Source organism: Euleptes europaea, chromosome 5 (genome assembly GCF_029931775.1).
Source record: "Euleptes europaea isolate rEulEur1 chromosome 5, rEulEur1.hap1, whole genome shotgun sequence".
Classification (NCBI taxonomy): Eukaryota; Metazoa; Chordata; class Lepidosauria; order Squamata; family Sphaerodactylidae; genus Euleptes; species Euleptes europaea.
The window spans coordinates 73,845,948-73,918,036 of record NC_079316.1 but is presented as its reverse complement, the minus strand read 5'-3'; the positions used below and the strand labels follow the sequence as shown (position 1 = coordinate 73,918,036).

The 72,089-nt window shown below is 42.4% G+C and overlaps 1 non-coding gene across 1 annotated transcript; it reads right to left on the bottom strand.

Moving 5' to 3' along the window:
• Nucleotides 1–37,505: 37,505 nt before the first annotated feature.
• Nucleotides 37,506–37,577, bottom strand: TRNAS-UGA (transfer RNA serine (anticodon UGA)). Its single transcript has one exon. It is a non-coding gene; the product is annotated as a tRNA-Ser (tRNA).
• Nucleotides 37,578–72,089: the final 34,512 nt, after the last annotated feature.

Here is a 72,089-nt window from a genome sequence, read left to right as displayed (position 1 = left end):
CTACACAGTGAGTACAAAAAGAAACAAATGTCTTTAACAAAGGAGGGGAGGAAGAATTAGAAATAAAGTATCAGATATATTTGTAATGAAATAATATAATGTAAGTCTAATCACCAATATCGGGTAATGACGGGAGTCTTCCCCCTCAACAGTCATTGAGTCAACTGGGTCTGCCAGTTCTTTGAGACCTTCTGGAGAGATCTTAGCTGCAGTCTGTCTGTCCTGAAGTCTGTCAGTCTCTAGAATTGGTGCCAGTTGTAGGCTGAAGGACAGTGAATCATAGTTGTATTCTTTTGGTCTTCTCACAGCTCCCTTTTTGATAACGCTTTCTTCTTTGTCTCCCCTAAATTCCATTTTTTTCCATTCCATTTATTTACTAGCTCCTTTGACCAAAGGTCTTGAGCTTAACCATAACAATTCCCTGTTTCTCCAAAAAATACCAGTCTCAGTGACAAAACCTCTTTTCTTTGCTTGGTTCTTCTGGATTGTGGGGCAAGGCTAGTCACAGGGTTAGATTCAGAAAGTTTTAGTGCCTTGTGGAAATAAACAATAAATGCTAATGTCGTACAGAAACTGCTTTGAGGGCCACAACTGAAAAGTAGCTTATAGTGCAATCCTATGCAGAGTTACTCCAGTCTAAGCCTGTTGATTTTAGCTGGTTTAGACTGGAATAACTCTGTATAGGACTGTACTGTAAGGGAACCTTTCACTGGAAGGTGAAAGAAATATGAATTAAACTAAATGCAATAAAATATGGTGCAGATGTTGGAAGTTCAGCCAAGATTTCTTCCTCAGTTGTGCCCTAGAAGCAGCCTAAAATTACAGAGGAAGCAAAGAATGCTTGCTTTGCGAAATGTTGTTCAGTCTGTGTGGTAATAGAACTATTTCCAGTGGGAAGGTTCAAAAGATGCAATTTTGAAGCCACTGAAGCCACTGGGAGGTTACCCACTAATCTCAAGAGAGTAAGGATTTGAGCCCTTCACTAATCTCGAAGATGAGAATAAACGTTTTATACCCACGTCTCTACAAAATTAAATCATTCCTCTTTTGTGGTAGAACAAAATTGCACGTATAATTTAAACTTCAAGTGTGATTTGCTCCACATTCCTGCTGCAAGAGCAGTGAAAGCAACTTTTTCTTTGGATTAAAACCGATAATGCTTTTTTGCATACTTTTAAAGCTGTTGGCTGATCCTTCCTAGCTGTGCCACAAAAGCTACGCTTGCTTGCTTTTTAATCGTAACTGTGTGTGAAAAACTTGTTTACAGGGTTTTAATATCTGCATGGAAGAGTTCATAAAATAAACAGAAATCAAACATAGGATGAAATAAATCCACAGATGAATACCAAGGCCTATCAAGCCAATCTAAATTGCAAGGAGCAAGCCAGTTTACTCCATCTGAGAAGTAGTAAACTTCATGGATGAGAAGAACTTCATGGAACCAACAAACCTTCTGATTTATGGAATAATTCAATTATTTCTGAACCCCAGTTTTCTTTTCTTCCCCCCCTTCTGTATCTGAAAGTGCTGCCAGGCTGAAGGTCATTGGATATTAATCTAAGGTACCTATACCAGGTGAGATGGCAAAACACCTTGAGTAACTATAAGGAACATAATACAAGTGGTTCGATAATGTAGAAACAATGTTCATAAGATGGATCAACCCCGTCTCACTATTTCTATCCAAGCTACCACTTCCCGCAAGCTAGAGCTCTCTCAAAATTTCTACCCTCTACAAGCTATGTGCGTGTGTGTGTTAAGTGCCGTCAAGTTGCTTCCGATTCATGGCGACACTATGAATCAATGTCCTCCAAAACATCCTATCTTTAACAGCCTTGCTCAGGTCTTGCAAACTGAGGGCTGTGGCTTCCTTTATAGAGTCAATCCATACAAGCTGTAGCAATGGCCAAAATGTCAGTAAAACAGTGAAGACAGAGTTTTCTTGGAAGTGACTTTTTGACCTGTCTTTCTACTTCATCTAGTGTTCTGACTCAGTGGACAAAGACCCTCTCACCATGGACTAGGCCTGGAACACCATAACACCTGCCACAGGCCCATACCTTCTGGATGGCCCTGTCCAGACATACCAAAAATGTTTGGAAATATCAATCTTATGCATTTTGTATTCCCTAGAAACTGACATGAGCACGCCTGGATACTCTGCTACTTCACAGCATGTGGGGATTTTGCCATAGAAATAACCAAGTAAGACAGGAAGAAGAAGAAGAAGAAGAAGAAGAGTTGGTTTTTATATGCAGACTTTCTCTACCACTTAAGGGAGACTCAAACCGGCTTATAATCACCTTCCCTTCCCCTCCCCACAATAGACACCCTGCGAGGTGGGTGGGGCTGAGAGCGTGTGACAAGCCCAAGGTCACCCAGCTGGCTTCATGTGGAGGAGTGGGGAAACAAATCCACTTCACCAGATTAGCCTCTGCTGCTCATGTGGAGGAGTGGGGAATCAAACCCAGCTCTCCAGATCAGACTCCACCATTCCAAACCACCACTCTTAACCACTACACCACACTGGCTCTCTAGAAGCATGGAAAATGAAGTTTAAAACATTCCAACTGTCTCTAGCTGCTGATGCACATGCTTGAAACTAGGGCTGTCAATTCGGTTCGGCCCGAACTGAAAATCAGCCGAATTTCCCTTGATTCGGCGGTTTTTAGTTCGGACGGATCCGAACTCAAAACTGGCGGGCAACCGGGGGGCCGAATTCAGCGAGTTCGGGAGTTCCGCGAATAAATTCGGCCAATTCGGCCGTCAGTAAGCAGCATAACCGTCAGTAAGCAGCATTCTCCTCCCCCGGCCAATCGGTGGCCAAGCTGGGTCTTCTTCTGGCCAATCAGTCAGGATTGAGTGCTGGAGGAATCAGCTGATGTGCGGCCAGCCGGGGAAAGAGAGAGAGAGAGGGAAATCCTCATGTGTGTGTGAGGGGGTGCTTATGCACATTCGCTCCTTTCCGTGGCTGCAGGGGGCGCATTTTTTGGGGTACCGACCCCAAACTTTCAGGGGATATTCAGACAGGTTTTTTTAAGAGACCACCCAAGTTTTGTAAACATTGGGTCAGGGGGTCCCGAGATATGGGCTCCCCCCCTTTTTTCTTTCCATGGCTGCAGAGGGCGCATTTTTGGGTGTGCCGACCCCAAACTTTCAGCGGAGCATCAGACTAGGCTTCTTAAGATACCCCCCAAGTTTTGTAAACATTGGGTCAGGGCCCCCCGAGATATGGGCTCCACCCCTTTTTCCTCTCCCCCCTTTTCCATTTTCGTGGCTGCAGGGGGCGCTTTTTGGGGGGTTCAGCCCCCAAACTTTTGTCATAGCTTCAGAGAATCCCTCTTAAGAGACCACCCAAGTTTTGTAAAGATGGGTTCAGTGGGGGCTGAAATATTGGCTCCCCCCCTTTTCTCTTTCCATGGCTGCAGGGGGCGCATTTTTGGGTGTGCCGATCCCAGACTTTCGGCGGAGCTTCAGTCAAGGCTTTTTAAGAGACCACCCAAGTTTTGTAAACATTGGGTCAGGGCCCCCGAGATATGGGCTTTCCCCTTTCCCCTATTGAGATGAATGGATCACCCTCGAGAGATGCATACATATGGATCTTATATTGGATACAAATGGAATCATATTGGATTACCCAGCCTCCCAGCCCCTCCTGCTGGAACAGAAGACAGCCACAGTAAGACCCCTTTGGGGGCTTTAATCTATATTTTTTCTTTTCTGTGTGTGTGTGTGGGGGAAAGCAGAGTCTGTGTGTGTGTGTGGGGAGGGAGCAGTTTCTGTGGGTGGGGGGGGGGAAGCCAAAGGGGGCTTTTGCCGGTTCTGCCTGGGGTGTGTGTTCCCCCTCCAGTCTCTCTCTCCCTGGTTTGAGGGGGGGCTTCATTTTTATTCTTCAGGTTTTTCCTCATTCATAAGATCAGTTAGGTTATTGATGCTTGCTCAAAACTGGTTTTCAAATGGTGACTTAAAGAATGCATCTGCCTGGTCCCAAGTCCAATGCAAAAGGAGACATTCCACCCCCTCCTGCTCATTATGCATAGCTAGCTGCCTCTGTCCCTTTCCATGGTATGCAAACTCCCAGGTGTCAGGTGTTGCTATGCACTGTTGCAAAGGTTTTGCATTGCGTGCTTGTGTTGCTTTGCAGTTGTATTGTTTTGCAAAATTCTTCACACCTGCCCCGCCCTTTGCATATTTGCAAAGGGGTTGCTCTGCAGTTGTGTTGCTTTGCAAAGTTCTTAGCACCTGCCCCGCCCTTGCTCTCATCAGCTGTTTGTCGGGCCGGGAGCTTTGTGCGTGGGCGGCAAGCTCTGCGGAGAGATCCACATTAAGGGTGGGGGGGACCCCTTTCAGGGCCCATATCTCAGCCCCCCCTGACCCAATCTTTACAAAACTTGGGGAGTCTTTCAATATACGTCCTTTGAAGCTCTGCTGAAAGTTTGGGACCTCTAAGCCCAAAAATGCCCCCCCCAGAGCCGCGGAAAGGCGCGGTTGTGTTTTTAATGGCTTTATTCGGCCGAATTTTTTTCCCGAACTTTGAATTCCCGCCGAATTGAACGGATCCGAAGTGGGGGAGTTCGGACTTCGGCACGTGCCGAACCCACAAGGGCCAAATTCGGCCGAATCCGAACTGTACCGAATTTTTTTTTTTTGACAGCCCTACTTGAAACAACAGCCAGTCTTGATACCTGATGTTCTGTGGTTACCGCATGTCCTTCTTATTGCCCTCTTGTCTTGCTGACTTAGAGAAGGAGATATATTGGAAGGGAGAACAAATAGAGAGATGTGGGTATTTATATGTTTGGCTGAAACATTTATATTTAACCTCCTACAAGGCAGTTTACCGAAAAACATCAAACAATAATCCAAATTAGTCCATTTTAACTAGCCCCTTTCCCCAATAGACAAATTATTCTATTCATTACTACTAATAATTAATAATGGTTAATAATAATTCCATCCACTATTGTTCTGTGATCTGACTCAACCACATTTTCTGCACTTTTGTCTTCTGGTTTAAATTGGAGAATCTGGAGATGGTGCGTATTTCCCACAGTTTTCAGTTAATCCCTCTTTCCTAATAGGGAGTAGGTTTTAATGGCTTGTTTTTTATATTGATGGTTTATAGTGTTTTAATGATTTGTATGCTATCGGTTTTACTTGTAAGCTGCTTCAAACAAGACTCTGGAGATGCGGCATATGAACTCCTCAAATAAATGAATGCTAGGGTACTGTTGCTCTCCAGTAAGGAAGGGGCTGTGGCTCAGTGGTAGAACATCTGCTTGGGGCAGAGCCTGAAAAGGGTGGGGTTTGGGGAGGGGAGGGACTTCAATGCCAAGGAATCCAATTGCCAAAGTGGCCATTTTCTCCAGGTGAACTGATCTCTATCGGCTGGAGATCAGTTGTAATAGCAGGAGTTTTCCAGCTAGTACCTGGAGGTTGGCAACCATATATTCACATAGTCTATAGGAAAGCCTGGCCCATTTAAAAAAAAAAATCAAATATTTGACTTCAGAAGTACCCAGTGTAAATGACTTTCAAAGATTATTCATTATGTGAAAAGAAATTTCATTTCAATAATATGTTACTTGCTATCTTGTAATGTCTTTGGTCATCCATTAATTATTTATCCCCTTTTAATTTCATTAGGTATCCATTTGTCTTACATTAAATCTCTCCTCCAAGCTGAACATAGAAAACTTTGGAACGACTTGTGGTTTCTTATTAAAATATAATCTTCCTGCATGCCCATTCAGAATTTCAAATATTGTGATGGGGATGCTACTCAGACAAACATGCCCTGCCTTTTCAAAATGAGTCACATAAAACCCATAGACAATAATTTATTAGAGTGATTTTCCTCTGGGTTTAATTGCTTATTGATTTTAGGATCTCAGATGGTCAAATACCACTATATAGTTAGCTCACAATTGCTATGCAGGTACAATAAAACCTCCAAGTTACAAATACCATGGGAAATGTTCATAAACATGAACATTTTGCCCCTTCTCTTGAATCCTTTTCCTACCACTCACCTGTCGTTCCTAGGATACTTAAAACAGACACTCATCTTCCCATATTCTTGCCGGATGAATGTCTGAAGAGCTATCCTCTTACTTATTTGGGGTTGACCTGACAAGATACCAGAAATGTATGCTTGGTATGTCAGTTCAGCTTTTTGAGATTTTCATCTATGACAGTCTGTTGTATGTTCTAGTCAGCCCAAACAAACAACATTCTTAGTGGGATTCTAAAAAAATAATGATCTCCCCCCAAACTCAGTTTCAGATTGTATAAGATATTTTTTAAGCCACTGAATGTATTTTTTATCTTTTCTTTTGGGGAACAATTTTTTTTTTTTTACTGGAATGGAAACCCATGTGGTTTGTTTGCACTTTCTTAAATGCAAATGGTTTACCGCCAAGAGAACCTAGTAGACAGGTCTGCATGCTTAGGCTTTAGAATGCTCCATCGCGAGTCACTTATTCTCTATGAATTTACACCTTGACAAACTATTGTTGTAAACAGTTACTAGCAATACCTGCTTTCAATGCAAGCTCATTGTTAATGATCCAGAACAGTAAAGTATTAATGTAAAGAGGGCAAAACCTCTTTCATCAAATTGACAGGATATATAACAAAAAGTTTTAATAGCTGAAAATGGGTTGTTTTCACAGTCACAAAAAGAGATTTAAATAGCAGCATCTGCTCACTGGCTAGCAGGAATGAAAGACTAGGAGACACAGGTTTTATCCTACCACTCTTTTAGTGGCTTTTGATTCCCATCCCAAGGGACAAGCTACCTCTTGGGCTCCATCAATCCACTCTCTTTCTATGAACCCTCTGCCACCTCTCAAACCTGAGAGTGATGAATTAGTAGAGACAGTGTGTTGCTGTGTACATGTCTGCACCAGGGATGAATTGAGAATATTCATCTCATTTCACTTGTGACCTTTTTCTGTTCTGCAAACCCAAAAGGTCTGGGATGCATAATAGCATCTCAGAACAAAAGATAAGCAAGCCAACTTATAAATATTTGAACGTTTGCTTGACCTTATGATTTTTAACAGGCCGTGTTAATTTTTAATTGCTCAGTCAATATCAATTATACAAATTAAGTGGTAATAGGCATTTGTATTTTTTTAAATGAATTAAGCTGATTACATAAATCTTTAGCCAAGCAATGGCTAATCTGAGACACAAACATTCCTTTGATAAGATACATACAGGCAAACATTTTCGGGGTGAAATGTTATCAGATATTCACAAATAATTAGATTAGGATGCTGAGTTTAGATCATTAAGTGGTGATATTGGGAGAATTCCAGAGCAGAATGCTGTGCGATACATTCTTTTGTGGTCCTTTGTGGCTTTGGGTTCTGTTGCTGAAATCACCAATGTTTCTTTAAGAAACAACATTCACAACCTGTGATCCAAAGGAAATCTATGGTACACAAAATTTGGACATGGCATATGGACTTCAACGATTATCTCATTGCAATAATGAAGGTACAACTTTTAAGGAAAAGGGCAGTATTCTGAACTGAGAACATAAGAAAGCCATGCTGGATCAGACCAAGGCCCATCAAGTCCAGCAGTCTGTTCACACAGTGGCAAATCAGGTGCCTCTAGAAAGCCCACAAACAAGACAACTGCAGCAGCATTGTCTTGCCTGTGTTCCACAGCACCTAATCTAACAAGCCTGCTCATCTGATCCTGGAGAGAATAGGTATGCATCATGACTGGTATCCATTTTTACTAGAACTTCAAGGATCTAAGAACTTTGAGGATCCCGTTATGAGAAAGTATAAAATTAGAAGTGGCATACTTGTTACCATTATGACATTGGAGAAATGTGTGCAGAATGACTCCAAACTGTGACATTGCTTTATCAACAAAATTCTATCTGAGTTTTCTGAGACATAATCAACCAGGAATATTTTTTGTTGCTAACCTCATCTGTCCTATGTTGCCAAAAACAGCAACTTTGTGGTCTTTAGATTTCTTTAGCTTCACTTCCATTCTCATGGCCAGCCAAAGTAAATCCAGAAACTATTTATGATGTGTGCTCCCCTAGTACATATGCTGCTTTCGATTGTTCATAGTAGATTGTTTCAGTAGATGTGAACAGTCTGGTAAAGAGACACAAGGGATTATGTTTTCTGAAAAGAATTAATGCTAGGGTTGAGCATGCTTACATTCAAAATTGTCACCAACTCAATGCCAACTCACAATGACCTGGCAAAACATCTTATAGCAAAGAACAGTTGTGGTAGTTTGCAAATCTGCTTGCCCCAGACACCCCTCAAATGAAGACTCAGGACAACAGCTTGGGTCTAACTGGTTAATTTCATAATTAAGCTGATCTATGTCATAATATTGAAAATGCGAACATATTTAAATGGGTGGGCTGTGCCTTTGTTGGGCAGACCCACCCTGACTGCAAACTCACCCAGCATCTTCTGCCAGCCTTGTTCATCATCACCTGAATACACTGTGCCGAGAGGTGCCCAGAGGTGCCTCCTCCCTGACGTACTGCACAGCTGCTATCAGGTTCAGAAAAGCACCAAGGACGCTCCTTCCCCGCCACACAGCCAGCGATGTGCTGTTCCAGACATGATCTCCATTACTGCTGATTTCTCGGTGCTCTGGGTGATCATCCCTGCCTATCCTGATCAGCCCAGCCCTATCCCTGCCAAACCAGCTATAGCCTAAGCAGTTCAAACACCAAGCCTATTTAACCAACCTCCACCATGACAGGCAAAAAAAAAAAGGCTCATCCTACAGCCAGTCTGGAGAAACCCCCAAATTGCTGCTTGGCTCCAAAAAGCAACCAGCTAATCCCGTGATGTCTAAAGGGAGGGAGGGTCAGCAGCAAAAGTACACTTGGGGAAGGAACAGCTAGAACATAAGCTGGGAAGCTGTACCTCCCTACTGGCTGCTACCCAGAGAAGTTAACCAATAATGCCTTATGCCTTCTTTGAATTCCGGTGGGCCAAGGCAAACGGAGCCCCAGCTTTAACGCCAGGAATTCCACATCCCGTTGTTGTATCATGACAGTGCCACAACTGCACTCATTCTAGAACTGAAATTAGTTCTTCAGGTTTCGTTTGATATAAATGCTATTTTAGAGTGGAATTCTAAACATACTAACACCTTTTAAGCCCATTGACTTCAGTAGATTTTGATTGGGCAAACCTAGGGTTGCCAAATGTCCCGGCTGCCACTGGGCTGCTTGCCGCCCCTCAGCGGGTGGAAGCAGGAAGAGGGAGAGAAATTTATGTGTGCGTGGATCCTCAAGCCACAGCCCAGCGCCGAAAAAGCTCCCGCAGGTGGACAGGTAGGACCTGGCAACCCTAGGCTAACCACCTCTGAACATCTCTTGCCTTACGGGGTCACCGTAAGTCAGCTGTTTTGCTGGAACAGCTAAACAAAAACTAAACTAAACTCTGTTTAGGATTGCACTGTTAGATATCTAACGCATGCAAGCTCAAAGGGAATTTATATTTTGTTTCTTTTTTGAACAATACATTCTATCTTGTATTTCCCTTGGGGGCATTTTCCAGATTTAGTATGTTTAAACTAGCACTGAAGAAAGCGTTCAGTGTCTGGGCGTCTTGTAGGTTGTCAAGGGTTAAGTAACCACATTTCTCAGTATGATAAGTGCCATTTGGAAAGTTCTCATGAGTGAACCAATTGTTTTGCTTTCCACTTTTCAGTATTTGGTTTCTTGTTACATGAAGCATGGAGAGTTTAACTAAGCTGTTTTTCTCTGCTTAAAGAAAAGTAAATTGTGAATCCCCTAGAGATGCTCTTCAGTTCTATTTCTAGTTTCCACATAGGAGCTCCCAGATCAAAATATCCAAAATGAGGGATCTTGCTGAGCTCTACTGTTCCATAATACGTTGCAGTTTACGGAACTATCATATTGACATGACATGACATCATCCTTTATTGGCATAAAATCACTATACATACATTTGCATGTAGAAATAAAGATTTTGGAGTATAGGCTTACAAAATGGTTAAAAGATACTTACATGAAATAGTGTTGAGTTAATACATCCATCTATTTAACTGATTTGCGAAGTTTTATAGCAATCGTTAAAAATTGTGCCATCTTCTGGAGAGCCAGAGTGGTGCAGTGGTGTGCAGTGATGGACTCTAATCTGGAGAACCGGATTTGATTCCCCACTCCTACACATGAAGCCAGTTGGGTGGCCTTGGACTAGTCACACTCTCTCAGCCTCACATACCTCACAGGGTGTCTGTTGTGGGGAGGGGAAGGTGATTGTAAGCCGGTTTGATTCTTCTTTAAATGGTAGAGAAAGTCAGCATATAAAAACCAATTCTTCTTCTTCACCTGGGGCGAACAGTTGTTGAACTATCATATTGTTGAATAAATGTAAAATGATTCTTCTTCTTCTTCTTCTTCTTCTTCTTCTTTTAAGGGAAATCCAGTCCTATAGCATGGGCACATGCTGTTTCTAAGAGTTCATTTTTCCCCATCATCAAATGTTCCTTGTTGCCTACTCATAGTATAAAAGTACTAGGAGGAGAAAGACTTACCAATACCAATAGTGGCCATTATTTAAATAGTATTCCTGCTCCTGCCAATTGGCAACTGAGGAGTTTGATTATTAGAATATATAACAAATTACATTAAAATATTTTCAAACCGTTTTTAAAAATCATAACTGGATAAAAGTGCTTTGGGGACAACCAAGAGTGGATCTTTGAAAAGTAGCTTGACATTGAAAACATACTCATAAAAGTGTTTTACGCCAGATACATAGGACCCAATCCTGACCTAGATAGCTCCAGGCTAGCCTGATCTTGTCAGATCTCAGAAGCAAGCAGGGTCCGCCCTGGTTAGTAGTTGGATGTGCAACCTCCAAGCAATACCAGGGCCACAACATGGTGGCAGGCAATGGCAAACCAACTCCTAATGTCCCTTGGTTGAAAACCCTACAGGGTCGCCAAAAGTCAGCTGTGACTTGATGGCACCAAAAAAGAGAGAGAAAGATGGAACCCAGATCGATAACTAAAGACAGAAAGCACCCATATGAGTGTCTCCACACTGACTTGCCTCTAGCTTGAAGTTTTGCTGTACATGCAACAGTGGGATGCCATAACTCCAGTTGACCACTGACTTCATATAATTGACTTCTGATAGCATACGGGTCTGCCTAAACCTCCCGGACGGGACCTGGCAACCCGATACACAGGCACTTGACTACTGTGCTGGCCGCGCGCCCACCCCAAACGCTACGGGACGGTCGCTGCGCACTCCGTTGTTACAGACTCTGCCACTCCTGCGAGCACCGTGCAGTTAGCAGCCAGGAAGCAGATGCAGGGGCAGCCTCCGGTGAACCTGAGAGAAGCCATGTTCCTGTACAGATTCTGTTCCAGCCGCAGCCATGTCAAGAGAAGCAGAATGTCACGTAGTCAGTGCCAAACACCCCCCTCTTGCAACATCCACAGCTTAATGGGTCGTCAGCAGCGATCCTGATATCAAGATAAGTCGTTCCTCCAGCTCAGCAGCAGCGATCCCAGGACGTTTGGACAGATCGCACCTATTGTTCCAGTATGTTAATCTCATCAGCAGAGAATTTCCAGTTCATCACGGGTTGCAAAAGCCATCGGAATCAGAATAGATTTCCAAATTCTCACTACCCCACCCCGGTAGCCACTGCTTAGTCTTTTGTCACCTTTTTGTCACCTGGGAACCTAGGAGGGGTGAAACCCCTCTCCCCGTCCCCAGAATAACAGTATATCTAGGGTGCCCCCAGCCCATTCGCTCTCTCAACCTTAGGTCTTTCCTGGCACCTTTGCCGTTACTCTGTTGGTTTGGTTTTGCGCAGCCTAACCACGCTCCCTCCCGCCTTGCTGGTCAAGTCTACGGGAACCCCTGCCCCCATCTCGGCTTTTACTTTTCAATCTGTCTTAGTCTACGTGAATTTGGACAACACCTCATCTAGATACGGTAAATATACTCAACCAACGATCTCCTGCCATGTTGGCAACTGTGCTTGTACTCCTCTCTTGATATTCCTAGACTCTCTGTATGTTTGTGTGCATCACTGAATTGAATGAGAAAGACATAAACATTATTTAATTTGGAATCCATTGTCTGTCATTATTCAAGGTCTCATTAAACGGATTCTGGTATAGCTGAGTGCGACCCCGCTTTATAAATACACAGTTACCGATTGCTCAGCTAATTTCCCCATATTAAGGAGCAATTCGGCTAACACTTCCCACTCCCCATGATCACCCTTCTTTCTGTCCTTATCACTGTCTTTCTATAGCACTGAACAATACAGGAAACTGTGGATTCCATGAGTTAGGGTAGCCAACCTCCAGGTACTAGCTGGAGATCTCCTGCTATTACCACTTATCTCCAATCGGTAGAGATCAGATCACCTAGAGAAAATGGCCGCTTTGGCAATTGGTCTCTATGGCATTGAAGCCCCTCCCCTCCCCAAACCCAACCTTCCTCAGGCTCCACCCCGAAAACCTCCTGCTGGTGGCGAAGAGGGACCTGGCAACCCTATCCATGAGTCTGAGGCTCTTCAGAAACTTTCCACTTCACATTAAGTGACAAGGAGAGGATAGTCTCTTGTTTTAGTGTTCCTTTTTCATCTTTCTCAGTGCTGCCTGGAAAATGCAGGGAAGTCATTTTCAGAAGCAGATGGATAGGGAACGGATGTTTGCCAGAATCTGAGGAAAGGGAGTATCTTTGCTCAGCAGTTAGTAGCACGAAGCATTGCAACTTCAGGAGAAAGCGGGGGGGGGGGAGAGACTATATATTATCATGCCAGTGCTTATCAAGCTTATACTAAGGCAGCAATTGATGGAACTGTTGAACCAAATGCAGCTTCTCCTGGAAATCAGCCATTTAGCACACTATGCACCATTCCCTTAGTAAATTCTCCCTGCACAAAGACTTTGAAATAAAGCAATTGTCTCGTATTTCCTTTCTCTTGTTTAAGAAAAACTTCCTTGTTTTTTTCTTGTTTCAGGCCTGGTTTTCTGCTGCCCCTTGTCCCCCAGCAATTCATACATTTGTAAGCAAAGTGGGAAAAGCAGTTAGTATATGGTTTAGAAAGCAGTTTGAAAGAAAAAAATAAACAATGTGAGTCAGAGATAAATGGAAGAAATTGCAATGCTGTTTGTGAATGGCAAGGCAAAGAAAATTGTAGTGACAGTAGGGTTGCCAGGTGTCCGGTGGTAGTGGGCAAACCCCTGGCAATTCACCCCTCCGCCCGCCAACCAGCTGAGGATGGGGGGCAAACATGCACATGCGTGGTAAAAGGCCCCTTGCAATGCATTTACGCCCGGAAGTGCCGCATCACAAGCTGCAAGCTGGGAGTTTGAGTGTTATAAGTCCCCTCGCAAGGTGGCACTTCCTGTTGTAAACCGGAAGTGATGCACATGCGTGTTAGCGCGCATGCGTGATCCCCTCAGCTCTGCCCCAAAAGCCTCCTGCCACAGGAGAACGGGGACCTGGCAGCCCTAGATGACAGGAATACAGGGTTGCAACTCTTCATTTTTTGCACATGCTGCTCCAGGCCCTTTCACAGAAGCTCGCCATGCTATGACTCTTGGCATGGTGACAAAGACACAGGGGCAGATTAATCTGGTTGAAGGAAAGTGTCAGGGCCATTGGATATGTTTTATGTGAAAAGTCACAATCTCAGGCCCCTACTTCTGGTCTCTTGAGTGGATGTTTACTGGCATTAATCTTTCACTGTAGTAATTTTGTGCCCAAGAAAACTTTTCTTTCTTGTTAATAGGAGTGTAATGCTATATATTCCTTCACCTATCCCTGAAATTGTAGATCTGAAGGTGGTGGTGGTAGATCAATTACCAGGTGCAAATATTACATTTCTTTGGATTGGTTTGATTTTCTGCTAACAGACGTCACGTCCACCAGCGAAACAAAACTCTTCTGCGTCCCCCCTCACCCTACAGCCCCTTGATCTACTTGGAATGCTGCTTCGGGGGGGGGGGGGTAGAGAATCACTAGGGGATGAGGAGTCACCAGAAATTTCCCCCTTCCATTAGCTGAAAATTTAGACTGGATCAAATGCTTTTATTTATTTATGCTATTTATAGTCTGCCTTTCTCACTGAGACTCAAGGCAGATTACATAATGTAAATCAGTACAATTAGTAGGATGGGGAGACATGTAATAAACATTGCAATAGGACCAGTACCGTAGAAGTTTGAAACAAAGCATGAGTATTAAACATGACAGGTTAACAATACAAGTAATAGTATTACATAAGTAGAATTGCAAGGCTGTGAGAGTAAGAGAAAACATACAGCAACAGATAATACATAGCAGGGGTATATTCCCCAATCTTATTTTCTCTATTGAAATGTCTTCCTGAATCATTCTGTTATAAAGTAGTTGTATTCCTTTATAAAAATGCCCTTCTGCCAGTATGAGGGCCCATGGACATGAAGGGCTTTGTATGTGATGGCCAGTATCTTGAATTGAACCTACTAACTAATGGGCAGTCAGTAGAATGACTGCAGAATGTGTGTAATACGTATGCATGCCTAGTTACTGATAGTTACTGAGCTGCAGCATTATGCATTAACTAGAGGTTCCAAGTTGACTTTTAGAGGAGACCTAGATAAAGTGCATTACTGTAATTGAGTCTCGATGCTACTGAGGCATGGATCCAGATGGCCAGATCAACTGAGTCAAGGTTGGGCCATCTTCCAGGCTAAACTAAGTTGGAAGAGAGTGTTTTTGGTGGCTGCAACAATTTGCTTCTGCTACAGTAATGCTGAATAACTCCTAGGCCCTTGATCAAGTCAGCAAGGGTCAGATGAACTCCATCAGAAGTGGGAACCATGATGTCCTTCAAGATCAAACCTGTATTACCAGCATTACCTCCATCAGGGTTCAATTTCAATTTGTTCACCCTCAGCCATTTAACCACAGTAGTTAGGCAGTGGCTCAAGACTTCGACTGCATTCCCGGGAGGCTTGGATAGAGAGATATTGAATTGGGTCTCGACAAGTGTACTGATGGCACCCAATTCCAAAATAACAAATGATTTCTCTTTACATCGAGATTGAATAGCATGCGGGATAAGACTGCACTCTATGGAACCCCCACAGAACAAATCCCACACTTATGATAAATGGTCCCCAATGGTAACCTTTTGAGGCCAGTCCATAAAAAATTACTCAAACCACCCAAAGCACATCCCTAATACCTACTTCTGCCTCCAACATTTCAACAAGATAGAGTGGTCTACCGTATCAAAGGTGAGAAATAAATCTACAACAAAGAGGCATGATGCTTATCTACATTCAGGCAGAGGATCATCATCTAAAACCACCAGAACTGTCTCTGTCCCATAGCCTGGTTTGATGCCAGACTGAAAAGGGTCCAGCGTTATCCAAGAAGACTTGGAATTGGTCTGCCACTGTTCTCTCAGTCACCTTGCCTAGAAAGCATGCCTTTGAGACAGGGTAATTATTGGCCATATCCCTTTCCATTCCCCCAACTAACACTGCTTAAAAGAGATTAGTATGAACCAGTTCCCACAATCAGTTTAAGTCTGGATTGATCACTGACTTTGTGAGTTGGAACAATCAACGGTCAAGCTCTAGCACCACCCACTCTCTTCATCTGAGAATGAGATATGATTTCACACACCTAGGATTGCCAGCCTCCAGGTGGTGGCTGGAGATCTCCCACTATTACAACTGATCTCCAGGCAACAGAGTTCAGTTCTCCTGGAGGAAATGGATGCTTTGGAAGGTGGACTCTATGGCATTATACCTAGGGTTCCCAGGTTGCTTAGATTAAACAACAGCACCAGCTCAATTTCTTATAAGCAATAAGATACAAAATGTAAGGAAACCAATGTAGTTACAATCACTGTATTGTATCACGTATTAAAGTTCAAGACATTCTACATTCATTCACCCAAAAATGAAGTAATACATTCACCACAGTGTTATAAATTTCTAATAGCCAAGGCTACTTCACCCGGAAAAAAGTCCAAAGGGCAACAAGATTACATAAGTATCCACAGTCCATGGAATTCAAAAGTAAAAGATCACTGATCAAAGGTCCAAAAACGAATCAATCCAAGTGTAAATCAAAATCCAAAATCCAAAGTTCAAGTTCAATACTTCCGGATAAGTAGGCGTTTCACAATTACAATTGCTTCTTCAGTTGTTTATTTCCAATTGTCCTCACCCCAAATGGGTCACATAAGTATTGAAACGGGTACAAAGACCTCTAAGCTGACCAGTAGACCTTCATGGCTCCTATAGCTATTGCTGTTACTGGATGCAGCACTTTCGGGTGTAAACCAGAAGTGACGAGATTACATCAGCGTGGCTGCGCACACGCGATCCCTGCATCAGCTCTGCCCCAAAAACCTCCCGCCAGAGCCGAGAGGGGACCGGGCTACCCTAATTATACCCCATTGAAGTCCCTCCTCCCATCAAACCCTGCCCTCCTCAGTTTCCCCCTAAAATCTCCAGGTATTTCCCAACCCAGAGCTGACAACCCTACACTCACCACTAATAAAACGCTGCAAAAACAAAGGCCTGTTTGGGCAGGGCTACATACTGATTCATCACTGTAATTGTCAAGGTATACCATCTGCTCAAAAGGCTTAGATACTACAAAGCAGCATCTTTTTTCACCAAGACAATATTGCTATCCCACAATGAACTATATTAGTAACTGAAAGTATAAGATGCTTTGTTCCCTGCCTGCTAGGAACTGTTGCTGTGAAACTTTGATTGCCCAAGGCTTTACCTCTGGCCCACTGAGCAGGAAATTATGCCACAAACTTACGTGGATGGCAAAATTCAGGAATGTGTTGGGCCTTCTGGTTCTCAGTCCAGTTTTCTGAAAATGAAAGCTGCATTTTTTTAGCAAGTATGACATCTACAAATGTTGCAAATACTTACCATGTTTGTATGCCCAAACTTTGTGTTATTAATACCGAGTTGAGTGCTATAATATACGCCCTCCTCTAACTGCAACTATTAGCACTTTATTTATTTTTAATCCAGCTGTATTCAGAGACATGATGCCCGAAACCGTACAGTCATTTTCAGTTTTCTGTTGCTCTGGAAGAGTAATAAGCAAACTCCCCCTACAGGATTTTCTGGCAAATGCAATACATGCATGCTGGCTCTGATTTGTCCTCCAAACTATTTGGTAATCTATAAAGTCTGTTCAGAATACGCTTGGTGGCTTCCCAAAGACAGAGGTATCTTCATCAGAGTACTGTACAGTTCATTTCTTTTATAAGATGAATAATGCAATAAGAACACCTACTCCTTTTTCCCTGGTCCCTCAGGCCAAAACAGACAACTTCACCTACAAATGCTAAAGGGTTTTTTGTTTTTGTTTTTTGCAAACTGCTATCAATTATCCCACTTTTTATTAGCCAGGTTCCAATGGGCAAAAAAATATTTTGAAGAGGGATCTAGTGTTTTGTTTGTTTGGGGGTTTTAACCCTGGTTTAAGAGAAGAAAGCAATGTGATCAAATTAAAACAAAAACCATTCTTTTTTTGTACTGCAAAGGCTTGGCGCTGCTTTATTTAGCAAATGCCTTTTGTCTTAAGCCATTCACCAGGAACTAACACTGCAAGTTTAATGCCAACAAATTTAAGAGCTGCTAATGTCAATGTCGCACCAATTTTCAAGTACAGCAACAGTGGGGAGTTTTGCTGAAAAAGCTAAAATAATAAAGAACACTTTTATTACAACAAGCTAATTCACAGTGGGTAGCCATGTTAGTCTGTCTGCAGTAGTAGAAAAGGGAAAGAGTCCAGTAGCACCTTAAAGACTAACAAAAATATTTTCTGGTAGGGTATGAGCTTTCGTGAGCCACAGCTCACTTCTTCAGATACAGCAGGAATGTGAATCCATCTGTCTTTAAGTAGAGGAGAGTGAATTCAGACAAGCATTAATATGTAAATGTTAACAGTATGTAAATGTGAATAGCAGGCGTGATGGGATTAGGTGTGGGATGCAGAAGAGTCTGTGATGTCCAGGGGAGAGATGGGTGTGGAGAAATCAGCATTCGTAATGAGCCATGAATGCAAGGTCTTTATTCAGCCCAGGTAAATGCATTGACTTTAGTTTGAATATCAACTGTAATTCAGCAGTTTCTCTTTCTAATCTCCCTTTGAAATTCCTTTGTAAGAGAACTGCTACTCTTAAATCTGCAACAGAATGTCCTGGAAGGTTGAAATGCTTTCCCACTGGTTTTTGAATATTGTGGTTTCTGATGTCAGACATGTCCATTTAATCTTTGTCTAAGAGACTGACCTATTTGTCCAATGTAGATTGTGGAAGGGCATTGCTGGCATGTGATGGCATAAATCACATTAGAAGATGAGCAGGAGTATGAACCTGAGACAGTATGGCTGACACTGGTGGGTCCAGAGATGATGTTTCTAGAATCTATATGAGGGCAAAGTTGGCACCTTGGTTTGTTGCAGGCCTTGGTGCCAGAGTCCATGTTCCTGTTAAGTAGTTTATCATCATGGGTGAGAAGATGTTTTAGGTTAGCCGGCTGTCTGTAAGCAAGAAAGGGATGCCCCCCCCCCCCAGTGCTTCAGCGAGGGAAGTGTCACAATCCAGCATTGGTTGTAGGTCCTTAATAACACGTTGGACTGGTTTTAGTTGGGAGCTATAAGTGACAACCAGAGGTGTTCTGTTGTCATTCTCTCTGGGATTATCTTGTAGTAAGTTGTGCCTGGGTATTATTCTGGCCTTCTCAATCATCTTTCTCACCATATCAGCAGGATATTGTAGTTGCAAAAATGTTTGCTGTAGGTCTCTCAAGTGTGTATTCACTCTCCTCTACTTAAAGACAGATGGATTCACATTCTAGCTGTATCTGAAGAAGTGAGCTGTGGCTCACGAAAGCTCATACCCTACCAGAAAATATTTTTGTTAGTCTTTAAGGTGCTACTGGACTCCTGCCCTTTTCTACTATTACAACAAGCTATTCTTCATATACGTTGTTTTGCTGTTCTGAAATAACTTAAGCATGAGGGCTACATTCCAATTATAACACTAAGATCAGGAGCAAAACAGGTGTTGAAAAACTGCACTTCAGTGGAAGAACATATTTTGTGTGTTGCAGGTAAGGTTGCCAGCTCCAGGTTGGGGAAAAACTGGAAATTTTGGGGTTGAAGCCTGAGAAGGGTGGGGTTTGTTAAGTGGAGGGACCTCAATGAGGTATAATGCCATAGAGTTCACCTTCCAAAACAGCCATTTTCTCTAGGTGAACTGATCTCTGTCACATGGAGATCAGTTATAATCCCAGGAGATTTCCAGGTACCACCTGGAGGTTGGCAACTCTAGTTGCAGGCCCAAGCGCTGGTCTGCCCAACCTGTGACTCACCAAGCCTACCAAAGCAGTGAAAAGAGGTAAGAAGAGTTGCCAGCTTCAAGTTGGGAAATTCCTAGAGATTTGGAGAATGGGGAGGGACTTGAGCTAAGTATAATACCATAAAGTCCACCTTCCAAAGAAGCCATTTCTCCAGGGGAATGTTTTTAGAAAACTGGGTATGGGGTTAGAAGTAGAGGTTAGTCACGTTCTCGCTAGGGTTACCAACCTCCAAGTGAAGCCTAGAGTTCTCCTGGGATTACAACTGATCTCCAGATGGCAGAAATCAAGAGAACTACATATGACAGGGGAAGTCTGAGCCTCTGTATCTCTTTCCTCCTTCAATTATACAGCCTTGAATTCTACCTAGTAGATCAAGCAGAGTCTTCATCTGCATAGCAGACAGACATAGCGTCTCAGAATGAGACACCTAATTAAAAAAGGATCACTCTTCTATAAAATCAGATAACCCCCGCCCAATGGGTTATCCCTCCCAAAGATGGAGTTATTGGCTTCAACATTAGTAAACTGTTTTGGTAGGACAACGTCCTTGTCACTCTCATAAATCTGAGTCAATGTCTTTCCTCATTGCCCCTCCCACATAGCCCACTTTCCGGAAACTGTAGACAGCAGTGAGACGCTGGAATAGCTGACAATCAGAAGCTTTCTAACAATTTATGAATGTTGGAAATAATTCTGTTCTGATTTAAAGAACTAATGATATTAAAGAATAGGGATGGTTCAGTTATATCTCAATAAAGTTCTGATTGCATATCTCTAATAACTAACCCTACAGTCAGACAATGCTAACAACATATGGAAGCTACAGGTCAAGAGGTAAGACATGACAATGGTGTACAAAGAGTATCTCTCAGTTGCCTCCAGAACACACATGAGCAACATTCACTGCACTGTAAGAACATGCAAAAAATAAAAATATGCTTAATCGACACCTGTAACTTATCTAGTCCGTTACAGCGTTTTTCCTGACAACGCTCTATGTACTGATTTGACGTGGCGGCGCTGATTGAATGAGAGAGAGACAGAAAGTATTTCTTTTGAAAAAACCAGCTTTTGAAAAAACCAGCTTTTGTGAGACAAATATTTCAATTTCAGGCTGATGAAGCCCTATTGGCGGAAATGTTCCCTGCTTCCTTGCATTTTTGTCCTGACTCCTCATGCCAACCAACCCTGGTTGGTTGCCTTGTTGAGGAAGAAGACATGATACAACGCGGCCCTCACCCAGGCTACAGAAATTGCTGATTACCAAGCTATTGGATTCACAGTCAGCTTTATTTTTGGACTTCTAGTTGCCTGTTTGTTTCATATTGTATATATCCTTGGACCTTTTTCATGTTTATTTGTGTTATATTGTATACTCACTTTGTATTTTGTGCTTGCAATTGTTACACTTGGTGTTTTTTGTGGATAAAAACATAAGACTGTCGTTTAAATTTGTAGTTCAAATAGTCATTTGATTTCGAGCTTTTTGCTGGTTGTTCTCCTGTCACCACCTGGAAGTTGGCAACCCTACTTGCTCACCATTCCCTCCTGCAGTCATGTTACAGCCACTGCCCATTCTGAGGATTTCTTTGTGGAGGACCCCACACCATCAGGAAGGCCTCTACTTGGCTGACTATTGGAAACTGTGTAAGGCTGAATAGTTCAGAAGAGCTTTTTTTGGTTGTGGGCTATGATATTTATTTGTGGTGCTGCTATTGTTGTCTTACTGGTTTTAATAATGTAACATTTTTGAATTTCATTGTAAATTACCTTAATCCATTACTGAAGAAAAGTGGATTATTAGCGTCTAGCACAGAGCAAAACTCCAGAACACTAAAGGAATGGCACTGGGAAAAATCCATTCAATCCTTTCTTGAAGCTTGACATAGAATGGAGGTAATGCAAACAATGTACTCTCAAGTACTGAGCAGTCAACAGGGAGGGCGAGTTATATACTGAATCAGGGCTGTACTTGCTGGACCTTTCAGCTATCCATGAGACATAGGTTCTTGTTCGTGCAAGCAAAGTACTACCATTGGCCATAATAAAAATAAACGGAATATGGAAGTCATTCGAAAAAAATATTTGGACCTGTGCAAGTGGAAAAACAACTAGAACTATCATGTTATAGACTTTATATGTCTACCTCAACCTCAATACTTGGAAACGGCTTTTTAAATTTGATATGGTGTCACTGAGGTATCTTTCTCTGACTATTGATAGGATATAACTAAGCCAAATCCAGGACTAAGCTGTGATTGGACTTCCTCGGAAAAAGAGGAGAATAATACTGAACTTCTTGTTTATTTCTGCCTCTTGTCCAATAGCATTGATCCACCATCTTGAAAAAGCAGAAAAGAAATGACTAAGTGTGATTGCAGTATAACATTTGCAATACTGGAATATACTGGCTGGTTTTCATCATGATAACGGAAAGTCAAGTGAAATAAAGTCCAGGAGGCAGTGATGATGTTAATATAGAAAGAACATTGACTGAATCTTATATTAAAATTTAGTGATTTTGTTTTAGATAAATACTTGCTATAAAATCAGCAGAAAGTACTCATTCTCTATTAGCAACTATATCTGGATGGTAGTCTGAGTGTATCTGCATACCTTTTTTTCTCTAAACACAGAGTAACTATACCTCCCTTTGCCTGACAACAAATTCACATGGAACTAACTGGGATTTCTTGTCCTTTTAGTTCCTCCCCAGTCCTCAAAACAATCAGGAATGGAGAAGTAGCATAGTGTAGTGACCAAAATTTCAGACTAGGGTCTGGGAGTCCCAAGGTTGAATCCCCACTCTGCCAGGGAAGCATGCTGGGTGACCTTGGGCCAATCACATACTTTCAACCTAACCTACATCACAAGGGTAGTTTTAAGGAGAACAGGCGATGATGTTATGAGCTGCTTTGATTCCCTGTTGTGGAGAAAAGTAGAGCTTAGATATCTAAATACATAAATAAATCCCCAGGAATGTCAGTTCCCTCACAAAGGACTCCATGTATGTTGTATGTGAAATAACTAAAAACAACCCTTATAAAGAACTAGGGGTGGGGGGTGGGGAATGGACACTCAAAGTTTCTTACAATTAGAATCTGCCTTTATAGCATATGGAAAAGAGTACAAGCAAATAGGATCAGTTAAAACATTTTATCAGTCCACCCAACCTTCCCAACAGCTTCTGCCCCCCTATAACTTGAATTTCTGAAGCATTAAAACAATATTGAAATATTCAGATGACAATCCGAACCACACAGACTTTGAAATACAATCCAAACAGCAATAATTTATATTAATCACAATGGGAGGGATTGATTCTCAAAAACACATACTAAAAGTAGTTTTCTGACTCCTCAAACCATTTCCTTCAGCATTAAACAGCTGTTACATTATGTATTCTGCAGATGGATGAGCTGCAATGTTCATACAAACTTGTATTTCTCTTTTGTCAGCTTAAAATTTTTGGCCCACCAGCCAACAACTGCATTTTGGGAGAATACCTCAGCTGGAGGAAAACAGATTAATGTCTCCTCACGCTGAAAAAATGTGTGCTCCCCTAGTCCCTGGTCAACCTTATCCTGAAAAGTGTTATTTATAGAGGAAAATAGATAAGCTCAGGAAGGTTTCATAATTACCTTTTCTGAGAAATAAAATACTCGCACTGTAATAGTTTTCAATAGAGAGCCCACCACACATTATTCAATTGTTTAACAGCACCTGACCACAGATCTTTCTTCATCATTGAAATATTTAACTCCAACGTGAAAGAAACTGAAAGCTTGCCTTTCCTTTACAGCAAAGAATTCAAAAAGTAATGTAGTATGACTGTCATTTAGTCAAGTAGGGATTTTTAAGGGAGGTGCTCCCAACGTTTGTATAATATATGACGATTTGAATATTTGTATATTTATAAAGATGCTTATGATTGTGTTGTAAAGGTATAATACTGTTACTTGTAAAGAGAGAGACTATGCTTGCAGATAGCCTGACATCTGAATGGCAAGCAGTGAGTCATACTGATGAGTAGGTAGGGTTGCCAACCTCCAGGTGGCAGCTTGAGATCTCCTGCTATTACAACTGATCTTCAGCTGATAGAGATCAGTTCACCTGGAAAAAAATGGTCGCTTTGGCAATTGGACTCTATGGCATTTAATTCTCTCCCATCCCCGAACCGCGCCTTCTTCAGGTTCCATCCCCATAATCTCCAGATATTTCCCAATGCGGAGCTGGCAACCCTAAGAGTAGATCTGTATTTGGGGTAGGCCGGGCAGGTCAATCAGCAGCATAACCACAAGCGTGTACATTTTATCCCCTCACGTTGAGTCAATACCATCACAAACTTAGGGTATTCCCTTGTGTGGAATGAGAACATGTTTGTGCATGGCCCCATCTGTCTATCTGAACCTGCAGTTCCACAGATCAATACAGCCATCAGCATAGCCAAGCCAGAAGGCAGAAATCACACCAAAAGATCTGAGAGAGCTCCTTGGCTGCAAAAGTCTCCAGCATGGAAGAAATGAATGGGAGAAAATTTTTTAAGGATATGGTGAGCTCCCCCTAACTGGAAGTCTTTAAGCAGAGGCTGGACAAACACTCGTCAGAGATGCTCTAGGCTGATCCTGCATTATGTAGGGGGTTGGACTAGATGGCCTGTATGGCCTCTTGCAACTCTATGATTCTATGATCTGTTACCCTGATGGAGCTAAACAAAACAGCAACATTGTCTATGCATTTATTTATTTGTATCCCTCTTTACTACCAAAGTAGCTTTCAACTATTTAAAATGATGGTAAAGAATCATTCCAATTAAGATACGTAAAACACATTATAGAAGATCAACTATAAAAAAGGTGCAGTTCTAGATCATTTCTGAAATGGATATTGTTCTAGGCATCTTTAAAGACCTTTGGAAAAGTTGAGTCATGTACATGCAAGCTTTGCAGATGTTCTGGGGAAAGAAAGAACTAAACTCACCCTATGATTCCTATAGCAGTCAAAACTTTGCACACCTCCAGTCTTTTCACTTTCATCTCTAAATCTATGACAGTAATTGTTAAATGCTTGCTGCATGTCTTTGTTATGAACCTGATCAGGTCTCCTCTCTTTCAGCCATTGCTTGTAAAGGGTCTTTACATACAATGAACTGTAGGGGGATTGTGTATAGACATGGGAATAGAAACGTAGTTGTTGAAGAAAATCCTTTTGTCACTTGAGAGTATGCCAGTCTTTCTATACCTTTTTTTTTTCCATTTTAGATTGCTAGAGTATAGTTCAGCACAGTGTCCATGTCTGTCCTCAAGCAAATGTAATGTCATCAGGACCAAATTCAGATTCATCTACACATTTCACAACAGTTTTTTTTCCTGTTGTAAGGAGGGCTACAAAGCAGTAGGAAAGCAGCAGGAAAATTAATTGATTTTGCATTATTATCTATGAAGTCTTCTTTGCACTGCCATTTCCTCTGGCAGGAAAAAAGGAAAGGGGTAGGACCATTGGCCCCAGAAAAATGTTTCCTTCTGGACAATTATCATGGAAACAAACATGCTTAGTGAAGATTTTGAATCAGGTGTCTGTGACTGAGGTTTGAAATGTCCAGTTCTTATTAGATTTGAGGCTGCCATGGCAAGCTGCCAAGAAAGCACCTTTCTAACTGCATCTGGTAAAGTCAGGCAACTTCTTCCTTGGTTGCTACTGTGATCCAAGCCTTTGTTCACTCGAAACATCTTGGCAATGGTCCCTACTTGACATTGGTGTTGGCTTCACCTCCAAGAAGAATGAGGGATACTCAGCCCACCAGCCATTTTTAGACCTGAACAAAATGCAGACTTTATGTAACTAAATATTCTGATTCTCCATACTAACAGCTGAATGTCCACACTAACCAGAGATGGAGTCGCATATGCTAAAAACAACTTTTACCTGCATCGTTCTGCTTGTGTTGTTATCTGAATCAAATGTATTTTTAAAAAATATGTTGTGACTTGTTTCACTGATATGTGCTTCTTATTCTTGACAATCAGAACATGCTGTGCGGGAAGCAACTGCTTCTAAACTGGTTAAGAGAACATCTATCTGTAAAGATATCTTTTCATAGTCTGTTGGTTATAGGGAGTACCATCATAGTCCAGGGGTAGAGCATCTGCTTTGCATGCAGAAGATCCGAGGTTCAATTCCCAGCATCTCCTGTTCGAAGGACCAGGCAGCAGAGGACATGAATGACCTCTATCTGAGACTCTGTCAGTCTGAGTAGGCAATACTATGCTTGTATAGGGCAGCTTCTTGTGTTCAACAACCTGTTCCCCATGGTGAGGACCACAGCTGAATCTCCATTTATATAAAGAAGCGGAGATCCCTTCTGTTCTGCTTGGAGTTACCAGCTCCTTTGTAGAGAGGGTAATAAGTCCCAATCAACACTAGGACTGTGTTTCCTTGAGTTACAGAACAGGGTAGAAAATAATTGGCTTTTGACTGCATTAAAAGCTATGTGCTTTGAGGTGGCAAAGAATGATTTCATGTACATAAACAAACAGCAGCTTCATCAGCAGATGAACAGAGGAAGCTTTTCATGTAACAGAGATAAGATTTTTTCACCTGCTGATGTCTACAAATAAAGATGCTACTGAAGAAAAAGAAGCGGGACTGCAGAACAAAATTACAACCCTAACTGAGAAATTCTTGCCCGAGGAGAGTTTGGTAGCCAGATATCTGTTCCTACAAAGGTTGCTCTTCTTGCCCTTCTGTCTTGTTTTTTTTCTAAAGCTTTCCCTCCCTTCTTCTCCAAACTATGAGGCTTCTGAAAATCCCTTTTATAATCACTGCAATGCTCTTTCACCCCAGTCTCTGAGCTGTCAGCCAAGGGACGATCCATAAAGTGTCAGGTGTCAAGAGACATAGCAAAGTGATGATAGTGGCAGGGTTGGCATTATACTGAATAAGGAGGGGAAAGTTAAAGGGTCTAAAATGGCCTTTAAAACATACTGCAGGGGGCACGTCCTGTTCTATCCATGACTTTTCCCAGATACTGATGATCAGGGAATCTACAGATGGCAATCACATTAACCAAGTCAGCCTTGCTTTAAAAAAAAGAAAGAAAGAAAGAAAAAATAAACTGTATTTGGTCCTATCTGATTCTTAATAGAATTTTGTAAGAAAAGAACTACACAAAAAGGGGGAAGGGAATATTGGAGGCAAGATGGGAAATGGGCCTTGGAAGTCAGCAAGATGAATATGACCCATCTGTAGGGCTCTGGGGATAAATCCTCCTAGAAGACCCAGGGAATAGCTTTTAAATCAATAGGCTAGGGTTGCCAACCTCAGGGTTCTAGCAGGAGATATCCTGCTATTGCAACTGATCTCCAGCTGATAGATCAGTTCATCTGGAGAAAATGGCCACTTTGGCAATTGGACTCTATGGCATTGAAGTCCCTCCCTTCCCCTAACCCTGCTCTCCCCAGGCTCCACCCCAAAAACCTCCTGCTGCTGGGGAAGAGGGACCCTACAATAGGCCCATTTTTAGTTTTTACTAGGCCCATTTGCATTGGCCGGCTTTACCAGGGCTGAACTGCCGTGCCAACCACTATAGTATCTCTTAATTTTACTATGGAATGAGCAATTCTGAACAACGTATTAGCTCCATGACACATGGAGAGGGAAGAAAGCATTTGGTGCATTGGATTTAGATCTGGTTGGAACAAAGGAGATAAGTGTGTGACATGAAGTATTTTACAAGGTGCTTAACAAGAACATGATTGGGGGAAAAATTGAAATCCATGAAATCAATGCCATAAACTTATATTGTTTATTCTTGGCAGTTAGTGAAGCGCAACAAGATCAATGTTAGAACAACATTATTCACTTTAAATATCAATGGCCAGAAAGAAGGAAAGTGAATGGATGGATACTGTGTGTCCACGAGTGATACTAAATAGGAAGACAAGGAGGTGGAGGGAAAGAGTCAATACAAAAAGCAAAGAGTGATACAATTTTAAATTACTTGATTTGTCATACAAGTGGATTAGTGATAAGTACAGTTCAATATGACAAAGTGGAAAGTAATGAGATTAGAGTGGGAGAACAAGTTGGGAGAGAAATAAGCTGCCATTCATCGCGCACATGATTCAGTGCATTTATTGAGTGAACTAAAAGCTGTGAATTGTCAGATGGGAGAAGTGGGTATTTATGAGTCTTCTTGCAGTTACATTTGATGAGCATCAGTCCACAAAGGGGACATTCCTGCTACAGATTGGGTGTGTGTGTGTGTGTGGATAGGATGGTTCCAAAAAAATTTTGAAAGGAGAAAGGATCCTTTTTTTCTCTACCTGACGCTCCATTAAAAATAAGACTCTAGCAGCTCCAAAAGCAACTATTTCAAGATACGAAAAATATACTTCAGTTGTCTTTGAACTATGTTGGCAAAGGCTATCACTAGATCCAGCAGGCAACTCGAATGGTGAAGCCATTGAAGGGCAATTTTGTGAAATGTTGGGCCAATGGGATTAGATACATCACAGACATAGGATGAGGTTACAGCTCATCATTCCAAGACAGGATACCAACAAATGCACACTACAATTTGCTGACTGAAAAAATACTACTACTTGATAAAGGCAGCCATCCTACAGTACATGCAATGGTAATTTGGCAATGGGTATACATAGAATCATAGAGTTGGAAGGGACCACCAGGTAGGGCTGTCGATTCGGTTCATCCCGAACCTAAAAACAGCCGAATTTCCCCTGATTCGGCGGTTTTTAGTTCGGATGGAACCGAACTCAAAAAAGGCGGGAAAACGGGGAGCCGAATTCAGCGAGTTCAGGGTGTTCGTTGAATAAATTCGGCAAATTCGGGGTTTGGAGCAGCAGCATAACCGTCAGTTAGTAAGCAGCATTCTCCCTTGGCCAATCGGTGGCCAACCTGGGTCTTCTTCTGGCCAATCAGTCGCAACTGAGTGCATGAGCCCAGCTGCTGGGCGGCTGGCCAGGGAGATAAAGAGAGAGTATCTGTTTGTGTGTGAGAGAAATCCCTGTGTGTGTGTGGGGGGTGCTTGTGCACATTTGCTCCTTTCTGTGGCTGCAGGGGGTGCATTTTTGGGGGTACAGCCCCCAAACTTTCAGTGTAGCTTCAGAGGAGCCTTCTTCCAAGAATTCCCAAGTTTTGTAAAGATTGGATCAGCGGGGGCTGAGATATGGGCCCCGAAAGGGGTCCCCCCTTAATGTGGATTTTTATTCCATTTACAGCACACATTCGCTCCTTTCCGTGGCTGCAGGGGGCACATTTTGGGGTACACCCCCCAAACTTTCAGTGTAGCTTCAGAGGAGCCTTCTTGAAAGAATCCCCAAGTTTTGTAAAAATTTGATCACAGGGGGCTGAGATATGCCCCCCCTTTTCCCTATTGGGATGAATGGGATCAGCCGATCCTGTGTGCATCTCGACAGCGGCAAATCCAAGGCCAAACCTCCCGTGCTTAAATGGAACCATATTGGATTACCCAGTCCTCCAAGACCCTCCTGATGGAACAGAAGACATCCACAGTAAGACCCCTTTTGGGGCTTTAATCTATAATTTTTCTCCTGTGTGTGTGTGTGGGGGGGAAGCAGAGTCTGTGTGTGTGTGGTGAGGGATCAGTTTCTGTGGGTGGGGGGGAAGCCTGTTCTGTCTGGGGGGGTGTGCCCCCTCGAGTCTCTCTCTCCCTGGTTTGAGGGGGGGCTTCAGTTGTGTGTCCTCAGGTTTTCCCTCATTCATAAGATCGGTTAGGTCTATTTTTATGCTTACTCAAAAATTGTTTTCAAATTGTGACTTAAAGAATGCATTTGCCTGGTCCCGAGTCCGATGCAAAAGGGGAAATTCCACCCCCTCCTGCTCCTTATGCTTAGCTAGCATGCCTCTGTCCCTTTCCATGGTTTGCAAACTCCCAGGCGTCAGGTGTTGCTTTGCACAGTTGCAGACGTGATGGTTTGCATGGTTGTGTTGCTTTGCATGGTTTGCAAACTTCTTCGCACCTGCCCCACCCTGGCTCCCCGCAGCTCAGCTGTTTGTTGGGGCTGGGAGCTTCGAGTGGGCGGCAAGCTCTGCTAATTGCAAATGCACATTAAGGAGGGGGGACCCCTTTCGGGGCCCATATCTCATCCCCCGCTGATCCAATCTTTACAAAACTTGGGGGTTATTGCAAGAAGGGTCCTTTGAAGCTACGCTGAAAGTTTGGGACCTCTACCCCCCAAAATGCCCCCCCCCGGAGCTGCGGAAAGGTACGGTTGTGATTTTAATGGCTTTATTCGGCCGAATTTTCCCCCGAACTCCGGACCTCATGCCGAATTGCACGGACCCGAAGCGGGGGAGTTCGGACTTCAGCATTTCCTGAATAAAAACAAGCCAAATTTTGCCGAATCCGAATTTTACCGAATTTTTTTTTCAACAGCCCTACCACCAGGGTCATCTAGTCCAACCCCCTGCACAATGCAGGAAATTCACAACTACCTCCCCCCATGCCCCCAGTGACCCCTACTCCATGCCCAGAAGATGACCAAGGTGCCCTCCCTCTCATGATCTGCCTAAGGTCATAGAATCGGCATTGCTGACAGATGGCCATCTAGCCTCTGCTGAAAAACCTCCAGGGAAGGAGAGCTTACCACCTCCCGAGGAAGCCTGTTCCCCTGACCAATTGCTCTAATTGTTAGAAAATTCTTCCTAATGTCTTGACAGAAACTTTTAAAATTTAATTTCAACCCATTGGTTCTGGTCCGACCTTCTGGGGCAACAGAAAACAACTCGGTACCATCCTCTATATGATGGTTGTCAAGTACTTGAAGATGGTTATCATATCACCTCTCAGTTTCCTCCTCTTCAGGCTAAACATACCCAGCTCCTTCAACCTTTCCTCATAGGACTTTGTCTCCAGACCCCTCAGTTCTGAATTTAGCTATCATCATTCAACATGTGGAATAAGGCCTTATGCACTGACCACTGTTCATATTGACAGATAGCCATCAGTTATAGACTTCCGGTGAAGCTGAGCCGCTTGTGACTGTCAGTTTGTTCTGCTCATTGTGTCAGTGGGATCCACTCCTTGGCCAGGGAAACTGCTTCTACTTCCATCCCAATACGTCATCCTTGGCCTCCTAATCTGAGCCACTGCCTGTATTCTCCTTGCCTCCAGGAGAAGTAGCTCCAGAGCCCAGCCAGCAGCAGCACTGATAGGGAAAGATCAGGGCAAAGTCAGTGCAACGGTGGGCAAAAATGTCTTTAGTGGTGAACTCCTGTAATATTACAATCCACCTGCACAGAATATCTGATGAAGGGAGCTTTGACTCTCGAAAGCTTGCACCCCGAAAATCTTGTTGGTGCCACTGGACTCAAGTCTAGCTGTTCTACTCCAGACCAACATGGCTAAGCTCTGAAACTGTTTTCCCCTGGAAGGTTCAAGAACGGGATAGGGCAGCATCATTAGGGTTGCCAGTTCCAGGTTGAGAAAAACCTGGAGATATTTGGAGCAGAGCCTGAGGAGGGCAGGGTTTGGGAAGGAGAGGGACTTCAATGCCATTTTCTCCAGGTGAACTGATCTCTATCGGCTGGAGATCAGTTGTAATAGCAGGAGATCTCCAGCTAGTACCTGGAGGTTGCCAACACTAAGCATCATGCTTCTGTAATGCTATCATGGCTATCACTTGGGCTGCTGAGACAAGAACTGTAATTGGAAAACCTTTCACTGTGTACTGTTTTGACATCCCCCAGAAGAAAAGAAAACAATCCACCAGAGCTGGCAGATCTTACTTCCCATCAGAGCTTCAGCATCACTAAGCCAAGTTTGTACCGTCCTAATGAAGAGCCTGATCTTGTCAGATCTCAGAAGCTAAGCAGGGTCAGCCCTAGTTAGTATTTGGATGGGAGACCACTAAGGACGTCCAGGGTTGCTATACAGAGGAAGGCACTGGAAACCCACCTCTGTTAGTCTCTTGCCTTGAAAACCCCATAAGGGGTCGCCATAAGTCGGCTGCGACTTGACGGCACTTTACACACACACACACACACATTGAAGAGTGGTAAGCTGCAGTACTGCAGTCCAAGCTCTGCTCATGACCTGAGTTCTATCTCAACGGAAGTTGGTTTCAGGTAGCTGGCTCAAGGTTGACTCAGCCTTCCATCCTTTCGAGGTCAGTAAAATGAGTACCCAGCTTGCTGGGGGTAAAGGGAAGGCACTGGCAAACCATCCCGCAAACAAAATCTGCTAGTAAACGTCGGGATGTGACGTCACCCCATGGATCAGGAATGACCTGGTGCTTGCACAGGGGACCTTTACCTTTAATTATTGTTAGCGTAATGGACCATTTGAAATACAAATGAACACTGGGGGTTAAAAGGGTTTTTCTTTTCTCCCCCCCCCCCCCGCCCAGTGGAATTAATTTACACTTGCTATCTAAAATATTGAAATAGATTGAACGGTAATAAATTAAAGTTCTGGCTTTGCACGAAAAGCATTACTGGCCATATCTGCCAAAAGAAAGGGTGCCGAAGGAGAGAACCCTAGGCTTACTTGTGTTGAGGATGAACAAACCATCTCTACTGTCCTTATTAAAATGGTTTGCAAATTGCTCTCAGCTACAAGTTGCCCCCCACGTAGCTGCAGGCAGAAAGAATTAGATGCTATCACCCCACTGCCAGCTCCTAGATGAGAAAGGAGATCCACTGAGAGAAGGAGAGGCTGTGATACAAAGGCAGGGAACCCGATGAAAGAGAAATAAAACTAGGGGGCAAATTGGCATCATTTGGAAATGAGAAAGTAATTGAGTCAGGATTGGAAGCTGCTATGGAAGAATGCAGGGAAAAGAAGAAATGCCAGACCTTTGGAAAAAAGGTCTTAAAAGGATAAGAAGGAAAAAAAATAGTCCCAAGTAAAGAGTGATTTGTGTGATCTGTGACTCTCTCCTAAAATGTACTGAATGTGATTTTTTCAATCCTGTTATGACATCCCATTAAGACACTGGCCTCAACCACAGATTCTAAGAAATTTTGAGGGGATGCCGACCAGACTCGTTAATTGACTACCATTTGCTGCTGTCATTAAGGCACTGGGTGGTCATTTATGCATGGGAGTTTTACCTGAGGTTCGTTGCTCGCTGGACCCCACTTTCCTTTGGGAATCTATGCACCAGCAGTCTCCAAGCTCAAATCAAGTCCCTTCCCCTTTAAATGCTGTGTTGTATTTCAGTTCCTGCCTCTGGACATGCTGCTTTGTAATTGGCTGTGAGAGAAACCAAGCTTACATGCCCCGCACTTTGCCTTATGCATGGGGAATTCACCCGGGCTTTGCTCAGGGAAGATGGAAGAGTCAGGTTAACAGAGGAATGGGAAGACCCAGACATTGTGAGGGCTGGCAATGAAGTCATCTCTAATGGACAGAAAACTCATGCATGACTCAAAGGAACAACCAAGACAGATGGGGGTGAACTTGAGTGAAAGTATCCATGCATAAATGACCCATGTCTTAAACTCAGCAGCCTGGAAGCCAGGGCCCAGCTCCTTAATCCTTGCACCAACATAGCCACAAGCACGCTCGCCAGCCAAGCCGGAGGTAAGCCACGTTGTTATGCTATGAGTGACCACTCCAAAAACTGCAACCTAGGTCACCCAGCAGAGACACGTGCCTTCGGAGCCAGTCAGAGCACAGCAGGGGCTATATAAGCTCTGCCTCCACCTTGGCAATTAAGCCCTAGTAACTTGTCTGTTGTGAAATAATCTAGGCCCTGCTGAGCCTGGTCCTTTGGACTATTGTCATTGTGAATTTGACCACCTGCCTACCTAGACTACATCTAGTACCTTGGGAACTATTTTTGCTGTGCTGGAACTCTGGCCTCAGTATGACCATGCTGCTTGCCATGTAGGACCTCTGACCCTTCAGTCTCTGCTTCCTGATTTAGTCAGTCCCAATCTCAGCTAACCGTGACACTGTGATGAATCTCACCCGTGCTGCCAAGATCAATATTCAGACAATCGAAGGAACTGATAGAACAGAAAAAAGCTGCCAAGATGGGTCGGCCTCCATGTTGTCTCCTCTGTCCGGCAGCAGTTCTCCAAACCAGGAATCATTCCCAGCCCAGCTACCTAAAAGCTCCTTTTCAAAAAAATTGAGTGGCAGGCGCTGAACATGGAATCTTACACATGTGTTTGTCTGCTGAACAACTGGAAGACAGAAGGATTCTACAGGTGGAGAAATAGGAAGAATATCCACAAGTCTGTGGACAACAGATAGGGACCTGTTGAAAATGGCATTTCTTCAGACCAGCGGATAATCTACCATTTTTGAAGCTCAATTGGCTGTTTTTTTTTTTTTCCAATCTATACAAAATGCAATTTGTGGCATACAGAGTAACTAATAAATCCCAACCGTATAAGATGAATGGAGGGGTCCTCCTCATCTTCCTATTTTGTTGCTATTGGATATTTCTTCGTTGACCTGGCAATGTGTTGGGACTGATTATGGGACTCTTCAAACAGCATAAGTAAATTATGAATGATAGAACATTCTCCGGACTGACACAATAAGCGATGTCATGCCAGTCAGTACTATAGCATTAACTGTACCACTGAAAATAGTGAATCATGTTGCTTGTCTAGCTTATTCACAGAACAGTCTACATTTAAAAATGTTTATTTGACCTCTGCTTTCTCCCACTGGTCTGTTTACAGTCACACAAAGAACATATGAAGAAGCGCTAGATTCGGTTAGCATTTCAAAGCCTTCGTGATTTTATACTACTTCATTTGTTCTTGCTTAAGATTCTTTTGGAGTAGAATATGAAAGAATGATTCATATTTGTCTTTGACACATATGGGCTAAATGTAGCATAAACTACATTCTTTCATTTTGTACTTGTTACTTAAATGAATATTTGTGGCGGTTGCACAGCAAGGCTTCAGAATAATGTAAGCATTTGTAATTGATTTTCTTTTTAATTAATGAAATTATATGATGTATTATGGCAGTTCTGCATGTAATACAAGATCTCACAATACAGTAGATTTACTTTAATAATAATTTTTATTGTATTAAGTCCCTAGAATATAATTTTTCAGCAGTGAACAGCAGCTGTAGGTTTTAAAATGTGGATTTTTCATTTCTCTAAAATATTGGTGAGATTTTTAGAGCTGAATGTTAACTGCTAAACAAGATGCTGTACAAAGAAGATTAGGAACTTGTGAGGGTTAGGGTGCATGTGTATTAAGTGCCATCAAGTCGCTTCCAACTCATGGCAACCCTATGAATCAATGTCCTCCAAAACATCCTATTATTAACAGCCTTGCTCAGGTCTTGCAAACTAAGGGCCATGGCTTCCTTTGTAGAGCCAATCCATGTCATGTTGGGTCTTCCTCTTTTCCTGCTGCCTTCAACTTTTCCTAGCATGATTGTCTTTTCCAGTGACTCTTGTCTTCTCATAATGTGACCAAAGTTTAGTAGCCTCAGTTTCATCATTTTAGCTTCCAGGGAGAGTTCAGCCTTGATTTGATCTAAAGCCCACTGATTTGGCTTTTTGGAGGTCCATGGTATTTGTAAAACTCTCCTCCAACACTACATTTCAAAGGACTCTACTTTCTTCCTGTCAGCTTTCTTCATTGTCCAACTTTCACACCCATACATAATAGTAGGGAATACTATGGCATGAATTAACATGATCTTGGTTGCCAGTGACACATCCTTACACTTAAGAATCTTTTCTAGCATCTTCATGGCTGCCCTTTTCAGTCTTAATCACCACCTGCTTTCTTGGTTGTAATCTCCCTGTTGATTGATGATGGATCCAAGGAATAGAAAGTCTTGAATTTCAGTTTTCTCTAGGGGTGTGCATTTGGCTAAAGCCGAACAGAAAAAACCCGGAAAATGCCTTTTTGGGAGGTCAGTTGTATGGAACCTTTTTCAACTAAAGAAACATTATTTCTATTGAATTACAGCAAACGATGGATAGGACTGCTGTTGAAGACAGTGAACATGAATCATGTACTGGTTCATTTTAAATATACCTTTGTGTACAAACATGTAAGGCCCAGGTATTGTGATGATCTGGGATGGGGAGTCTCCAACCAAGGAGATATGGACAGGAGGAAACTGTAACACTTCAACCATCCGTGATAGACTTTTAAACAATGTAATTTGAATATGGAAACAAGCTTCACTGAGTATCACTCAAGGCCAGGTACTCCGGCTATGTAAGCTAGCAACAAAAGAAAAAACCCAAAGGCAAAAATTAATCCTTGCTTTCCTCAAAGGATAGCTTTGGTGAGCAGTCCCAGAATGTGTTCAAAGTGCAGGACAAACCCAGCCAGAATCCAAAGATGGGAAGTTTATGCAGGTGTTGAAAAGGGGGTAACGGGAAATGGGAACTTTGGCTTTGAAAGCAAGGCAATTATCATGTAAATTCCACCAAAAACAAGCTCAACTGAAAATACATCTTGTCAGAATCTGCTTTCGCAAAACTCTCTCTTTCTGAGGCTCTCTTTCCTGGATCCAAGGTTCATCTCATGACTGACATAGCCTGCTCTGCAGGAGTAGAGGAAGAACAAACACAGATGATACTCTTGGGGAGTTTTTGGCCTCCACAAATCTTAAAGCTAGGTCATCTCATTGGCTTATATTTCCCAAAGTGTAGACTCCTATGGGGCAATCTTTCCCCCTGAACCTTTTAGCTGGAGATTGGGGAAATGTCAAAAAAAATATCCCTTTAGTGAATAATAATAATTGATGGCTAGCTATTCCTGGACTCTGGAAATTCTTGCACTCCTTCTGTGCTCTCTAGCGAAATGGCCACAATGGAAGTTTGAACCATCTTCAGTTTTACATACACAGACAAAAGGATTTCCTTGGTGGATAGTTTGGCTGGATGATCTGTAGGTCACCACTGGTGTACTGTGACATTGGTCATGATGTATGAGGCCTGATAAGATGTCTCTGATGAATATTACTGGTACTGTAACGTTGGACAGGAAGAAATGAGCTTGATTCTTTAATCTTTTGTGCTAAATTGAACTTTTTTCATATAGTAATCAGACTAAATACTGCCATTAGCAATTTAAGTTGAGGGGAAAAGAAATCATTTACAGGAACATGTGGATCATGTAATAAATTGGGATGTGATTTTAGGAATAGAACAGGAGATCTTATTCAGGCTACCGAGTGGAGGGAAACGGAAAGACAAAATTCCAAGGGTGTTGGTGGGGAGGGTTTCCATGGGGCTAGGCAAGTTATGAGTTTTGTTTTCATTTGATGTTTGAGTAGGGTCTTGATGATATAAATAGAGGTGCAGAAAAATATTTGTTTTAAGGTCAGTGGTGACTGTTCTGATCTGATTTGAGCTCTTCTATGGCAAAAGAAGGCTGATAATAAAGAAAATTTGCCAGGTATTAGATGGTGCTTTGCGGTAGCAAATGCAACAAAGAAAACAGAAATAGTTAGATTCAGTGGTGATTAGGGACAAATAGTGGTTAGTTCCCCTCTTAGAAGATAATGATAGTCTACTGTAAAATGAAAAGAAAACTAATGAGGATATGCAATGGCTTTTGCTGGACAATCACTAGCAGCTATCATACTGGAATAAGAATGTCGAATTAATTGCATTGAGGGAATTGAATCATGATTTATTTACAGGCAAAGCCTATCATTTGCTAAAATGCCACGGATTAACTTCATGAATGCAACAGACTACTACAACTAGTCCAAAATTAAATCCATTGATGAGACAGTGTTAAAATAGAAATATTGTAATAGGAAGTGGTGTTGAAAATGAGTTACAATTTATATGAAAATAGTAATTTAGTTTGTTGTGCAAGATTGTTCCCAAGGACTGCCGTGAGAAGGAAAGAGTTCTATAGTTTTCAGCATCAAAACATAATGGGATTGGGACATTATTATATGTAATATTACAAATAATCTATGTTCACTAGCGTCCCTTTTACACAGAAAAGGCATATGGGATCACATGATCACATGAAGCTACCTTATGATGAATCAAACCCTTGGTCCATCAAAGTCAGTATTGTCTACTCAGACTGGCAGCAGCTCTCCAGGGTCTCAGGCTGATATCTTTCATATCACCTCCTTGCCTAGTCCCTTTATCTGGAGATGCCGGGGATTGAACCTGGGACCTTCTGCATTCAAAGCAGATGCTCTACCACTGAGCCACAGCCCCTCCCCTAATGATGAACATGCTACACACGATTCTCCTGATACCTGCAATCGCCATTTCCTTTGGAAGGGACAATGCGTGTATGTTCTGTTTCAGAATATGCGTACCAGATCCGAGATTAACTGAGGCTGAAAATTTACACATTGCCTCTTACAGAAGACATGGTGGTTGTGTGTATCTGAATATTCATGTGTACCACATTCATTCTATATGCACAGTCACAGTGCTGGAATGTAACAACTGCAAAGGGCAATTGTTAGGCAGTTACGGAACCATTTATAAAGCTACCCTGATTTTATGCAGCAGTCCTTAATAGGCAGTGATGTTGAAAAGATCCTTCCATTGACACAGATGCTGGCCAATCTTCCACTGCCAGGATTACACATTGTTCCTGAGATGAAATACTGGAGTTTCAGAAACACCTACAGTAGACTCCAGTCAGTTTGCTGTCTGTGTTGGCGCTTATCTGCTATCAGAGCAGTGTTTCTGGGGAAGGGAGCAAAGAGAAATTTGGGACGGGGCTGTATGTTTAAATAAACTCTTTTTAAAATGGTCTCTGAGACATGTTGCATGAGCAGCGGACCTGTGCAATACATCTGCTGACAGGCTGTACTGTTTCAGATCACAGGTAGGGGACAAAACGTTTAAATGCTTTTGCCATTTAACGCCCTGAAAACTTGTTACAACGCAGAATGTCAAGGTGAAAGGTTAACTCTATAAATGCAGGGTTTGATTTTTTTTAAAAAAAAACAGTTCCTCATGAGAACACTTTTTATGCTGGCCATGTCTTCACATATTAATGTCATCAGGGTCCAGGCAGAGCTCACCCAAGGATTTTGGAAGCTCTCAGCTAGGGCGACCAAGATCCCCTCCCACTAAAACATGGGCAGGTGGGAAGACAATGCTTGCCCTCCCCTGCGAGGCTGCATCAAAAAAAAAAAAGCCCTCCCTCCTTGTCCCTGGGCAGTGGGGTACAGCAGTGGGACCATGGGAACCACCTGGTGAAGATCCCAGTGCTCCAGGTATGTGGCCAGGTGGGAGGGCAGTCTGGCTAGTTGGTGCCCCTCAGCCTAGTGTGCCCTAGGAAATTGCCTAGGGCTGCCTAGTGGATGGTCTAGCCATGGGTATACAATATACTACATCTCCTCTCCCATAAAGTCTTCCTCCTTTTCCCATAAGGAGTACCACTTCTGGAGCAAGTCTCTGGAGAGGCAGCCTAGAAAATGCATTAATCCCGGTCTACACATGCAGAACAACAAGTTGGTAGAGTCCTGACATGTTAAAATAGACTCTACAAATTTCAGGCAAGTTGTCGTTTTTGAATGCTCAGTGTAAAATCCCTCCCTGCAAATAAAGTAGTGCATCAGAGAGATATGTTACCAACTGCTTGGTCCCTGACTGACCATTCTTCCACCTTAAACCTTTTCCCACAGTAAATCAGGCCTCAGTATGGCTCTAGAGCAACCTACTTGGTGCAGTGGCTAGAGCATTTGGCCTAGATGTATGAAACTCAAGTTAAAATCCTTGCTAAGTTGTTAAGCTTTTGGGATGGAAATGTACCTAACAAAATACTATGCTGAACACTGTGGAGGAAGGAGGGATACAAATAAACATGTATTTGAGAGTTAGTCTGTATGAATAATTTGCTATTAGGTGGCTCCATGAAAACCTAGAAATATTGTTCCTAGTTCTAACTGGTACATTAGAGCAACTTACACAGTCTGTCAGTAGAGTATACTTCATTTTCTGGGAAGGCTATATTTTATGGATTTAGTTCAGCATACTTAAAAGTAAGATTCTTTTTTAACATTTTATTTTTCCCAGTTTAAAGTTCTGTAGGAAACGACGGAGATCAATTTTTTGGATATTACCAAAGCCATTCCTTGAACTTGGATCTCCTGACCTCTCAGAGGACCTACATGAAAAAGAATATAAATCATGGAGGAAGTACCAAGGGCTTTAAAGAATTACTTCTGAAATGTGAGATGCAATTTAAAGCGACTTTTCATCCACCAAGGCCTAGTTTAAAACTCTACCTGACCAGTTAAAAGTCATGTAGGGAAAATGATTGGAACATGGTGTACTGTATTTGTGGGGAGCATGTCAGAGCGCTGCCATATTATTTTGAGCAAATTTCATGCCAGCTGTATAGTAATTCATAATTCATGCTCATCTCAAGAAAGAAAGTCAAATAAAATTAGCTAATTTCAGATTTACTATAAAAAGAAACACATTTCTGCTATACAAGCATCTTGGAAGATTATTTATATTGAAAGGCATCCTTAGGCCAAACTGTTAAGTGGGGATAATGGATACAAACCACCTAAGGCATGTAGGTGACTCATTAATGAATTACTTGTAAAACAAAGTCAGATGTTCCACTCAGGTAGAAACTACATCTGAGTTATGTGCTATTAAGAGTTGAAGCAAAACTGAGGAAGGGTCATGGCATATATCCTGGAAACTGCAGTCTAAAGTATTTCATTAACATGTGCCTGCTTTTAGAGTTGTTCACCTGCCCTTCAGACTTCACAGTGTTTACATGGTATATTTTTACTCTGAATGTTTTTAAAGCCTGAATCTGAAATCTTCTGTATTGTCAATGCTATCATAATCACTACTGGAATTATTTGGAGTGAGAATATAGTAGAAGACAGTGTGTCTTATTAATTTCTAAGAGTGGAACACAATAGAACATTTGTTGCATATATCTATCCAGACGTTAAGACAAGGGGGGAATCATTTTATTTGAGAGATGTCTGTGATGTGCTTATTCCTAGGCACTTCTACTGATGTAATGAGCATTATTTGATGATAGATTGATTTGAGAACTATGACCACAGATGTTAGCAAAATTTAAGCCATCAGGCTTATGGAGAAACAAAAGCAGACCAAATCTGGCAACAGTGTGTGAGCATGGGTCCCAATTCACACAGTGATTTTTCCCATCTGGGTTTTCCCTCATTCCCCATTCATTTCAATGGAAGATGTGAGTGTGAGAAATTGACCTCTCTGTTGTGAGAGGTCATGGTGGTCCCTAGCATTCCTGTTGGCCGGTGACATTAGGGTAGGTATTGTCTTTTAACAGGGCCATCCATGTGGGACTTTTATACATCAGTGTTTTACATCAACATAGGATGATTTCTAGTGGCCTCCATGTAATAATCAGAAGACTTTAGTCAGATCTATAATGCATAGCTCCTGAGAATTGTTATTGGGCTTCATTGGCATCAGTGTAATAATTAGCAACAAAAAAGTTGCATCAGGATTAAACTTGTTAGACAAAAGTTGCACATTCCTCATGAAGTCGCTTACTTGGTTTCTTCTTCTTCTTCTTCTCCTTCTTCTTCTAGATCCAGTTACATTATCAATCACAATAACCCTCAGGTTAAAAGCAGTTCTAAAGCACAGATGAGCACTGAATAGATTTTTGACAGCTGGCAACTGAATGTCTGAGAATAGATCAGACCAAATGTTTTGCCAAGGGCCAGTCAACAGTAGAGGTCTGCCAATAGCTGGTCCTGAACAAATGCCAATGCCCAACGAATAATAGTATAAAAATCTGTTTTCTAAATTAAGGGCACTTTCAAATGGACAAGAAGGGCTTTCTCAATCAAAGGCACTAAGACCAATCAACTGTTATTGGCTAATGTCCTGATCTGGTCCGCACTTATTATTTTCCTACTGCTCTTTAAAGGTTGAACTAATGTAAGAACTACGATACACCCCCAAGCATGTAGAAGGATAAGATTGACTGGGAGTTGTATGTAGTACAGCTGGCTAAAGGAAGAAATTTAGAAAAGCAATGGTATGTAACAATAATAATTTAATATAGTCATATAAGGCTAGTCATGATGGTAGTCATGATGACTGTAAGCTGTGGTGCCCTGCAGATAAAATTATATTGGGAGAAAATAGGGACTTCATTGCAGGAAATTTCAGAACCTCATACATATAAAACAGTAGACTTCCGTGCACAAGTCCTCTGCTAGTATACCGGAGACCCTTACAATCTTGTTCTAAGCAGTATTCATGTGTTGATGTTGCTGTTTGGGAGAGCATGAGGGTTGTGTTTATGGCCACCAACGTTCCTATGAATACTGTAAGCTCTTTATGGCCCTTGCAACATGACCTTTACTATGTTTAACTGAAGAAATTTATGGATACCACAAGGAAATAAGTCAAAGAAAAGATCAGTCCTCATAAAAATAATATTACTAAGAGCCTGTTTCATGTTCTAGTTAGTGTCTTGGACTTACAAATGGAATGCAATCATAGACATTTGGGTTGAGTGAACTGTAGGATTGCCAACTCCAGTGAGATGTAGTGGTTAAGGGTGTTAGAATGGAAGTATCTGGGAGACCTAGGTTAGAATTCCCACTTGTTCCATGGAAGCTCGCTGGGTGACCTTGGGCCAGTCACACACTCTCAGCCTAACCTACCTCACAGGGTTGTTGTGAGGATAAAATGGAGGGGAGGAGAACACTGTAAGCTGTTTTGGGTCCCCACTGAATTAAATAAATAAAAATAAAAAGGAAATTCCTGGAGATTTGGGGTGGAACTTGGGGAGGTTTGGGTCTGGGGTGGGAAGGGATCTTAGCAAGGTATAATGCTATAGAGTCCACCCTTCAAAGCAGCCATTCTCTTCAGGAGAACTGATCTTTATAGTTGGAGATCAGTTGTAATTTCAGGAGATCTCCAGGTGACATCCATAATGAACTGTGACATCCATAATGTGTCTCTAAATTACTACTTGTAGGCAAGATAATTGATTATTGTTTTTCCAGCAGTGGTCAGTGTTTACAATTGCCCACAGAGACTCAGTGTAGTGTAGTGGTTATCATTCTAGGACCTGGGCATCCCAGGTTTAGATCACTACTCTGTCATGAAGCTTGCTGGATGACTTTAGGTCAGGGGTGGGGAACCTTTTTTCTGCCAAGGGCCATTTGGATATTTATAACATCATTTGGGGCCATACCAGGCATAGATCTCCCGGCAGGGTGGGTGGGAGGGCACAGGGCTGCTGCATCCCCCCCGACCTCCCACCAAGGGCTCTGAGAAGGGTGGTGGGGGAGAGAGGGTGCCACGGTGCAGACTCGGAAGGGGCCCTTCCCTGAGAGGGGGTGAGGGGTATGTGATGGACACTGCCAGCTGCTGCCCCACAGGGGGATGGCAGTCACCGGGTAAGCTGTGGGAGTGGTGTTGGCAGGTCTCGTTGGGGCCTGCAATGCTTGGCCTCCTTCCCTCCTTCCCCACTGGCTCCTCTGGAGGCAGGAAGGGGAGACTTGGGCCCCAAAATCCCCTGTGCACAAAGGAGATTGCCCTGCCCTGCCTCAGAGCTGTGCAGGAAACTCACGGGTGCCGTGCTCGCACCATCGTGGTGATCCTGCAGCACCAGCCAGGAAACAGGGATGGAGAAGGCAACACTCCAGCGATGGCAATGGCAGAGGCTTCCACGGGAGAGTCTCACAAGCGCCTCCCTGCAGAATGGCTTCAGCGGGCCCGGGACACCGCAGCAGCGGCGGCGGGGCTCTCCACCATCGACAACCACGGCAGCCCCGCTCAGCAAGCGGGCCACAGCAAATGATGTCGTGGGCCTTAAACAGCCCATGGGCCAGAGGTTCCCCACCCCTGCCTTAGGCCAATTATAAGAAGAAAAAAATATAAATATTCTATTCATGTAATAAATATCACCATACTCTTCATAAATAGTGTTGTTACATGGATGACTTTACAGTATGGTGTTTGCAACTTTACAGAGGACAGAGCTGCCTGGAAATGCAGACCTACCAGCAATAATATCAAATCATAAATGAATTAATTTGATTGCTGACCTGAGTGCTTTGCCATATCAAAGTGCAAGTTTGCAAGATGTACATTCCATTATTTCAGACTGCATTATTGACAGCTTACATTATGAACATTTAGCAGTCATCTTTTGATATTTTGAACCCTAAGTATAGTGGAATTGTCAGCAAAAAGAAATTTCTTATTAAATTTGGAGAGGCAACAAGCAAGGCATTTATAGAAGCATCATTAAGTATGCTACCACACACTATAGAGTAAAATTAAGTGCATACTGCAAGGTTGCCTTATGCTTGCGGACCAGAATAGGGTACTCACTCAGGTTCCTGCTCTCAGGTTCACATATCTGAGACAGGTGTGTTCAAAACAACATCCATTTATTAGCAAGAAGGGACAGAGATGGGAGCAACGGATTTCAGGATGTAAAGGAGCTCATACAGTGTACAGTTCTTACTGACAAACAGACCTGAAGGAGGATCTCCACCCCATGAGTAGGGTTGCCCGCTCTGGGTTGGGAAATACCTGGAGATTTTGGGGGTGGGGCCTGGGGAGAGCAGGGTTTGGAGAGGGGAGGGACATCAATGCCATAGAATCCAATTGCCAAAGCAGCCATTTTCTCCAGGTGAACTGATCTCTTTTGCCTAGAAATCAGTTGTAATCACGGGAGATCACCAGCCACCACCTGGAGGTTGGCAGCCCTACCCGTGAGACTAACCCAACTAGAACAAATATCAGAGGGGGGAAGCAGACTGTTCCATGGTAACATATGCAATAAAAACACCACAAGCACTGAGGGCAAAGGTGTGTCTCAATGGGTTAAAGACATTAATTAGAAATTATGCTGTAAATTAGAGAGAGTAAAAAGACAAAAACTACAACAATATGATTGTTGTATGTCTCTTAAAGAAAAAAGGTTTACTGTATTATAAGCACTGGACCCAGCAGCAAGAACCCATAGAACTTCTAGAGATTTCTTAGATGAAAGGAACCAGTCAATTACAGTGCAATCCTAAAGAGAGTTATGCCAGACCAAGCCCATTGAAATGAATGGGTTTAGACTGCAGGAGCTCTAGGAAACAGATGGAATCCTTGCACCTACAAAGTCCTCTTCGTTCACTTCAGTGGATGAGAGAATATTTGTGGGGATATGCATTAGCATGTATTGATCTCCACTGAACAGAAAAACAATACTGTGCATTTAGCATTCTGTGCTAGCTTTCCAGTATATATGAAGCTCTGGAGTGGGAGAATTATGAAACAATTGGAACAACTTTGTAACCATGCAACACTCAGCACAGCTTGGCATCCTGTATTGGAATTATCACTTCCGTACTTTGCATTCTGATAAAAACGCATGACCGTCCCAACAAACTGTATAACTTGGACTGAATCAGGGAGACAACACCACTTGAAGGCAATGAACTTTTTTATTTTATATTAAAAAGAAGCCATGGTCACACATCCCAACTAGAGGGAGCCATGTCTGAAAATGCAGAGTAAGGATTGAATTTGGCAACCAGCCCTGCTTCTGAAGATAGGGTTGCCAACCTTCAGGTACTAGCTGGAGATCTCCTGCTATAACAACTGATCTCCAGTCGACAGAGATCAGTTCACCTGGAGAAAATGGCCACTTTGGCCATTGGACTCTATGGCATTGAAGTCCCTCTCCTCCCCAAACCCAGCCCTCCTCAGGCTCCACCCCAAAAACCGCCTGCCAAAGGGGGACCTGGCAACTATATCTGAAGATTATGCATATAGAAGACTTGCAGACAAGTAATGATAAAACCGATTCCAGGAAGGGGCATGACTGAATCACGAGCCAATGAAATTAAATTGCTTTATTAGCTGATCTTATGTGAAAAACTTACAAACATGGGCCTAATTATCACTGTAATGAATATATATGTGTGTATATGTCTTTAAGTGAGTCCTCACAAACTGGTTTATGTTTTGTTCTACTTTGCTCATTTCTACTTCTCTGTGTGTAGGTTGTCGTTCCAAGTGTATCTGAAGCAATAAAGAAGCCTGTTGCAGAAGCTGCCAGAGTCTCCTGTGGGCTCACTGGATAGGTAAGCTTAATTCTACACACCAGACCCCAGATTAGGGTTGCCAGCCTCCAAGTACTAGCTGGAGATCTCCTGCTATTACAACTGATCTCCAGCTGATAGAGATCAGTTCACCTGCAAAAAAATTGCCGCTTTAGCAATTGGACTCTATGGCATTGAAGCACCCTCCTTCCCCAAACTCTACCCTCCTCAGGCTCCACCCCAAATACCTCCTGCCTGTGGCAATGAGGGACCTGGCAACCCTACCCCAGAGGATAGTACAATCATGTTTCATGAAGCTGGACTCTGCTTTTGAACCTCACATGTTGCTTACAGTTCTTGCACATTTAAACTTCACAATTCAAGATACAAGGTTTTTTTCTCTCTATTAGTAAGTGCACTTCATCCAAGAAAATTACGTTGGTCATTTTTATGGGTTCTATTACTAAAAGTGTGCTTGTTTTATTTTCGGTGAAATTCCAGAGGTTTATCGCCATATGAAGGTATCCCAACATTCCATTTCAATAGCATGGTGGTCAACTGTAATGCGATTTGACTGGCATGAATATTCATGAGTTTCTCAGAACATATTAAACACTTTCTTTGAGGTTCTCCAGGCTTCTTTCCTCTCAGAATTTTCTTATTTGAGCAAGCATACCTAGAACATATAAAGAAAAAATATATATTTCATTGTCACCATCAGCAGTAAAATCCTAGAATTAGGAAACCTAACTGCAATCCTAAACATGGTTATACCTTTCAAAGCCCCCTGAGATCTCACCATTGCAATATAACAGCTTCTGTACTTCAGATATAGAAATTTTCCTGGCTACACTGGTAAATCACCTTTTCCCCATTCCAAGGATTGTTAAGCATATGAAGGGGAAACTTCTACACCACTTGATTATGACACAGATATTTGCATTGGCAAGTCAATTTTTGAGGCCTAGCAAGATGACCCTAGGTAACAAATAATCCAGAACTGCAAGATTTTATTTTCAGGCTCAACCTGATGCCATTTCACTTTTTCAACTAACTGTAGTTGGTCAACCCATTATTGTTATTTTCTTTTATAGGCCACCTGTCTCACTGGGACTCAAGGCAGATTACAAGCATGATAAGAAAAACTTTCAGACAATCAGTAAGTGGATTAAAAATATGATAACAAAATATTATAACATCAGTCAATCAGTAAGCGGATGACAGGATATAACAAAATTTGAATCAACAAATTCCTATATAGACAAAAAAATGCAGTTGGGCAGGGACTGTAGAAAAGGAGGAAGAAGAAGAAGAAGAAGAAGAAGAAGAAGAAGAAGAAGAAGAAGAAGAAGAAGAAGAAGAAGAAGAAGAAGAAGAAGAGGAGGAGGAGGAGGAGGAGGAGGAGGAGGAGGAGGAGGAGGAGGAGGAGGAGGAGGAGGAGTTGGTTTTTATATGCCGACTTTCTCTACTGCTTCAAACCAGTTTACAATCACCTTCCCTTCCCCTCTCCACAACAGACACCCTGTGAGGTAGGTGGGGCAGAAAATGCTGTAAGAGTGCTGTGACTAGCCCAAGGTCACCCAGCTGACTTAATGTGGAGAAACCAACCCAGTTCACCAAATTAGCATTTGCCACTCATGTGGACAGTGGAGGAGTGGGGAATCAAACCTGGTTCTCCAGATTAGCGTCCACCGCTGTTAACCACTACATCATGCTGGCAAGAACAATTCATGCAATCTTACCTATTTAAGGCAAGACAAGCAGTGTAGGAAAAACTTTATCCCTAATAAACATCACCTCCTGGGCTCATCCATAACTCTGACACATTTCTCCCTCTGCAAGAATGCCCTCCCAAACAATTCTTTTTTGCTGCTTACAATGAAGACCTCTTCCTTTCTCTCCTCCATCCCTCAGTCTAGGATTATGTGCAAGGGGGATCACTCAAAATGTTCCATGCTGTTGCACATGTGTCTTGTCTCTTTTTTTCAGCTGTATATTCCTGGCCAGCACTGCACATTCCTCCTCTTCCAATCTGAGGCCGGTTCCAATGTGAGAAGGGGATGTTCCTCCAATCTGTTCTCTGCGTGACTTGGCTTGCACTTTATTGCAACCCTGGCTCCTACTCTGAGGGGGGAAATCTGTTTCAATATTTAAATGTAAAAATGTCACATTTTCAATTTCATGTTACATTGATACTGTAAAGTTAATAAATAACAGATTCACAATACAAATTTCCTTGGCTCATAGTACTTTTTTTTTATTACTAGTCATTCATGCCCTTGAAATAATTAGTTTGGTTAAGATTAAAAGCAAGATGTCTTCCAAACGGATTGTGCATGCATGGTTAACATCCATCAGACTTGGCAGCTAAGGCTGTTGGCACATGCTCAGAAACCCATTACTTTTGCCCCTTGTATGGTTTTGATTGAACTATCATGAACTGACTTGGGTTTTTGTAAATGCTGCTGAAGCTGCTGCTACTGTATCTAGGGTTACCAGCTCCAGGATGGGAAATCCCTGGAGATTTTGGGAGCCTGAGGAGAGCAGGGTTTGGAGAGGAGAGGGACTTCAATGCCATAGAATCCAATTGCCAAAGCAGCCATTTTCTCCAGGTGAACTGATCTTTGTCACCTGGAGATTAATTGTAATAGTGGAAGATCTCTAGCCACCATCTGGAAGTTGGCAATCCTACCTCCATCTCTTTCTCTTCCTTAAAGAGATGCATGCCAGCGAATATGGAGCATGAGGCAAGGTATCACAGTGCAATAAGATGTACATGTAAATTGTACAGGGTTGTCTATACAATGTGCTGCCTTCCAGCCTACTTGTCAGTTGGGTAGGGTACAGATTATAGTAGGAGGTGGTGTGATACCATTCAAGTAACTCCAGGGAAATGAAGGAGACAGAAATAATTTAACCAGTAATAATGCATTGCCATATCTATTTTTTCTGATGATTTTAAAGCAATGTCCAAATTTGCATTACACAACCTTTTTTATGCACATGATAAGCAAATGCAGTGTCAACACTTACAAACAAGGATATCCCAGGGAAATTATTTATCACAAATTACATAGTGCATCCAAAGGTAGCTCCCTGAACAACATCTGAATGACTGCTTACATGTCAATATTTTTCTCATTAAGATTAGATATTGGACTTCCTTTGTATGATTTATTCATGAATTTGTTCATGTGTTGTTTACTGTACCTTTGTTTTTTGATTGATTTGGTTTTTATGTTTTGTAATCCGCCTTCAGGAGCCCCATGGCGCAAAGTGGTAAGCTGCAGTACTGCAGTCCAAGCTCTGCTCACAACCTGAGTTTGATCCCGACGGAAGTTGGTTTCAGGTAGCCGGCTCAAGGTTGACTCAGCCTTCCATCTTTCTGAGGTCAGTAAAACGAGTACCCAGCTTGCTGGGGGTAAAGGGAAGATGACTGGGGAAGGCACTGGAAAACCACCCCGTAAACAAAGTCTGCCTAGTAAACGTCGGGATGTGACATCACCCCATGGGTCAGGAATGACCCGGTGCTTGCACAGGGGACCTTTACCTTTTTTAATTCGTCTTCATTCTCAGTGAGAAATGCTATAAATGAAGTAAACAAACAAACAAAAGTTTTTATACAAGGGTCAGTTATGAAGTCATAATAGACTTCAGATTTTCCCCCCATAAAGGTCTCAATTTAAAAAAAAATTGATAAGAGATAGCTTCCTACATTTTTGGCACTGAAAGTTTGGAAATGATTAGATCTGATTGCCTAAGTAGCAGTAGTCCAAAAGTTTGCATACTGTCTTCAGATTGGAGACTTGTATGTAACTGTGTATATTAGCATATTGTTTAGACATCTATCTCAGATCTATGGCATGAAAGAGTGATACAACTGTAGAATGATTGATTGATTAAAAGCTGTTCTATGCAGGAAATCTTCAGAAATCAGAACATAAAGGAACACACAGGAAAATACTGGTTAGATATCCTTTGGAGGGATAATTTCCAAGCATTGCAATGATGACCTTGAAGACTGCCCAGCAGCATTGGTGTGCATGAGTTTCTTCAAAGTGGGAAACATACAGTAGGTTGGCATTCCTCAGTGACTTTCTGATAGCAAATGAAAAACATAGACAAGTGAAGGAATAAACACGCCATACAAAACCAGACTTTAATTTAGTGTCAGGCAAGACTGAGAAAGCTTAAGTTCATCCAATATATTACTATATGTGTTTATTGGATTTAATAACAATAGTAAAGCAAGTTTTGTAGATTGATTATGGTGTAACTGCTGTAAAAAGGAGGATTCTGAATGTGCTCAATGAAAATGAAATGAGTATGAAATCAGGACACAGATGAGATCTGGTAATCAATACGTGGGTGCCTTCACCACCTATCTGTCCTTATTTTATCCAGACAGCCACAGAAAGAAATGTAAATGGAAGAGAAGTAGGTGTGGACTGGTTTCAAGTCAATTACCCAATTCAAGCAAAGGATATAATGTATGTACAAAAAGGTTTAGGCATTAATTTAGCCAATGTGGATGTGGCCTTTGTTCCTGCCCCCCCCCATCTCCCACCAGTGGCCAGCCATTGGCTGGCAATCCTAATCCACATCCAGACCTACCAATTGTTCTTGACTAGAGCTAAACCAATGCTTTGAAATTTAAAGTTAATGGCCTGTACTTTACCACTCCAGCTAGTGAACTTTGGATCCTTCTTGCAGTCTATGGAGCCTTCCTCCAATTTAAGTGGTCCTTCTTCCAGTGGTAGAAGACAGCTCATTAGGTTGGAAGAAGGCTCCTTTGGCTACAAGTAGACTGACTGATTTTGCTGACTGGAGTGGTAAGAAATAGGCAAAAACTGGTTTGGTCAGCAGGATATTAACACAAAGGTTTCCTAACAGAAGATTGATTGGGTTGTTGATTTTTTTATTTAAATATTTGCCTATTTAAGGCTTAAATTGAATATATCATACACAGAAAATTAAACATAAAACCATGCCAACAAAACAGTACTGCATATTTAAAAGCTGAAGAGCTGACAATCTCTCAAACAAAGTGAAATATGTATGCTTTCACCCATTATTTAGTCAACTTTGCAAACTGAGCAGTTTGAGAACTAAGCAGTTCTCAATAACGTTTAAAAATGATATAACTGACTGCTTAAGAAATAGGGTTGCCAGCTCCGGATTGGGAAATACCTGGAGATTTGGGGGCAGAGGCTGAGGAGGGTGGGGTTTGGAGAGGGGAGGGACTTGAATGCCATAGATTCCAATTGCCAAATCAGCCATTTTCTCCAGGTGAACTGATCTCTATCGGCTGGAGATCAGTTGTAATAGCAGGAGATCTCCAGCTAGTACCTGGAGGTTGGCAACCCTATTAAAAAGCTCAAGTATCATTTCAGATAAGGCTAGGGCTTTTTTTTCTTTTTAAAGACTGGAGTGTCAAATCAAAAAAGATGAACATGAGCTGCAAAACTTAACAAAATTCAGGAGCACCTGAAAAGAACATTCCCGTGGTGTTTCAAAGACAATGTTTTAAATCTTAAGAGTTAAATATCTCCTTTAATGCTTAATGAAGTACTTATGTTGAAATAACTTCATTTTCTAAGGATCCTTGGCTTAGCTGATGCAATTATGATCACCAACCTCCAGGTAATAGCTGGAGATCTCCCTCTATTACAACTGACCCCCAGCCAATAGAGATCAGATCACCTGGAGAAAATGGCTGCTTTCACAATTGGACTCTATGGCATTGAAATCCCTACCCTCCCCAAACCCCACTCCACCCCAAAAACCTCCCGCCAGTGGCAAAGAGGGACCTAGCAATCCTAGATGCAATGGTATTTTGTGCACTAGACTCACACAAGTTATAAAATGGTCTCAGCTTTGCCACATGTCTTTCTCTCTTCACTATAGCAAGGCGTTAGGCAAGTAGTAAAAAACGGAATATAAATATTTCCATCGTGAGCAAGTATACTAGAAAAAGTAATAGGACTAGCTGCTTCCATTTGCTTCATTTAAATAAGCAGCACACAGAAAGAAGCAGAGAGATCACCAAATTGAAAGCTTGGAACTGGATACTGTGAGCTGAACACGGAACATCCTCCACCTTCCCAGTGTATGATGAATGTTGGCAGACATGGATTTCACACAATGAAAAATCTCTAGAACTAGATGGGATAATTTTTAGATTAATATTTGTTGAATGTGAGTCTTGGATTTGGATTTTGTATATATATTTTCTGCATATCCAAAGCCTGAAGTTTAAAACTGAGGAACAATGTGTGACAGAGCCTTGGGAAGAGGTTATCATGGTGTCTTTACAGGGAAGAGCAAGCGCTCCAATGTGACCTTAGATAAGTTTTATACATGAACAGATCTGAAAAGCCAGGAGATTAGTCCAATCCATTATGATGCAATTCTCGAGGATCAAAATGTTTCTTTCTCAGCTCATCTCTAGACACCTGTCAATAACTTAAAGAATTGTTCCCACATTACTCCATTCGCTTAAGAGATGTCAATACTGTCCACTGGAGAAAATTATCTAAAATTCAGCACAGTTAAATGCTGAGTTTGTTATTCTGTCTTCAGATAAAATTGTGCTGAATTTTCCATGAGATCTGCCAGACTTGGAAACACAGGGGTGAATAAAAGAGAGTACTAGGATGGGCCTCTCACTCCTTCCAAAAATCAGCCTAGAAAGCCTTGGAAGAAAACCTTGACGACTGCTTAGCAAGAAAAAGAAACAGCACCATCGGTACATAGCAAAATTATTCATTCATTTTATATTTCTTATCCCCCTTTTTCCTCAGTGGCACCCAAAGAGTCTTACTTAAACAAGTTAAATAAATGTAAGCGAGGGTTCCGGGTGGCTTACCTGGAGCCCCGCTTTGTTGGACTGGGAGGAGAGGGAGGCAGGAGGAAGCTGGTGTTGTGCAGGGCCATTGGAGGCGGCGGGGAGAAAAGGCACACTTTTGCAAGCCGCTCCCGGCCCGCTGTACAGCTGAGAGGCGGCAGAATCACCACCCAATGAGAGCCTCTCAATTAGGCTCAAATGAGCCTATCAGGAGCCGGGGGGGAGGAGAGAGAGGTTGGACGCTGGAGGGAGAGTTTTCCCTCCGGTCTGTCCTCTGGGAATAAAAAAGGCATTGCCGCAGCAGAAGCAACAGTCACCTTTTCGGCTTGGTCCCACCCCCCCTTTTTAATAATAATAATAATAAAGTTATTGTTGAGTGATTGTTTTCAATTTAGCAGTAAGCATGGGTCTGGTCTCAGTTTGGAGAAAAGGTGGCCTGCGTACCCCCTTTTCCCACGTTTTGGGGATCCCAATAAAGGATTTTGGGGGAGGCTCAGTTTGGGTCATGCCCAGCTCGGGGGCTGTCCAAGGAGCCTCCTCTCAAGTGGGAGGGGACACCAAGTGGCTCATGCCCGGGTATTATCCCAAGGACTGCCATCCCATTCAACTTTCACCAGGCTTGCTGGAGTAGGTTTACATCAACTGCATCGGGGTCAGTTGATGCTCTGTTTCCAGTACCCATGTGACGCCATTGCAGCATTTAGCTTTGCCAATAAATTGGCCATTTACATCCAAAAGTTATTGTTGAGTGTATTTTCTTGCCTGGTTAAAGAATGACTCTGTCGCCCTCGACAATTTGCCCTAGGTCAGCAAATCAACACAGTAAAATTAACCAAAGGTACTCAAAACATCCAGAGCTGGTGTCCACCAGATTAGTCCATTAAGGTCTGTGAGCCATGGGCTTAAAGGCAAGAGCTAGGGTTGCCAGCTCCAGGTTGGGAAATACCTGGAGATTTGGGGGAGGGAGTCTGAGGAGGGCGGGATTTGGAGAGGGGAGGGACTTCAATGCCACAGTCCAATGCCAAAGCAGCCATTTTCTCCAGGTGAGCTGATCTCTGTTGCCTGGAGATCAGTTGTATTAGCAAGAGATCTCCAGCCACTACCTACAGGCTGGCAACCCTACCAAGAGCCAAGAGCGCTTTGGTTCTTGCCCTTTAGTTTGTGCCCCTGGCCATGCTTAGGAAGTACATGCCTGCAGCAAGAGGGGAGAAACAAACAGTCTGGTTTTTACAAGCTGGCAGCCATCTTCCGACAATCTTTCCGGAAGAGGTGAAGTTGTCAGATGCAATGTACTTGTGTCCTCATTTGAGTGCTTTCAGAAAGCAGCCCGTACCAGAGGGAAATCACCAGCTTCATGCATGGACCAGCGCCTTAAAACTACAGAACAAGCCAAAAACAGAGCCTTATCAGAAGGAAGCCTTCAGAGCAATGCATGCAGTATTCCTAAGTGCTAGTTGGGGTGGAGGCTAGAGAAAAGGAACTGAGCTATTTCTTTTCTATTCTATTGAGGGGAGGGTTAATATAGGGATTGCCACCACCCCTAGTTGTGTAACACTAAAGAAAACAATAATGTGTACCTGGATAACAAATGTCCAGACATTCATATCCTGTTAAAATACATAATTTTTTCATAAAATTTTTTATATTTTGTTCTTGTTACCCTTCAGCCTCAGTTCTTTTTTTAAAAAAAAATATATATTGAATTTTATAAAGATAAAGAAAAAGTGGGGAAGGGGGGAGGCAAAGCATTGACACATGATTTGGCCCGTGTCTGGACAGAGTCCCCATCAACATCATCAAAAAAGTAATATTTCATTGACAACTTACAATTAATTATTCTTCACTATTCAGAATATATCGTCTTTCTCTCACAGTCATACTTGTTATACAATAAGACTAACAATTATCTAAAATAATATAGTCTAGATCTGCAGTTATTTCTTTATATACAGACACTGGTGCTGAGGTAAAATGTGTCTGTCATAAAGCATTGCCACCTCTGTCTGTGGTCATCTGTCTTTCCAATACTTTGCAAACAGAATTCTAGCTTCAGTCATCGAGTATTGGTACATTTCCTTATTGATTGGTTTGATTTGAAGCGGGGTCATTTCAAGCAAGAAGTATTTTGCTTCTACATTGAAGTTCACTTGAAACATCACTTGTAATTCTGTGTGTATCATCTTCCAGTACTTCTGTACTAAGTCAGCCTCAGTTCTTGTCGATCCTATGCTTAGTAGAAAAAGAGCTATCATGGAATAAATACAAAAGGGAATGGACAGGAGAAAACAAGGTTTTAAACAGAAATATACCAGCCCACCCCCTTCTCCTTATAGTGGAAATGTGGCCAATGAGTGAGAAAAGCAAGTCTTTTTTTAAAAAAAAATCTCCATGGTGTCCCCCGCATCTGCTCACCCCAAAGCTTAAGGCCAAATTTAAAAATGATACTGCTGGGCACAACTAGTGCCCACATTAGTGTTACACAACTAGGGGTGGTGGCAATCCCTATGCTAATCACTTACCTATATGGACTTCTACCTACTTATTTAAAGTGATCAATATAAGTATGCTCGCACAATGTCCCCCTGGGGTACATATGCCTAGTGTCCCAACATAGTAGTCATATTGGCTGGACATATAAAATCTTGTACATGTAAGTTCTTACCAACTGGTATCATGTTTACATTTGGCCTATCTTAGTGTGCTAGGTTTATCCCTCCTGTGAAATCCAACTTTAGAAACTGACCAGAGGGGAAAAAAGAAACAGTCAAATCCTAAAGATTTAAAGATCTTCTTACTAGCTGTTTGAGACTCACAGCATTCCTAAAACCAGAGATCCAAGTGAAATTTTTACTGAGTGGAATTGTCACTGAGACTCAGCTAAGATTATGTATCCTCCCAATACACCACATGTGTTTTTTCACTTGGTTAGCAGAGAGTTTGAATTTCTTTTGGAGACCACCAGCTTAGCTGAGTCTGTAGCACTTCTGAGGGAAATAAAAATATTTAACTCATTCATGCCATTTCAGGTGCCTTGTGTGAACAGAGAAAATATTGCACAACAGTTCTTGCACAACAGACAACAAATCATGTTGCAAGTTGTGGAGGCCATACGATAACCAGTCTGAGGTAACAGTAAAAGTCACCATTCATACAATCTTACAGCACTCTTTTTCTGTCTCAGGATGGACTGGTTCACAAATTCATGTACATCTTTTGAATATTGTACTGTCATTAGGGTTGCCAGGTCCCCCCTGACCACTGGCGGGGAGTGGGGGTTAGGGTTGCCAGGTCCAGTTTGGGAAACTCCTGGAGATTTGGAGATGGAGCTTGGGGAAGACAGGGCCCTCAGTGGGGTACACTGCCATAGAATCCATCCTCCAAAGCATTCATTTTCTCCAGGGGAACTGATCTCTGTAGAATGGAGATAACTATAATGCCAGAGGATCCCCAGGTCCCACCTGGAGGCTGGCACTCCTATTTCAGATAATGTACACATGAGTCCTGTTCAGACAGCAACTACCTGTACAAACAATGCACAGAGGAGTGAGTGAGATTCTACTCACCTGTCCCTGCTCATGATCTCCATGTGTCAGTCAAGTCTTCTGAACAGAGCCTGCACAATTACATTTATATTCCTGTCCTTAGAACCTATTAACATTTATATCAGTGAACATTGTAGATTATGCACACTTTTTTATCTGAACAAGGTTTCAGATGAATATGAGAATGAAAATCATTTAATTTGAGGTAACAGATTTGAGCATGATGATAAAAGCTCAATTTATGGCTTTAGGTCTTATTGATATCCACATATACAAATATATATAAAATTTCTAGTATTTCTCCTGCCTTGCCAGAATGTTAATTGTCACCATTACACTAAAATTCCACATTTTAATGTCAAGCCTGAGTTTTGTATGAAAGGCACTTACAGCCCATTCCTGAGAATGGGGCTGAAAGTCAATAGGAGGCGGCATGACCTGGCCACCGGCGTAAATGCGTGTAATCATGAGATTACACGCATTCATGCTGGTGGCAAGGCCAGTCCTGGCGGCGGCCAAGCACCGTGGGACCTCGCCTCCCCCCTCAGCTGGCGTGGCCTCTCTGTGGCACCGGCACTGGCGTGGAGAGGCCACACTGGCGCAGGGTGCGTTCCGGGGGCAGGGGTAGGAGCCACTAGTTAGGTGGCTCCCTATCCCCTTTCGGCCACTTCCGCCGTCCCCGTACACCTCAGCTCAGGAATGGGCTGTTAGTTGGGGTGATTGAGGTCAATTTTATTACTGGTCTGTACAAAATCTGATATGCAATCCAGTTCAGGAGGTCTGTACAAAATCTGACATGCAATGAAGCAAATAGAAAAACATCCATCATCAATTGTAGAAATGAAACTTCATAATTTATGGCAGAAAATTCCTAATTTTGAATGCAAACATTTATTTAACTTGTTCTTCATAGATGCTTCACTGTGATTAATATACCATTTAAGAAGTTGTAAAGAAATACATATAAAACCAGCTTAAATATACTATTGCACTGATGAGTTCCACTTGGTTGGTAACACCAAGTGGCAGAATGAGAACGCTTTAAAAGATATGATTAAATATAAATTTTATAAAAGGAGTGGTAAAACATTATAGCTTAAGGCTCTTTAAAATCCATGCACTCCGAGGGTTCCAAAAACACGCCACCAACTTTTTCAAAAATTAGAGCTGACAAAATTATTATATGCTAACATTTAAGTAAGTCATTTAGTAAAGACATTTTAATTCTTTCCGGAAACATCCAAATGTATCTCCCCCAGGATCCCACTGAATGTATTACTACAAACTGCCTAAGCACTGGTCACAGACTTCTATGTTGTAGACAGCTCAATAAGCAGCATGAGACATGACAACCTCAAGCTATAACTTCTAAGTCAAGTCATGACATAGATTCTCCCAAGGACTTCTGAATAAACTAATGAGATTCCCACCTAGGGTAGTCAGGTGTTCCAATGCCAGTTCAGGAGGGATCACCCTGGGCACACACCTTCCTGGGCACCGGTTCAGGAGGACGCACCCAATTCTTCTCAGAGTGAATCCATTCTTCATTTCCTGTCAGGTTTATACCTCCTAGTCTTGGCTTACTTTTTTCCTTAAATAGGCCCAAGCAAACATTGGCCTGGTCTGGTCTATTTTCAAATCCCATGAGACACCCAGGTTTCCCTTTCTCTATAGCACCTGTTACCATGTCAGTGCTCTACACAGTCAATAGCACCTTCGTGATGGCCTCGCCCAAGTTTTTGTAGGATCTGCCTTCTGATTGCATTGCAATGGGGACATCTTGCTCTTCTCAGTCTTCCAAGGCTGCCTCGTCCTTGACTGTTGCCTTTGCCATTATCCTCCACTCTCCGTGTGCGAGAGGGGTTCTTCAGCTGATGCTGTCACCGTGTCTAAGGGTGGGTTAATCTGAGTTTGAACCCCATCAATCTGAACTGGAACTTGATTAGCAGCAAACTGCCTTTTATGTGACATTGCAATACCAGCAGACTCTCTCAGCTTGAAGGAACTAATACTTTCTTTTACCAAGAGGCAGGAGCATTACTTCACCATCTTTGCATGCATAAAGCTATGTAATATAGACCTCAATGTGCAAAGTGCTGTAATTAGAAGCAATGCTGTTTTTATGTCCTGCTTTTGAGCTGTTTCATAGAATGGTTCTATTGTTTTAATTTTAAACTTTTGTGTGTGTGTGTGTGTGTGTGTGTGTGTGGTTATATTGTATAGTTGCTTTGGGCAGTGTAGATCAAAAACTTTAGTATGAATTGAAGGAACAAATAAGTTATATCTAATCTGGTTCTATTTAGACATATGGTAAATTTGTAGCAGACTCCTGAAATTTCATCTTCATGTGAATGTGCAAAGTGTTCTTATGGCGCCTTTACCATTCAGATATTCATGATGCAAGCGTCCAATTTATTGTATAAATATACAATTCATATTGCCATGAAAGGCATGTGTTACAGTGGTAGAGTCCTCCAACATACCGCGTCAGAATGTCATCACAGAGACCCTTGTGCTTGGAAGGTGGTCAAATTTAAAGAATAAATAATGTGCTTTGCAAGCTGTAATGTAGCAAAGAAGGGTTTTAAAAACAGAAGAGACATTAGGCTTTGGTCACATTGTGTCGCCTTCCAAACAACTGCCCTAGATAAAATTTGACACATCTGTTTATTGTTTATATTTTTGCTTGCAAAAGATGTTTGCTGAGAACATCTTGAATGGCACTTGATTGTACTATTCTGCTATTTTAAAATAACATGTCCATATCGCATTAATAGCCAGGGAGTAAAAACCAGTATTTCACACACAGGAAATGAAAGTACCAAATGTTAGGAACAAAAACATGCTTCTTTTAAGTCCTCCTCTCAGCTGGACCAAACATTAAGGTGGGACAGAGTCATTTACACAGTCAAAGCTAATGATTTCTGCATTTTGCTGCTGGTAAAGAATTGAAGGGTGGCTGATTTGACTCTTCCCTTCAATCTTCCATCAATAAATGAGAGACAAGGCAGATTTGAAAGTTCATCTGGGAGAGTCATGTTTTTATAATTGCATTTTGCCCTCAGGCATTTGAAATCCAGAGGGTTATGAGTGCTTGTGTGAGAAATGGATTAGGCTAAGAGGTACATTCAAAACCCTGAGACACAAATTAATTTGTTTGAGGTCCCACACCTTAATTTGAGGACATTTTTTTTTGCCATTTTATAACATTGTAGAAGAGTCAAAGAGATCCAGGGGAAACGTTCACACAATCTTTCCACAAAATATGACAATTTGCTCTTGTTCAGTTCATGTAGACATGGTAAAACTATTTATAAAGGAAACATAGAAACTTCATAGGTAAAATCCTTTCCATGGTAAATTTGTTTGTCAGATTTCTACAATATTTGTAAAAGATGCTTATCTTTGAGGATGCAAGAACACACAGGGTCAAAAAAAGGAAAGTATGAATACTAGCCAACATTCTCTAGGAACATGAGTATGAACATCTAATTGCACGCATAAACACTGAAATATTAAAAAGTAAGGTGTTAAATTTTGTGGAAAAACTACACAACTGTACAATGTATTCCGCCCACTGACCCCTCTAATGGAAAATACTACAGTCCTGACAATAAAATTAAAATCAGTCTGTGCTACAGAGAAAGCCTAGATACATTTGTAATATTGTGATAATTTTATAGAGAAAAAAACTTGGATGGCAAAGATTGGGAAAATGTATAAATAGGATTGCCAGGTCCCTCTTTGCCAATAAACGGGAGGTTTTTGGGCTGGAGCCTTAGGAGGGGAGGGTTTGAGGAAGGGAGGGACTTCAGTGCCATAGAGTCCAATTGCCAAGTCAAAGGCCATTTTCTCCAGGTGAAGTTATCTCTGTCGGCTGGAGATCAGTTGTAATAGTGGGAGATCCCCAGCTACTACCTGGAGGTTGGCAACCCTATGTACAAATGTGTTCACTTTTTAAATAGCACAACAGGAGATGCTGCTTGGAAAGGCATGTTTCAGACCACATGCAAATAGTGAGCTTTTGACTCATTAAAGTTTAAGCCACAATACATTAATTAGCCTTTAAGATGGCACAGAACCCTTAGTTATTTAGGCTGCAGATGAACATGGCCACTTTGGAATAGATATTGTGTGTACATGTCAAGGCAACATAACATTGCTATAATTTGCCCCTCAATGCTACTCAATGAAATCTGAAAGGAGCTGTCTGGGTACACCAGGGGTCGGCAAACCGCGGCTCGCGAGCCGCATGCGGTTCTTTGGCCCGCTGAGTCCGGCTCTCCAAACTTGGTTCGGAGCCCCTGCTCTCGCGCCCGCTCGCGCCGGCAGCCGGGCTGCGGAGCCAGTGCACCTGAGAGAGAGAGCGCGAGCAAGCGCAAGAGAGCAGGTGAGCAGGTGAGCAGGCGCTCTGTCTCCCCCCCCCCCCCGCTGCCATGGAGAATGGCCAGGTCCCCCTTTCCCTCAATGGTTGGGAGGCTAAAGCCTTCCCTCCCCTCTAGCCACGCGATTGCTGGGCGGGCGGCTCAGCGGTTCCTGGCCCGCCCCACCCGCCTATCAGCTGTTGGGCGGGGTGGGCTTCCTTTGGCGGCGCGTCCCCAGCAGTGGCGCTGGGCCGTGGCACCCCGTCTTCTGCGGCGCCGACTCCGTTCCCCTGTCGTCTTCTGGGCCTGCAGGCCCCTGTAGGGAAAAGTCACACTTTGGAGCCAGCAGGGGCTTGTCTGGTAAGTGGAGGGTGGTGGGAAAGCCCTGGGGCGTGGGGTGGGCCCCCCAACCCGGGACACACGTAATGGTACAACTCGGGGTCGTCTGCTGAAGCTGGAGGGTGGGAAATTCAAAACTGATAAAAGGAAGTATTTCTTCACACAACGCGTGGTTAAATGGTGGGACTCCCTGCCCCAGGAGGTGGTGATGGCTGCCAACTTGGAGGGCTTTAAGAGGGTAGTGGACCTGTTCATGGAGGAGAGGGCTATCCATGGCTACTAATCAAAATGGATACTAGTCATGATGCATGCCTATTCTCTCCAGGATCAGAGGAGCAGGCCTATTATATCAGGTGCTATGGAACGCAGGCAGGACAATGATGCTGCACTGGTCTTCCACAAAATAAAAGTCAATGTTATCCATCTTGTTTTTTAAACAGCAATCTAGTGTGCAGATGGACATAACACAAAGATAATTTCCTTTGGGTTCTGCAATATATAATTATGAAACTAGGGCAACTTCTAAAGTAGAACTGGGCGACATGTGATTCTGATGGCTTGAAATCACACACAATACTGCCATTTAATATTGCTAAATCTAAACTGAGCCATAACAGCAAATGTAAAATAGTGAAATTATTCACCTGGGGTTCTTTTTATTTGTCTTCAACTGAAGAAGCACTAAAGATTTGCCAGAGTTATGTTCCTAAATGGGATCATGCAATATCAGAATGTAATTGTGTTTCCTTAAAAAGATGCAATTACCACATGTTCACATGACAGTTGGATCTATGGCTTCATACCGATAGTTAATCCACACAAAGAATAATAAAAAGCAGAAAAATTGGGACATTTGTGCTAAGAAGTAAATATTGTAAAGCATTCCAAAAGGCATTGAAATGATTTTCACTTTCCTTTAATATATACTGGTTAAAAAAATGAAGCTTTCTAAAAGAGACAGGTTTTGGGGCTGTGTTTTATAAAAAGGTATGAGTGGAAATTTTACTACAATTTTGCAATCCTAAAAAGGTTTACTCAGAATCCTACTGAGATTTGCTCAGTGGAGCTTACTCAGGGAATTGCACTGTAAATTTTCTGAAAGTCACAGACCTGATCCATGATAAAGACCCTAGTATAATGTTAAAAAATGCAGAACCTGGTGAAGAAGGATAGCATTTTTAAAATATATACATATGTATACTTAGTGCTTAGGGTTGCCAGCTCCTGGCTGGGAAATACCTGAAGATTTTGGGGGTGGAGCCTGAGGAAGGCAGAGTTTGGAGAGGGGAGGGACTTCAATACCATAGAGTCCAATTGCCAAAGCAGCCATTTTCTCCAGGGAAACTGATCTATATTGGCTGGAGATCAGTTGTCATAGCAGGGGATCTCCAGCCACCACCTGGAGGTTGGCAACTCTATTAGTGCTGGTGTCCCTCAATTCATTGACCTTATTTGAAATAAGCATGACATTTCCATGGGTAACATCAGGAACAGGTGTTTAAACAGAAAGTTCAAACTTTGCAGGAAACAAAAGACCTGGTACACATTCCAAAAGAAGCTAGGCCTATATAAGTCACACTAAAGTTAATCTTGAGTTTAAAAATGATTTCCATTTCCATCGGCTGGTATGTGGATTGACTTTACTTTCTTTACATGGTGCTTTACATGAGCAACAGAAGCTTTACTTTATCAGAGAGCCTTATCATTTAAATAGAAATATTACATTAACTGGCTACCGTTGAAACCCCATTATCCAGATGTTAGCAGACATATACCATCTGATTACAGCAGATGGCTATCAGAATATAGGGGTATAGTTATCAAGGGGAATGGTATAGTTATCAAGGGGAATGGAACAGACTCTTCTGCCTTTGCCTCTAACCAAGGGCTTCTTCAGACATTTCACTTTCTAAACCATCATGCCTTAAAACACGAATAGTGCAAGGAAGGAAAGAAATTGAACAGAAATAACTTTTCAGTTTTTGAACACTCAGGGACACCTGATATTCAGGTAGATCTAAGTAACATTCAGCCCCTTTTGTGAATTCTTAAAAGTGTGGGGAGGCAAATAAAAGTGGAACCTGGAAGCATCCTTTATCTCCACTGTGACCTGCCATCTAGAGCTGCCACCCAGCTCAAAGAACGCCCGCAGCCAATGGATACACCTTGTTGTTTGCTGGTTTGTCCCGTTGTCTCTGTTGTTCCTTTCTTCCCATTGAAGTCACTGTTCCTAAACTGTTTACTGTGGTACGCTAGTATATTATGAGGATACTGCTTATCTGCTGCAAGAAATTAAACGAATGAACCTGTGAGCCCACAGGTGAGTAACAACAACATGAAAACAATACAAAACCATGTAAAACAAACATTAATGACACATTAAAATCAAGACTGAAAATACCTTCTGTCCCCATCCGGAAGGGTATTCCTCCTTTACCCAGGCTCAGTCTGCCCTAAAGGCTCTCAGGAACAATTCTGTTTTGCCTGCTCACTAGAAAGGGTTATAGTCCCCTTACTTCTTCCAGAAGGCTGTTCCAGAGGCAGGTGGCAGCCACTGAAAAAGCCTGGACCATGGCAGAACATGCTTTAAACAAAGGAAGAGCTGATAATGGAGTCGGTGGGAAGAGTTAAGATGTTACATGCAAACATGCAGGGCAGGGTTGCCAACTTCCAGGTACTAGATGGAGATCTCCTGCTATTCCAGCTGATCTCCAGATGATAGAGATCAGTTCCCCTGGAGAAAATGGCCGCTTTGGCAATTGGACTCTGTGGCATTGAAGTCCCTCCCCTCCCCAAACCCCACCCTCCTCAGGCTCTGCTCCAAAAAACTCCCGCTGGTGGCAAAGAGGGACCTGGCAAGCCTAATGCAGGGAAAGCTGATCCTCCCACAGCAGGTATGTAACCAAACCCTATCCATGCCTATTAAGAAATAAGTGCCAGTGAGTTCAAAATTTGGAACTGTAGCTTTGAAATAATCTGAGTGCCGATAACTGCTGTGTGCCCTGACCTGAATAGCCCAGGCTAGCTTGATCTTGTCAGATCACGGAAGCTAAGCAGGGTCGATCCTGCCAAGCATTTGGATGGGAGACCTCCAAGGAATACCAGGGTCGTGATGCGGAGGCAAGCAACGGCAAGCCATTTCGGAACATCTCCTTCTTTGAAAGCCCCATCAGGAGTCACCCTAAATTAGATGTGACTTGATAGCAAAACAATAACAGACCTGCGGTGTTTTCCCTTAGTTACCTAAAAGCAACATATTTGTTCAAGCAAAACAAAAATAACTCCTCTTTTAAACTGTTCTCTTTGCTTGGACAGGAAGCTTGAGTTTTAAGCCAGGATTCCAGATTATTTTTTTGTAAAAACACTTCTGCTTGTCTGAAAATGTATATTTAATGGATATGTGATGGCAGTAATGCGATGCTGAAGAAATCTCATGAGAAATGGATACCTCCCTGGGGACTCAGTACCACTGTGGATACTATACACTTGTAAGAGGAAACTGGTATTTTAACAATATGGAGAAAGCCTTCAAAAATACCAGGCCTTATTTATAATTCAGCTGTAGTGTATATGTGTGTGTTTGTTATTTTTTTCCTCAAAGGAAATGGTTTGCTTTTGGATAAAACGGAAGTAATGGTTTTGAAGCACCCCCCCCCCAACTTCATACAGAAACAAGTTACAGTCATAGGGCGAAAACGCATGGTCGCTTTAGCCTCATTTATTCCCTGTTTCAGCCAGGATCGGACGCATGCGTTTTTGCCGAACTGCGTTCGATACTGGCTGAATGCTGGCTGAAACAGGGAATAAAGGAGGCTAAAGCGACCATGCGTTTTTGCCCATAGCTTTGCAGTACCCTCATGCCAATAAAATCTGGTGGAAGGTGTAACGTATTGTTGTCATCTGTTAAATGAAAATGCATGGCTTTTGCCACCTAATCCACACTAACTTTGAAGCTGTATATTATGGTTCCAGTGTGAGCAAGAATAAGAATATTATGGTGGCAGTGTGAACAAGAATAAGGCTAATGACTTAGAGCATGAATCCTCAGACTTGCTGAACCGTTGGGCATTTTTAGGATTTTGAGAAGATATATTGGATGCCACAACAAAATGGTTGCCATGGGGGACCAGCTCCAATCATAAAATGTTGGGAAGTTCCACAATGGAGACAGATGTTTCCAGATTGGTGCCCTCTGCAGACACAGACGGATTTCCTCATGGGCTCTTCTGAAGCACCTGCTACTTAAATGAAGTTGAGAAAGTGAGGATTTCCTCTTGGCTTTAGGGAAGAGATGCTTTGGGGAAGAAGCAAATGGGCACCATGATTTGATTTGATTTATTAGATTTATAGGCTGCCCCTTCCTGGACAGAGCCCGGAAGATGTCCTAAATCATGCCAGCAGCAACATTTTAAAATAATTTTTTAAAAAAACTAATTCATACTTTACACAAAATTTTTAGCAATAAAAACCAGGTGCCGTAATGTAGCTATACCAATATCTATACCAATAACATAGCAACAGTAACATGTAACCATTTGGAGAAACATGCTACTCATGGGCACCATCTTGGGGACCACTAGCTTCGAGAAAAGGCAGACAAGTGTCAGTGTGATGCAGGATAGCTCTAGGAATTGCCAGAAATGATGGTTTTCCCTTGTGACAGTGAATCAGTCGTTGTCCCTTGGTTTTGGGGGGTTTTTTACAATGCTAACTTATAAAACAAAACTTCTTGCAAATAGATAACTTAGCATGGAGAGAAGTCTCTCATCTCTTTCAATGCTACAGTTCAAGTTCAAAGAAAGCCTGTTTTGTTAGTTAAGTCTGGAACCAGTTTGACTTAGTGCTTAAAAGACTCAGATCCTCATTCTACTATGGAGCTTACTAGGTGACCTTGGCCTACTCACTGTTTTCCGGCCTGATCTACCTAACAGGTGTTGTTGAGATGAAATGGGGAAGTAGTAGGCTTACCAGGTCGGGTAGCTCCATCGGCGGGAGCTTTTCAGAAGTGTTTCTGCAGCGAGCGACATGCACGCATGCATGGTGCGATGTACATGTGTGTCTCACAAGACATGCCCACATCACTTCTGGATTTACTCGGAAATGACATAGACACTCTATCAATCTCTGCCAAAACTCTGTGGTTTCCATAGAGTTTCTGCGGAGGTTGCTAGAGCGTCCGCGTCGCTTCTGGGTAAGCCTGGAAGTGACATAGGCATGTCGCACAGGCACGTGCACGCATTGCCCGATGGCCCTCAGCTGGCTGGCGGGCAGCCTGGTGGATTGGCGGGATTTTACCCACCACCACCAGGCACTTGGCAACACTAGGAAGTAGTGTATGTACCATGATTTTCTTGGGTTAAGGGTAGAATAAAAACCATATAGCTTTTTTGGCCTCAAGTGACTGACAACCAAGAGCTGATCTTAGCTGCCATGATGGTGGAAGATGGCCCTAAACTCATTTTCCAGCCCTCTTATGACCAGAGACACACAGGCCTTGGTTGCCTGTTTTGAGAGAGAGAGAGAGAGAGAGAGGCCAATATAATTGAGGCCTTATGGCAACAAAGGGGATGTGTTTGGCACCTGGACTGTTGTCCAAAACACAACCCACTTATCAAAAGCATCCAAATAGTGTATATGTTTTTTCCTCAGTCACAAAGAAGAAAGACTCTTTGCCTACATATCCCCCAGTGAAAGTCTGTCAAACTGTGGTCTAATCTTTTTGGCCATTCCCAACCCTGATTCAATAATCTTCATATTCCTTCCAACCAGTAATGTAACCATGTTAACTTTGACCTACATTTGCAATAACAGAAGGTTACCGGATAAACGGCCTCATTTGCCGCCCGGGCTGGGGAGAAACGAAAGTTGTTTTTTTTAAAAAAAGAGGGAGCAGGGCGGCTCCCGAACTAGATCCTGGGGGCTTGCATGAGGCTCCCTCGTGTGGGGGACCATGTGAGCCGGACGGCTCAGTTTGAGCCAACAGGCTGCCTCTAGGGAGTTTAAAACAGTCAAGGGGTAAGCAGCCTGTTGGTGGATGGGAGGGGTTTGGGGCTAGGATCTGGAGGCAGAGGTTTTCACTCTGGTCCTCCCTGCCCCTGTAAAACAAGGGAGGTGGCGGTGGGGGGTTCAGTCCATCTCCTGCTTTGTCCCACCCTGACCCTCCCTATGCAGGAGAGGTTTTGGGTTAATATTGTCACAGCTTAGGCGGTTGGGCATGGAAGCTGGAATCAGTTGGCTGGGGAAAGCGGCTTGCATGCCCCTTTCCTCGGGACAGGGGACCCCAATAAGGGGTTTTGGGGTAAGGGGCTAAAAGGGGACGGGACCAGATTGATGGTCAGGCAGCCTCTTCCCCAAGTGGTGTGAGTAACACCGAGTGGCGAACGTCCTGGTTCAACCCAATAGCACCATCCCTTCTCATTGGTTACCCACAGCGGTCCCGCTGTGGGTGGGAACAGTACATATTGCCACATTGGGGTCGGTGCATGTACATGCTGCGCCAAGGCAATAGTAGCTGTTGCCATTAAGCTGTGGCAGCTTAATTTCCAAATAAAGTTAACAAGTTATTTTACAAAAGTTAAATTATCAATGTGTTTTGAATGTTAATAAAGTTTGCAAGTTTAACAATGATGTGTAAGTAATCGTTGACTGACAGTTTCTCGGGCTGGTCCTGGGTTGGCAAATGTTCAGTCTTTTTTGTTTCCATTGTGAACCCTGGCACTAGAACAGGAATTCCATTTTAGAAATTCTCTGTAATGCAGAGGAGAAGGGGGGGGACAGAAAAGAACAACCGTGTTAAATCCGTTCCTCAACGAAGATGCAAGTTTCTCATTTATATTCGTCCAAGGTTGGGATTTGGTAAATGCAGGCCCTTTTCACAAAGTGAATATTATAGTGAGGCCGTAACATTTTACTAACATGAATTCATAAGGTGACCCTGGAGATTAACAATAAAACACAACTCTGTAATAGATAGAAAAGACCATGTTTCTGTGTTGTCTCCCCAAATAGGGCTCAATTTGTCGAATCCTTATAAGAACAGATTTGCCTGTAATGTCTCTATTGTGCCTTTTAAAGATGAAATACAATTAGGATCACGAAATGTTCTTGTATGCTAAAGTCTTTGCTTTTAATCAGATTTTGTGTACTGTTTCTCACAGGCCTATGCTCGCCCATCCTTTCTCTCTCCTCCTATCTATAAAAGGTGAGCAGATTAAACAAATTATTAACTACACTGGGCGTGAATACTTTGTAAAATGGCAGAACCAGCTTTTAGAAAGCTTTTAATGTTCCATTTCCCAGAGGTGAAATGCCAGGCCCCATTCTCCTCTCTTTCAGTTGCCCTTGCCGCTTCGAAATGTGTCTGGAAACAGCTCTGCAGATGGCCGACTATGTTTGAGAGGAAATATTACTGAAACATTGGAAAGGATCAAATGTCTCCTTTTAGGAATTACAAATCTGGATTTCATTTTCTCCTCCAAACCATGGGAAAAAATGTTACCCTTTCATATGTCACAAAGGAAGTACTTTAAAAAAGAGAGAGAGAGAGCACTTGTGTTACAAAATACACTAGAGGACTTGGAAATTTCCCTCTATTTTAATATGAAATAATAGCAAATCAAAACAATCTTCTAAAAGGCCCCCCCTTTTCTAAATGCTAGAAGCTAGAACAAAATGCTGCATAGGATCTTAATATTTTGATTGTTATGTCTGCAAATAGAAATGAGTAATAAGCATACATTTCAACTTGATAGCTCATTACTGAACATTTCAAGCATTTCCTCCATTCGGACCTTGATTCTGGTGATTTACAAGTTTTTTTTCGGCTGCTGGTAGGGGCGGGGAAACCCTATATACAAGTTGAAAATAGTTCTAAGTAAAACACACAATTAAAATAGTAGCAAGTGATGTCAGTTTTACTGGTGCTTACATTAATTACCCATTTCCACACTAACTTTTTCTTCTTTAAATAGAAATAGCCATATATTAATTTTCCATGTAAAACAATGTTGTGGTAATTTACTAATTCCTTTCTTTCCTCTGCCTCTAAGTAAACCCTTCACTAAGAAGAAGAGAAATTACTAAAGAAGCCATAGGAAAATGTCAAAATCTGATACCTAGATAGGGTTGACAGGTTCCTCTTTGCCAACAGTGGGAGGTTTTTGGGGCGGAGCCTGAGGAGGGCGGGGTTTGGGGAGGGGATGATCTTAAATGCCATAGAGTCCCATTGCCAAAGCAGCCATTTTCTCCAGGGGAACTGATCTCTATCGGCTGGAGATGAGTTGTAATAGCAGGAGATCTCCAGCTAGTACCTGGAAGTTGGCAAACCTATACCTAGAGCCAGTTTATGTCATACTGTATTCACAAGATAACTATTAAAACAGTGGAAGCCACTTTCTACTGGGTTTCTTAAGGAATGTCTACCTTTACTTCAAAAAATAGATGGAATGCAGAAGATAAGTCCTTTTGATTGTTCACTTGTTAAACCATGGCATCAATTGGTGCCTGGTCAATTGGTGCCTGAAATAGGGTTGCCAGGTCTCTCTTCCCAACAGGCAGGAGGTTTTTGGGGTGGAGCCTGAAAAGGGTGGGGTTTGGGGAGGGAGGCACTTCAATGCCACAGAGTCCCATTGCCAAAGCGGCCATTTTCTCTAGGTGAACTGGTTTCTATCGGCTGGAGATCAGTTGTTATAGCAGGAGATCTCCAGCTAGTACCTGGAGGCTGGCAACCCTAGCCTGAAGACAGGAGGTTGCAACCACTGCTTAACATAAACAATTTGCCTTACCAACCCATCACACTTTGTGGAAGAATTTCCTGTTGCAAAATTTCTCCTAGAATAGAAGGGTCAGCAAAATCATCCGCTACCCTGTTGTTAAAGGACTAAATTAAAGGACTAAAGAGTCATTCTCATGAACTGCAAAGTTGCAGTCGGATATAAATGTAAAGTCTGAAGAAGCTATCACAATATCAACACGAAACAAGATGAAACCGGGGTCTTGTTACTTTCTACATATTTCAAGTGTATACAACCTGTGTGTATACATTGCATGCATATACAATTACATGTACAGCACATAGTTTTCTCCAGCAGCATTTTCTACACTAGCTTCTTACAGCAATACATCCAAGGAACAACATAGGATTGGCCAGCATGGATCAGCTGACCACGGAACAAGTGCATCTTTCAATTTTGGCACTGAAGGATCATACTGCCGGATAAGTGGAATCCCCCCCTTTTTTCCCCTGGTGTTCCAACTATTACATTATTACAATTCTGGCTAGATGCTTGTTATATAACTTTGAACATCGGTTATATGGACTTTGGTTTATGGACACTAACATGTTATGGTCCATCTTATGCATTCAGTGTTGTATGTCTTACTGTAATAATTCATCATATGTTGATATGTATAAAGTGTAATACAGTTTGAAAAAGAATATTTAGAGTGATTAGTGGTTGTGTACTGAAAAATAATTTTCCTGTATAAAGATTTCCAGTACCTGGAGGCTGGCAACCCTAGCCTGAAGACAGGAGGTTGCAACCACTGCTTAACATAAACAATTTGCCTTACCAACCCATCACACTTTGTGGAAGAATTTCCTGTTGCAAAATTTCTCCTAGAATAGAAGGGTCAGCAAAATCATCCACTACCCTGTTGTGTTCTTTGTCCTTCATCTAGTGTCTTTGTTCATCTAGTATCTCAGACACGGCCTGCACTGTGGTGTACTTATTGTAAACATAGCAATGGAACAGTCTACTTCTCCTCATATATATGGGATGGAGTCCAGGCACAGTCTTAGGGGCAGAAACTGTGTTAAGTGAAGGGTGAGACTTTGCCCAACAGACTGCCCTGGCTAAAAGAAGCGGTGAGCAACTGGGTGGATGCCACCGCCTCTTACATGCACCAAACTTTCTCCAACCCTTCAAATGTAGAGTTGCCAACTCTGGATTGGAAAATTCTTGGAGACTTGGGTGTAGAGTCTTGGGGTTGGGGTTGGGGAGGGGAAGGACCTCAGTGGGGTATAATGCCTAGAGTCCACCCTCTAAAACAGCCATTTTCCCCAGGGAAAACTGATCTCTGTCTGGAGATCATTTGTAATTCAGGGAGATCTCCAGGCCCCACCCGGAGGTTGACAGACCTATCCAAATGTTCGCTAACAGTACATTTTTCACCCCCATCTCCCAGTGGGTAACTATGCCACTCCAGTCTGCAGATGAGAGGATTGCATTTTTCATAGTTCCCATGCATTAGTAATTCCCTATAAGTGGACAACTTAGCACCGCATTCAAAGAGCTAGGCCTTTCACTCTGAGATGATTATTTTTTCGTTTACAGGGTGTTTTGATATAAGGGAGCATTTTGTGACTCTTACCACCTGGAATCTGAAGTAGTAGATTATATCTGCTATGTTATTCTGTTTCCATGTATATACCAGGCCTCAGGCTATCACATGGCACTGAGCCAATTTAAATGACCAGGTTACCATTTGCTACACCCATGCGGGAGGCTTCCCGCCATGCCAATTAGTGATCACAGATCCTTTGCTCTGTTCTAGTGGCGATACATGACAAAAGCAATGGCTTCAGGTGAGAACGTCCTGATGCTGAGGACTTGTCTGGAGAAGCAAAGTCCAAAGAAGTATTGTGACAGGTCCTTATAGAGGAATGATTAACACATTGTGCTCTAAAGAAGCAGAGTACGAATAGTATCTATAGCCAGGTAGCTCCTTTGGGTCCCCACTGGGAGAAAAGCAGGGTATACATGAAGTAAGTAGCTGAATAAATAAATGACAATTCCATTACCTGCCAGCCAATAGAAACGAGAAATAGAGTTGTCACATCCTAGCGTCAATTGTCAGTGGAGGTCCCATTGATAGGTAGGTGCAACGGGAATTCACATATGTTATATAATGGTTGCCATGAGAGTTGATGTAAGGTAATGGATGCTAAGAAAGGCACAGAGGCAATATTCCAAGAAATAGTGGCAACTTCATGGGCAGCATAAATTAAGCTGTCTCGTTTGTCCTAAATTTTGGGAAGCAATAAAGAAAACCCAACTGAATTTTTGGAATAACAAACCAAGCTTTTTTGGTGATAAAACTCACTGGTCCTGAGTTACTAGCATTTGGTTTTTGTTTTGTTTTTTGTTTGTTTTTTGCAGGGCTCTCCCAAGTCCTAACAGCGGAACAGGTGGAAATCAGCATAACTTGATAAATAAGGACTGGGACTGTTTAAAAAGAAACTAACTAACCAAAAAGCACTGATAACTATTCTATTTTAAATCCCTCCAGAGCATGTATGCCTGGCACCTTGAAATATGGTACATTCATATTATTAGTATCATCATCATTATCATTTACAGGATTTATATCCCCCTTTATGCCCTTAGAAGGTTGACCAAGGTGGCTAACAATTTAAAACATACATGACAAATTACATTATTAAACCATTAAAATCAACACTCCTCCCAAACATAAATCATTAAACAATTTTTAAAAGAATTTAAAAAGAGTTAAATCACATACAAAACAGTTAAAATACATACAAAACATTAAAAAAAAACATTTGTTAGGACGAAGATATCATTAAGGGA